The following is a 70,352-nucleotide window of genomic DNA, read 5'->3' as shown; positions in this document are numbered from 1 at the left end:
GCTGCAGTTTCACCAGTGCCAAATACAGAGATAAAATAACTTCTCTACTTCTCATAGAATCATAGAATATCAGGGTTGGAAGGGACCTCAGGAGGTCATCTAGTCCAATCCCCTGCTCAAAGCAGGACCAATCCTAATTAAATCATCCCAGCCAGGGCTTTCTCAAGACAGGCCTTAAAAACCCCTAAGGATGGAGATTCCCCCACCTCCCTAGGTAACCCATTCCAGTGTTTCACCACCCTCCTAGTGAAATGGTGTTTCCTAATATCCAAACTAGACCTCCCCCACTGCAACTTAAGACCATTACTCCTTGTTCTGTCATCTGCCACCACTGAGAACAGCCGAGCTCCATCCTCTTTGGAACACCCCTTCAGGTAGTTGAAGGCTGCTATCAAATCCCCACCTCACTCTTCTCTTCTGCAGACTAAATAACCCACAATTCCCTCAGCCTCTCCTCGTAAGTCATGTGCCCGATCCCCCAAATCATTTTTGTTGCCCTCTGCTGGACTCTCTCCAATTTGTCCACATCGTTTCTGTAGTGGGGGGACCAATACTGGATGCAATACTCCAGATGTGGCCTCACCAGTACCGAAAAGAGGTGAATAATCATTTCCCTCGATCCGCTGGCAACGCTCCTACTAATACACCTCAATATGCCATTGGCTGTCTTGGCAACAAGGACACACTGCTGACTCATATCCAGTTTCTCATCCACAGTAATCCCCAGGTCCTTTTCTGCACAGCTGCTGCTTAGCTAGTCAGTCTCCAGCCAGTAGCAGTGGCTGGGATTCTTCCTTCCTAAGTGCAGAACTCTGCAATTGTCCTTGTTGAACCTCATCAGATTTCTTTGGCCCAATCCTCCAATTTGTCTAGGTCACTCTGGAGCCTATCCTAACCACCAGTCATATCTACCTCTCCCCCCAGCTTAGTATCATCTGAGAACTTGCTGAGGGGGCAATCCATCCCATCACCCAGATCATTAATAAAGATGTTGAACAAAACCAGCCACAGGACCGACTCCAGGGCACTTGGCTCGATACCGGCTGCCAACTAGATATTGCACCATTGATCACTACCAGTTAATCCAGCTTTCTATCCACCTTATAGGTGGATTTTTCTCTCCTTGATATTCCCCTCCTTATCATCCACAGATCACATTGGGTCTTTTGGCCCCATGGTCACACTGGGAGCTCATGTTTAGCTAATTATTCCTTCATGTCACCAAATCTTCTTTAGAGTCATTGCACTTCCCACGAGAGTCCCCCAACGTGTAAGCATTGCCTACATTCTTTGTTCCTAGACGTAGATATCTACATAGTCATATTAGAACACATTGTTTGCTTTGACCCAGTTAACCAATCAATCCAGATTGCTCTGAATCAGTGACCTGTTCTCTTCATTATTTAAAATCCTCCAATTTTTGTGTAATTTGTGAATTTCATCAATGTTCAGGCATGAGAAGGACTAGCAGCTAAGTTGCTGACATGTGTCTCTGCTTACACTTGTCAGTTAACACCTGGAACTCAGACAAAGCTGCCTGCCTGAAAGAAAGTGTCTCACCAAAAGAAACAAGGGAAGTAACAGAGGTGCAGGCCAGTAGCCCTAAATGTTAAGACCCTTGTGCCATTCGTGCCCATTCTGTTGAGCACAAAGTCATACGGCAGCATCATAATGTCTGTTTCCATGGGGAAATTTTGCCTCCTTTCCAACATAGGAATTGCATCGTGGATCAGACCTATGGTCCATCTACTCCAGTTTCCTCTCTCTGACAGTGACAGCCCCAGGTGCTGCAGAAGAAGGTGTAAGAAACCCAGCAGTATGTGGATGGGGGGATAACCTAACCATCATGAGGGTGTCACCCTTATGCCTAACAGCTAGAGATGGGCTTGTTCCCTAAAACAAGTGGGTGTATAGGCTTTCCAAAATATTTATTTATCTGTCACTATTGTAACTGGATAGCCTTACTATCCATGTATATCTCCAAACCTTTGCAGATTCTTGCTTAGCTCATGGCCTCAACTACCTCCTGTGGCAACGAGTTCTTCAGTCTAATTAAGCATTGAGTGAGGAAAGCATTCTTTATCAGTTTTGAATTTGCCATGTTTCAGTTTATTTGAATGTTATCTTAATCTTGTTTTATGAGACAGTGAGAACACATTCTCCATCTACTCGCTACCAGTAATTTGTAGATTTTTCTCATATCACCTCTTATTCATCTCCTTTGTAAGGTAACAGTCCCAGTCTTTTCAACTTTTCTCTTTGTGAAAGTTTCCCCAGGCCCTTGTTCATTCTCATTGCCCTTGCCAGAACCCTTCTTGTTCTGCAATATCCTGTGTGAGAAGGGTGCCCAGTACACAGAGGAGTCTAGAAGAGGGTGAAACATTGATTGATTGACTGACTGGGAGGGAGAATTAGCTCAGTGGTTTGAGCATTGGCCTGCTAAACCCAGGGTTGTAAATTCAATCCTTGAGGGGGACATTTAGGGATCTAGGGCAAAAATTGGGGATTGGTCCTGCTTTGAGCAGGGGGTTGGAATAGATGACCTCCTGAGGTCCCTTCTAACCCTGATATTCTATGACTGATCTCATGGCATTGTATTTTCTGTATGATTGCCCATCCCACTCCTCCTGGATCCCAGTGTTTTCTTAGTTTCTGTCTGTGCTTGTACTGTAAGCAGGGTTTCCCAGAGCTGTGTACCATGATGCTCAGGACCCTGTCCTGAGTTCATACAGTGATATTAGACCCCTGTTAGGTTTTTGAGGAGTTCATGCTTTTCCCTCCAATGGGAATATATGTTGCAGTTATTGACATCGAAGTTCATTTCTCATCATGTTGCCCATTCACCTGGTTGGTTAGTTCCCTCTAAGGACTTCCCTGAACTTGACTGTGACGTAAATAATCTGGTGCCATCTGTAAATGTTGCCACCTCATTGCTCATGACCTTTCTAGATTGTTAATAAATATAAAATATTTACTGTACTATTTGTTATAAAGTGTGTAATTCCCCTCACTGTGCCTCTCTCCCTTCGCAGACACCTTGAACATTTCTGAGCCTGATCGACGCATTGACCATCTCATGGCAGCTTTCAACTTCACCCCTTCTGACCCTTCAACATTCATCCTAATTGGCATCCCTGGCCTGGAAGCTGCCCATGTCCTGATTTCCATCCCTTTGTCTATGTTCTACATTATTGGACTGTTGGGAAATTTCATGGTTTTGTTTGTTGTACTCAAAGAGCAGACCCTGCACAAGCCGATGTACCTGCTGCTCTCCCTGCTGGCCATCACTGAAATCAGCACATCTACCTCCATCGTGCCAAAGGCACTGTGTATATTTTGGTTCAATTTGAAAGGCATTACTGTGGGTGGCTGCCTCACCCAGATGTTCTTTCTTCATGCAGGTTCTATGATGCACTCAGCTGTCCTCATGACAATGGCGTTGGATCGCTATGTTGCCATATGTAACCCTCTGAGATATGCCACCATCCTCACCAACACACGAATAGCTAAGCTAGGGCTAGTGGCTTTGGTAAGAGCTGTTCTCTTCACTCTGCCCCTGCCCCTGCTCCTGAGCAGGCAGCCATTCTGTGCCAACCACATTATCCCCCACACGTACTGTGAGCACATGGCTGTGGCAAAGATGTCGTGTGGGGACATCACAGTCAACAGGATGTATGGCTTGGTGATGGCATTAGTCACCTGGTCAGACCTGACGCTCATTGCCCTCTCCTATGGTCTGATCATCAGGGCTGTCCTCAGAATCTCCTCCAAGAAAGCCCACCAGAAAGCGCTCAACACCTGCACAGCCCACATCTGTGTGATTTTGACGTCTTATCCTCTCTTCCTCTTCTCCACTCTGGCACACCGGTTCGGTCAAGGCATCACTCCCCATGTTCACATCATCTTCGCAAACCTCTTCTTCCTCATCCCCCCCATGCTCAACCCTATCATTTATGGGGTCAAATCCAAAGAGCTTTGTGACAAAGTGGTCAAATACACTTGAAGAATGCGATCTCCTGGGGCCACTGACTTTCAACCTGCGTGACAAGAGGGGGAAAGGATATCTCTTTGTTAATCAAGGGTGCTCTGCCCCAGTTTGGCTGAATTCAGCATTACAGAAGTTCACAGTATGAAAACTTCCACACATCTAACATCTTATCACTCCATCACCAAGAACTACTCTCTCCATTGACAAAGCCCTGGCTGGGATGATTTAATTGGGGATCGGTCCTGCTTTGAGCAGGGGGTTGGACTAGATGACCTCCTGAGGTCCCTTCCAACCCTGATATTCTATGATTCTATGATTCATTGCTGAGTTCCCTCTCTCTGACCATCACCTGATCTCTTTCAGTGTCACCCATCAGCACCCACCTCCACACACCCTGTCACTCGGCCTTTCCATGACTTCCAGAATTCAGATGTGTTTAGAGCAGTGGTTCTCAAACCATGGGAGGTGTGGGAATGTGTAAAGGGAGGGGCAAGCTGTGTGTGTGTTTTTTTTTTTTTTTAAGAACTCTGGATGTCAGCCCCCAGGCAGCTGGGGCTCCTGCAGAACAGCCAAAAGGCCATGTTTGCATTGCAGAAACTGCTCCTGGTAGCAAAATTGGATGGATGCTTTTTCTGCCGCTACACCGGCAACCCCCCAGAACTCAAATCAGCCTGGTGCCCTGCGAGCCTCACTAGGTGCCTCCATCCAGCCAGTTCCTCTCCAAGCTGTACCCAGAGACCCCCCTTCAGACGCAATACCAGGTTTACGATGGTGCCATCATGCTGGGCCCAAACTTGGCGGGAAACCATAACGATTACATATAAGTGTACAAATCGCTATGTATTTCAATAGAGAACATGTGTCCGTATGAAGAATGAGGTGCTTGTGACAGAGAGCTCAGCAAGAAAGGCTGAGTCAGCACTCTGTTCACAGAGGCTCCAAACAAGCATGGCAGAATGGAGCTGAATACGCGGATCTGTGCTTAATTTATGGCTGGGGCCAGGCAGAAAGGCTAATTAAGCCATTAGGCAGAGCCCACAAATAGGCACAGGGAGGAAGTGGAAAGGAGGGGAAGCAGGCAGCAGGGGGAGAGATTGCTCTCCTGTTTGTTCCAGGAGCTGTACATGTCACGAAGGAGGTGGGAATCCGTTTGTATATTAACTGCACAAGGTGTTGGATGAGCACAAGGGTTTCTGTGTAGTTTGTAGACTGGGACACAGACAGGAGCCAGGAGGCCCTGATAAAATATATACAAACATTTCCAAACAGCTTGTTTTTCCTGTAAGTGCCATATAATCAGGTTGTCGTGGTTTTATTTCCGCCCTGCCGCCACTGACAGTGAAGCGCATGGCGTCACACGGTCAGTGGTGCAGGTGCTTATGTACACACTGCAGTCTACCGCAGGCACGGGTGAGCTGCAGAGCGGGAGACTATAAATATCGGCGAATCATCAGTAGTGGGGGGAGAGAACTCAGTGGTTTGAGCATTGGTCTGCTAAACTAAGGGTTGTGAGTTCAATCCTTGAGGGGGCCATTTAGGGATCTGGGACAAAGCAGGTTGGACTAGATGATCTCTTTATTTGTAGGGGGGAGGGATAGCTCAGTGGTTTGAGCATTGGACTGCTAAAGCCAGGGTTGTGAGTTCAATCCTTGAGGGGGCCATTTAGGCATTTGGGGCAAAAATTGGGGATTGGTACTGCTTTGAGCAGGGGGTTGGACTAGATGACCTCCTGAGGTCTCTTCCAATCCTGATATTCTATGAATGAATGAACAAGTCCAAGTGACAAAGAAAATAATGATGAAAAAACATTTAAATGGTGCTCAAAAACAGAGATGTAAAGCAGACATTGAAGAGCAGAATGCAAAACTGAGCCATTTAAGCCGTTGCTTTATTAATAACAATGTAGAGACTCCCATTAATTATACTCATACTACTAGTAATGATGACGGGTATGTAATTGAGGATACTTGTACCGTGCTGGGTCCAGCCTACATCTGGGGAGTCAGTTACTGATGGGGATGAGGAATTTTACCCTAGCGTATATCGATATCATCTGTGTCATTAGCCAGACCTGGGAGGACCATGTGTCCCAGGTGAAGAGGGGGCTGAGTCACCTCCAGGATGCAGGGCTGATTGCAAAAGCTGGGACGTGCAAGAAGCGGGTGGCAGAGGTGCCCTACCTGGGCCCCAAGATGGGGAGCAGCTGCCTGAAGCCAGAGCCGGTAAAGGTGGAGGCAATCAGAGATTGGCCCGCTCCCCAGACTAAAACAGGCCCAGGTGTTTATTGGGATGGTTTTTGCCCCACTTTAGTGCCATAGCTGCCACCATCACTGAGCTATGCAAGAAGGGGAAGCCAGACAAGGTGGTCTGGACCAGGCAGTGCCAGAGGGCTTTCTGTTTGCTGAAGGAGGATCTCATCAAGGCTGATTTGCTGGTAAACCCAGACTCTCACAAACCCTATACGGTGTTCACTGATGCCTCAGACAGCTTGGGAGACATCCCATCGTGTGCCTGGGCAGGACGCTGCTCCTCCAGGAGCAGAACTACGTGGCCATAGAGAAGGAATGCCTGGCCATGGGATCTAATTGGGTGGCATTTCACTGTGTACACTGACCACTCACTCCTGCTGTGGCTGCACCAGATGAAAGGGGCCAATGCCAAGCCCCCTGAGGTAGAGTTTGACCTACCAGGATTATGATGTGGAGGTGGTCCATGGTAAGGGGAGTACAAATGTTATAGCCAATGCTTTGTCCCAGAGCGCGGGGAGGCTGATCTTCCCCATATCACTAGCTAAAGTGACCCCACTCAGTTAGGTCTTGAAGGGGGAGGGATGTGACAAAGTGGTGTCTTCTCTTGTTATGTTGTACGTGAGCCTTACTGTTTTGCATGAATACTGTGTGTGCCTCAGTTTCCCTGTGTATTGCACCGCTGCCAAGGTAGTGGGAATAAGAGTGTGAGACTTTTGCTGAGACCTTTGGGGCAGATGAGGAGGCTACAGCTGCCTGTGCATAAGTGATAGCCGACGCCCTTCATAACCTGAGACCCAGGAGGAGGATGCGACCAGGTGACACTTTGCCCAGCTTCCAGCGACCGGACCTCCAACACACCCCTTTCCCCTCCTCCTGGTCTTTGTCTCGCTTCCAGGGAAGTCTCCTGTATGGGACTCGGACAGAGGAGTCCAGGGCATCTGGCCCAGGGTCCCCCCCAAAATGGACTTTCCTAAAAGTCACTGATTTCTGTGCTAACAAGCTCTTTTTTACGCTGTGTTCTTGTTGACTAATAAACCTTCTGTTTTACAATGCTGGCTCAGTCATGGCTGACTGCAAAGTGGTGCAGGGCCCCCTGGCTTCCCCAGGGGTCCAATCCAGGTGGGCCCACCGACCCGCCAAGGGGAAGTGTAGGGTGTGAACAGGGATGCTGAATACTCCGAGGTCAGACCAGGAAGGCCATAGCCAAGGGGGCTTTTTGCCCTGGACAGCCTGAGGGAAGTCACACTACACCAGAGTCCTGGCTGTCTTCATACAGAGCGGTCCCAGAGCACTGGACCTGTGAATCCGTGACAAAAGGATCAAAAATGCTTTATGTGCTACAATGGTTCAAGAAAGATGTAGCAGTCTTACTCGGTTACCCATCGAATCTGAGACGGTGAAGGCTGTAGACTTCTCCAGTTTGATTGAAACGTTTGCGGCAGCAAAGGCATGCCAAAAATCCGAAGACATTTGTCATGTCTGTGACTAGAACCCTAGCTACATGCAGCGGATTGTTTGCATAAGAAATTCACATTAATATTTGCTCTAATGTACAAATTACTTACCAGAAGTCAGATGAGTATGAATAATGCTGTAAATAAAATGTATTTATTTTTATTTTTATTTTTAAAATGTTTTAAAAACAGTTTTGAACTATCATGGCTTGAATTAAATTTTTGTATGAAATTGGGGCAGTTTTACCTGAGAAATGTAAAGGGTAAGACACGGGGAAGGTTCCCTTTTAGTGGGAGCAGTAAGCGGTTAAACATAGAAGAGAAAAGCCAAGAAAGAGAACCACTGAGACGATGATACCCAGGATGATCTGAAAGGAGTGGACAGTTACGTTTTCAGCTATCTCCACCATGGAGAAAAATATCAAGGAGCGTGTCCCTTTCAATGTACCCTGGCAAATGCTATCAGAGGAGGGAGGCGTAAACAGTCACGAGGAAGCCTGTTAAAACAGAACATGGGCCATTTAGTTTTTAGAAAGCTCAGTACAGCTACTCTAGCTTTAAAAGTTCCCTGAAGGTTCATAGAAAGATTGAAACTGAATTCTAAGCAGGAAGGGAAAGAAACAATATGCCTCTGTTAATAACTAAAATGGGGCAAAGTGGGGATGGGACATAATTGGGACTTAAGGAAGGACATGAAAAATCACTGCTACTCTGGATCCTACTTAGGTTTTGTCACAGATAAGTTACTGTAGGATTTAAGGAAAAGCCATTCTACAATTTCAAAACAGAGGAGCCAGCAACACTAGCCCAGCTCAGTATCATTGTCACCCTTGTCAAGTTCTGCTGGAAGTCTCTCCTTGTGACTGGGTGGACCAGGTCCCGAGGCCCGCTGCTGCAGGCCTCGCAGTCCTACCACACCCTGCCCCAGAAAGAGTAGTAAAAGTGAATCTTCCAGGCTGCCAAAGTGGCTGTGAGGAATACTGCCAATCAGAGAGAGGCTGCAGGGAGCAGCCAATCAGAACGTGGCAGGCCCAGCTAAAAGGAACTGCAGTACCTGAGACGAGTCACTTGCTGTTTGGAAGCAGAGGAGCAAGGATGGTGCTCCTGGCTGGCTGAAGTTCGCAGGGACAGAGCAGTTGCTGGCAGGGATTGGGGGAGCAAGAAGGAGCTCCTGACTGGCAGCTGTTGGAAGTTACTTTGCCTTTTACAATGGCACCAGTAGGAGCATGTACCTGGTGCACAGTGAAACCAGAAAGTGGAGTTATTAGACTAATATATCACGATTCACAGTCATGTAATGGACATGAGTAGGGCCGGGTGAAAGATGGATAAATGTGCGTTCAAAATCAACACTGGGAAATCTTCAGGAACCCAAAGTGCTTCAGCAAATATGGTAGAATCTATGGCAACAGTGGACAATCGGAGTGCTGAATTGGCTAACAGTAGTTGTGATACCAACGAGAGTAAACAAAACACAAAAAACAAGGCAAAGGGAGATCTTTTCAAGAGAGCTGAGAGGTGCAGTATAAATAGATAGCTTCTAGTAGTGCGAAGGATTGTGTTCTCTGCTCTGTATGCTCCAAAGCAGCTGCGGCTGGATATCTTCTCCCATCTACAAGTAGAGACAAAGAATCATTCGTAGCTTTTGTGAATAACGGGTCTTGATCATGGAACAAAGCATTAGAAACATTTTCATCCCATGAAAAGTCTTCTGTACACCGAGCTGCTGCTCAGGGTGTATCTGCATCCAACAAAGGAGAACATATCAGAAGTTTTATGGCGGCCGGCAAAGAATGTGATATGCAGCATGCAAGGATTTCATTGCTGAAAATTATAACATCATTGCAGCTTTTAGCAGCACCGGGAGTGGCCTTTCATGGACATAAAGATGAAAATTCAAATTTTGTTCAATTGCTACGTATGCATGACGAGGAAGCACCCAAGCTTAAGAGATGGCTGCAGCGAACGTCATATAAATGGATGTCTCATGAAATCATCAAAGAAATGCTCCCCCTGATGTCCAATGATGTGCTGTGAAAGCTATGCATGTTTGTACAGGAAAGTCTTTACTAGGCACTTAGATGGATACTTGCTCTTTAACAGAATTGTTTGCTGTGTTGTCAGTTATGTTTCAGGATTGTTTAAAATGATTTTTCTGTTGATGAGCTTTCAGGGGGGGGCGGGGGGATTTTACAAGACACCTCTGACTGATGCCAATATGCTCTTTACTATAGTGAAGGTGGCACTGCTCCGGGTCAGTCTGGACATTAGAAAATGCTGAGGTCAGTGTTACGATGGGGCCATGAACGTCAGCTGTGTACTGCCTGGCATCCAAGCTAGGGTCAAGCATGAAGAACCCAAAGCTGTGCACATACACTTTATGGCACACGCATTAAACCTGGTTGTGCAAGAAATGACGCAACAAATACAGCCTGCTCGGAACGTCTTATCTCTAACGCGTGAGTGGATCGTTTTAATCCGCTCTCCGAAAAAGATGGCCAGCTCTGAGACCTTACACGAAGCGGAAGCTCCTGCTGCTCAATGTCTTTGCCCTTTCTGTTCCACGAGGTGATGTCCACGTGCTACATCCCTGAGATGAGTGGCTTCAATCTACAGTATGCCGCTGTCGACCGCAATAATTCCTCTGATACTGGAACACCCAGCTTTGTTACTCACACTTTGTACGTCTGAGACATTTTTCAACCTGCAACTCATTCTACTTATTCTTGAGCAAGTAAAATTGGTTGACACGTGTCTCCAAAAGACCAGCCTGCATTTGCAGGAAGCAAAGAGAACGATTTCATGTCTCGAAATCCAGCTGATTGAGAAACAATGGCTTTGAGCATCTGTGGAAAGAAGTTTCTGCAAAGGCTGAGCAGCTGGATCTTGAGGAGCCCCGCCCGCCTGGCGGAAGGAAGGAAGGAAGGAATCAACGTGAACTGATGAAGGAAGCAGTGTCTATGCTCTAGCTACACCTATGCGTGTGCATCAAAAAGCATTCACCAAAGTTTTTGACCTTGCCACAAGGGGTCTTGACTTAAGATCGGAGTCTGAAGAGCGTAAATAAGCTGAACATATCCTTCCCTCCTAACTGGCAGAGACCCCCAAACTGAAAGTATCCATCGGCAAAAACAAACGTCAGCCCCTGTGGCTCTGCCCACCGTAGGTGCAGCCCCGGCGGCCATTACAGGTGTGAGCGCCAAGTGAAGCTTCCCACGCTCAGTGCGCTGCTGCGGTCACTCTCCCGTGTAGAGTCTCTGACAGCGAGCGCAGGAGATGACGATGGGGGAGTCGGAGCAGCAGCTGTGGCTCCCGTGCTGGGCGGGCAGGGGAAACGCTGCCTGACCCAGGTTTATCCCACCTCAGTCCACACAACTACTGGGGAGAGAGGCCCTGCAATACCACACCCTGCACAGTGTCCAGCCACGGCCAACCCAGCCTTGGCAGACTCCCCACAGGCAGGGGGCTGCCGCTCCAGTTACCCACAAGGGGGGCAGTGGGGATGGAGCTGGCATGGGCGGGGAGGCCCGGGGGGGTGTCAGTCACTGCTCTGTCTGCTCCCTGAGCCCAGCAGCCCGATATCATCTCAATTGGGAGAGACAGACACTCACCCAGGCACCAGGAACCAGTGCCAGAGCAGGGTCTCTGGGATGGGATTGGCGTCCTGAAGAGATGCAGCCAGACAGCCTGAGATACCACCGCCTCCTCCCCGTCAGCAGGCGGGCCAGGAAACACAGGGTGCCGAGAATGCAGAGGGTGTGCGTGAAAAGTGCAGCTGGAAATCTCTTCCTTCAGCAGGGCGCCAGGGCTCAGGCAGCAATTCCAGCAGCGAGTGCCATTCTCTTAGACGAATCGTGGCCATTTTACACAGCGTTTGATGCCACTAACACACTGACATGAAGTTACTAAAGGAGATGTCCTCCACGGCTTAAAGCAGCAGCATGTTCCAGATACAACCAGGCCATACGCCCACACACTGCCTGTCCCAGGGATGCTCCATGTTCAGGTGGCTAAAACAGGGCACACCCCCTAAAGACAGCGGGGACTGGGGTAGGCATCCGGGGTCATGACGTACTCTCTGTGCCTGGTGGATACGAGGAAAGGAGGGCGGAGATAAGCAAGAAATGGATGATGCTGGAGTTTTCTAGGGCACCAGTCGATTGGTAGTTCTCAGCAGAGTACGCCTGGCACCCAGGGGCCCTGCTACTGCGCCAGAAGCTGCCCATACAATGGAATCACTTCACCTTGGCTATGCATCTACACGACGGCTTCATAGTCTCACTGACACAGAGATGACGGGCAACAGACCAAGTGCAGGATTTCCCCAGGTGCTCTAAACAGAGAGACCGCTCACATAAGTTTCTAAGATCCTGGCCTACCAAAAGCAGTTGTACTCTTTGGGGACTGTTGGATGTGATCTGTAAAGTGTGACATTATTAGGCAAGTCTGTCTCGGTCAGATAATCCAGGTCAATAACAAATCTTTGTGAAGGGTTTGAAGTTGCTCAGCCTCCCAGAGGCATGGGGCAAAGCGTGGAATTGTTACAGTATAAAATTAAACTGCTTGATGCAGAGAAGGTAAAAGAGAGACAGAGAGAGAAATCCATGAAAGAAGAATTAATGTAAGGATTAGGGCTCTCCTTTAAGGCAGAGAGGAAAATGAACCCATTCCGTTTCTAAAGTCTGCCTTTGGTACCTTCGTAAAGATGGAGGTGACTCAGACACAGCTATTGAAAGAGCTCAGAGCATTTTATTCCCCCTCCCAAAACCAACATAGACATGATACGAGGATTACGGTTCTTTGAGCCAAGCGAGCAGATTTTGAGAAGAGCCAGAGAACACCGCAGTGAGTCTAGGAAGGCACAAAGTGCCGATCTTTCAAAGTGTAATAACGACAACTTCAAAGAGGAAGGAGCTGAATGAAGTTCCCTCCTACCTTAGGGGACCTTGTATTAGATATAGATGTGGGCGGGGGGACGCATCCTGTTTAGGCTCATGGTGATTCATCAAAGCCAGCAATACGGCATAAGGGAGAACAGTGATGGGGTTAAAACCCTCACAAAACTAACTCTAATGGAAAGTCGCCCTGAACCCCAGGAGGAGTTACATGGATGCCATGAGCCAAAATACAGAGCAGCAAGCGGTTACATATAGAAGAAAAAGGCAATTAGGACAGGAAGAGAAAGAGAACCACTAGGATGCTCACGCCCAGGATCAATACAAAGGAACAGACTGATAAAGAAATGTTGAGCTATCTCCACCATGGAGAAAAATATCACAAAGTGTGTCTCATTGTGCACCTCCAAATGTGACTGGAGGAGGGAGGCGTAAACAGTCATGAGGAAACCTGTTAAATCAGTTCCTGGATCGTTTAATTTTTAGAGAGCTCAGTCCAGCTCTCTTAGCTTTAAATGTCCCGTTGAAGTTCACAGAAAGGGTCTTGCAGATTGGAAGTGAAGCGTAAGCAGGAAGGGAAAGAAACAACATGCCCGTGTTAATAACTAAATGGGGCCAAGCTGGGGTGGGCCATATTTGTAACTTCAGCGAGGACATGAAAGAAAAATCATGGCTGTGCTGGGTCCTTGTTAGGGTTCATCAGAGGTGAAAGACTGTAGTATTTAAAGTAAAGCCATTCTCCAGTACCAAAGCAAAGGTGCCAGCAACACTAGACCAGCTCACAACCATTGTCACCCTGTTGCAGAAGTACTCCTTTTCTTATTGTCACCCTGGTCAGTCTCTACCAGAATTCTCCCCCGATGAACACTTCCATCTGCCAGGGCAGGGCAAAACGCTGAATGCCCCAAAGGGAGAGAATTCCCCGGAGAATTCTGCCCCACATGCAGACCCTGGTGGCCATTACAGGCGTGAGGGCCGACTGAAGCTTTTCCCACGTTCAGTGCACGGCTGGGGTTACTCTCCTGTGTGGATTCTCTGATGGCTAGAGCAGGAGACAATGACTGGGGCGTCGGAGGAGCAGCTGTGGATGCCCTGCTGGGTGGGCAGGGGCAAGGCTGCCTGGCACAGATTTATCCCCCCTCCTGTCTGCACAGATACCTGTGTGGGAGGTTCTGGAACACCACACACTGCACAGTGCCCAGCCACGGCCTCTCCAGCCTGGCAGCCTCCCCACAGGAAGGGGGCTGCAGCCCCAGTTACCCAGGAAGAGGAGCAGTGAGGTCTGTAGTCAATGAGCTGGCATGGTCTGGGGGGGAGGGGTGTCAGTCACTGCCCTGTCTGCTCCCCAGGCCCATCGTCTCAAAGGGGAGAGACAGACAGTCACATGGACACCAGTAACCTGCGCCAGCCACCCACTGGGAAGATCACGGTCCCTGGGGTGGGATCGGTGTCATGATAAGAGGGAGCCAGACAGCACGAAGTGCCATCACCTCCTCCCCCTCAGCAGGTGGGCCAGGAAACACAGGGCACCCAACCTGCAAGGGGTGTGAATGAAAAGTGCAGCTGGAAATCTCTTCCTTCGGCTGGGCGCCCGGGGGCAGGCAGCAATTCCAGCAGCAAGTGCCATTCTCTTAGATGAATTGTGGCCATTTTACAAAGCATTTTGGCATGACTGGGCCCCACGCAGCCTGCCAGGGATGCCATGTGTTTGTGCGTGCTGACGTTGCTAAAACACGGCATACCTCAGAAAGCAGCAGAGGCTGGGGTAGGTCTCGAGGTTTATGCCCCACTGCCTGTGGGTGGTTAGGAGGGAAGGAAACCGGGGTATAAGTAGATCATCCCGTGGTTTTCCAGGGCTACAGTCCACTGATTTTTCCAGGAGAGCGTGCCTGGCACACGGGGGCCATGCTACTTAGCTAAAACATACAATGCCATACAATGAAATCACTTCAACTCACAAGGAACCTGCAGTCCAGCTTCCTAGACAGTCTGGCTGTCATATCTGTGTCAGTGAAAGAGCCTAATCTTGAACAAAGTTGCACAACCTCAATATCTTACCTGCATTAGGGGGAAAAATGCAGTTTTTGCTTGTTAGTAGCAAAAAGAAAAAGGAGACAGTCTACTATCAGAGTGGTCAGGGACTCTATTAAAAATATGTTCAAGTGGAGGATTTCCCCAGCCCCTCTGAACTGAGAGACCACCCACGTAAGTGTCTGAGATCATGGCCTATCAAAGGGACCTCTAATCCTTGGGCATTATTGGGACCTCTAATCCTTGGGAACTGTAGCATTATTAGGCAAGTCTGTCAGACAATCCAGGCCAATAATGAATCTTTGTAAAGGGTTTGAAGTGGTTTAGCCTCCCAGAGGCATGGGGGAAAGCGTGGAACTGGGAACACTGTTACAGTATAAAATTAAACTGCTTGGTGCACAGAAGGTAGGAGAGAGAGAGAAAGCCATGAAAGAAGAATTAATGTAAGGATTAGGGCTCTCCTTTAAGGCAGAGAGGAAGATGAACCCATTCCATTTCTAAAGCAGGCCTTCGGTACCTTCGTAAAGATGGAGGTGACTCAGACACAGCTATTGAAAAAGCTCAGAGCATTTTATGCCCCCTCCCAAAACCAACACAGACACGATACGAGGATTACGGTTCTTTGAGCCAAGCGAGCAGATTTTGAGAAGAGCCAGAGAACACCGCAGTGAGTCTAGGAAGGCACAAAGTGCCGATCTTTCAAAGTGTAATAACGACAACTTCAAAGAGGAAGGAGCTGAATGAAGTTCCCTCCTACCTTAGGGGACCTTGTATTAGATATAGATGTGGGCGGGGGGACGCATCTTGTTTAGGCTCATGGTGATTCATCAAAACCAGCAATACGGCATAAGGGAGAACAGTGACGGGGTTAAAACCCTCACAAAACTAACTCTAATGGAAAGTCACCCTGAACCCCAGGAGGAGTCACATGGATGCCATGAGCCAAAATACAGAGCAGCAAGCGGTTACATATAGAAGAGAAAAGGCAAGAAAGAGAACCACTGAGACAACACCATCCAGGATGAATCCAAAAAAGCAGATTGAAACCGGCCTTAAAGACCACTGGCGGGTCACCACAGACTAAGAGGTACAAACACACACTCAGCCAGGGGGCACTCGTGTGAGTGGAGTGGCACCCCGTCACACTCCTCATGAACAGTTCACTCTGCCAGGACAGGGCAAAACCCTGAATGCCCCAAAGGCGGACACATAACAGGACTCTGCTCCAGATGCCGTCTGACGGCCATTAAAGGCCTGACCTGTGACTGGAGATTTCCCCACATTCAGTGCACAGCAAGGGTTACCCTCCCGTGTGGATTCTCTGACAACTAGAGCTGGAGACTATGGCAGGGGAGTTTGAGGTGTAGCTTTCAGTGTAGCAGCCGTGTTAGTCTGTATCCGCAAAAAGAAAAGGAAGACTTGTGGCACCTTAGAGACTTACAAATTTATTTGAGCGTAAGCTTTCGTGAGCTACAGCTCACTTCATCGGAGTAGCTGTGGATCCTGTGCTGGGAGGGAAAGCACTGCTGTATCTGGTAGTTGCAGGTCTCCAGGAGGGCCATGCAGCTGGGACTGTCCAGCCCTTCAGCAAACTGAATCAAATAACCTTGCCAGAGCCCTGGAGAGACCACGAGAGTGGGAAGGAGGGAAGAATTCATACTGATCTGGGGAAGCAGCCAGAACAGCTGTTGCCCCTTGCCCATGAGGACAATTTTGTCCGAGGGTGGGTTTCCTATCCCCAGGCAGTGACAGCCCTTCTGCCAGGTAAAGCCAGCAGCAACCAGGGCTGGGGTCAATATCTAGGTGTTCCTTTCCATTGATACAACACAGAACCAGCTCGAGCCCCCACCCAGTAACCTGGGAAAATTACAGACCACCCGTGGGTGTCTCTGAGAGGCAATACTTCCCCACTCACAAGCACAGAGTCTGAGTGTAGAAAATAAACTTTTAATAAAAGGAGGGAAGTAACTCAGCGTTAATTTGGGAAAACACTTCAAACAGGGTTCATAAACCTAAACCATGGGCAACAGACCCACCCCGATGTGAGTTGGGCAGTGTCCTTTTACCCTCAGGTTCTTAAGCCCAGCAGCCTAAAAGTCCCATTAGCATGCCCGTCCCTTCTGTGCACCCCACTCAGACTTACTGTCCTTGGTCAGTGCAGACCCAGAGTTCAAAGCTGCATCTGCAGAGTTCACCTGACACCCTGGGTGGAGGTAAGGAGGCTCCACTGCTTGGGCACTCGCCCGCTGCGCCTCTCCACCCACTCTGCTCACCACTTCACCAGCCGCTCATTCGCCAGCCGAGTGTCAGTCACCTTCACCTGCCTCTCTGCTGTGAGCTCCACGCATCAGTCATGTCGTGATTCTCAGCTCTCTGCAGGCTGGGCAGAGACTCTGCCCCATCTCAAGTGATTTCAGCTCTCCGTGGTGGAGCATTTAAAATAACTAAAGAAGATACGAATGTAGCCTATTTAGCTCTTTCGTTGAACAGTGGGGAGGAACAGATCCAACCAGTCTGGCGACGCCAAGGGAGAGTCCAAACACCTCCTGACTGAGGCATCTGTCCCCACCCCTCTCCTTTCACAGGGCTCTGGCATTCGAGCCCCTGGCTTAACTAGGTTTCAGAGTAACAGCCGTGTTAGTCTGTATTCGCAAAAAGAAAAGGAGTACTTGTGGCACCTTAGAGACTAACCAGTTTATTTGAGCATAAGCTTTCGTGAGCTACAGCTCACTTCATCGGATGCATACTGTGGAAAGTACAGAAGATCTTTTTATATACACACAAAGCATGAAAAAAATACCTCCTCCCACCCCACTCTCCTGCTGGTAATAGCTTATCTAAAGTAATCACTCTCCTTACAATGTGTATGATAATCAAGGTGGGCCATTTCCAGCACAAATCCAGGGTTTAACAAGAACGTCTGGCGGGGGGGGGGTGGAAAAGACAAGGGGAAATAGGTTACCTTGCATAATGACTAAGCCACTCCCAGTCTCTATTCAAGCCTAAGTTAATTGTATCCAATTTGCAAATGAATTCCAATTCAACAGTTTCTTGCTGGAGTCTGGATTTTAAGTTTTTTTGTTGTAATATAGCAACTTTCATGTCTGTAATCGTGTGACGAGAGAGAATGAAGTGTTCTCCGACTGGTTTATGAATGTTATAATTCTTGACATCTGATTTGTGTCCATTTATTCTTTTACGTAGAGACTGTCCAGTTTGACCAATGTACATGGCAGAGGGGCATTGCTGGCACATGATGGCATATATCACATTAGTGGATGTGCAGGTGAACAAGCCTCTGATAGTGTGGCTGATGTGATTAGGCCCTGTGATGGTGTCCCCTGAATAGATATGTGGGCACAGTTGGCAACGGGCTTTGTTGCAAGGATAGGTTCCTGGGTTAGTGGTTCTGTTGTGTAGTATGTGGTTGCTGGTGAGTATTTGCTTCAGGTTGGGGGGCTGCCTGTAGGCAAGGACTGGCCTGTCTCCCAAGATTTGTGAGAGTGTTGGGTCATCCTTCAGGATAGGTTGTAGATCCTTAATAATGCGTTGGAGGGGTTTTAGTTGGGGGCTGAAGATGACGGCTAGTGGCGTTCTGTTATTTTCTTTGTTGGGCCTGTCCTGTAGTAGGTGACTTCTGGGAACTCTTCTGGCTCTATCAATCTGTTTCTTCACTTCCGCAGGTGGGTATTGTAGTTGTAAGAATGCTTGATAGAGATCTTGTAGGTATTTGTCTCTGTCTGAGGGGTTGGAGCAAATGCGGTTGTATCGCAGAGCTTGGCTGTAGACGATGGATCGTGTGGTCTGGTCAGGGTGAAAACTGGAGGCATGTAGGTAGGAAAAGCGGTCAGTAGGTTTCCAGTATAGGGTGGTGTTTATGTGAACATCGCTTATTAGCACTGTAGAGTTCAGGAAGTGGATCTCTTGTGTGGACTGGACCAGGCTGAGGTTGATGGTGGGATGGAAATTGTTGAAATCATGGTGGAATTCCTCAAGGGCTTCTTTTCCATGGGTCCAGATGATGAAGATGTCATCAATATAGCGCAAGTAGAGTAGCGGCGTTAGGGGACGAGAGCTGAGGAAGCGTTGTTCTAAGTCAGCCATAAAAATGTTGGCATACTGTGGGGCCATGCGGGTACCCATAGCAGTGCCACTGATCTGAAGGTATACATTGTCCCAAATGTAAAATAGTTATGGGTAAGGACAAAGTCACAAAGTTCAGCCACCAGGTTAGCCGTGACATTATCAGGAATAGTGTTCTTGACGGCTTGTAGTCCATCTTTCTTTCCATCTGTTGAATGTTGGTGTAGAGGGCTTCGACATCCATAGTGGCCAGGATGGTGTTATCAGGAAGATCACCGATGGACTGTAGTTTCCTCAGGAAGTCAGTGGTGTCTCAAAGGTAGCTGGGAGTGCTGGTAGCGTAGGGCCTGAGGAGGGAGTCTACATAGCCAGACAATCCTGCTGTCAGGGTGCCAATGCCTGAGACGATAGGACGCCCAGGATTTCCAGGTTTATGGATCTTGGGTAGTAGATAGAATATTCCAGGTTGAGGTTCCAGGGGTGTGCCTGTGCGGATTTGATCTTGTGCTTTTTCAGGGAGTTTCTTGAGCAAATGCTGTAGTTTCTTTTGGTAACTCTCAGTGGGATCAGAGGGTAATGGCTTGTAGAAAGTGGTGTTGGAGAGCTGCCGAGCAGCCTCTTGTTCATATTCCGACCTATTCATGATGACGACAGCACCTCCTTTGTCAGCCTTTTTGATTATGATGTCAGAGTTGTTTCTGAGGCTGTGGATGGCATTGTGTTCTGCACGGCTGAGGTTATGGGGCAAGTGATACTGCTTTTCCACAATTTCAGCCCGTGCAATTTCACCCCCCCACACACACACAGACGTTCTTGTTAAACCCTGGATTTTTGCTGGAAATGGCCCACCTTGATTATCATACACATTGTAAGGAGAGTGATCACTTTAGATAAGCTATTACCAGCAGGAGAGTGGGGTGGGAGGAGGTATTTTTTCATGCTTTGTGTGTATATAAAAAGATCTTCCACACTTTCCACAGTATGCATCCGATGAAGTGAGCTGTAGCTCACGAAAGCTCATGCTCAAATAAATTGGTTAGTCTCTAAGGTGCCACAAGTACTCCTTTTCTTTTTGGCTTAACTAGGTTCTTGCAACGGAGTGTGACCCAGTCCTTTGGGACAGGTTAAGCACAGTCCTGCTTCCCTGTATTCCTACAATAATTACAACATTGGTAACCATATTTCACTACCCCTGAATTCAGTACTAAGGTGATTTGTAACCCAACACCAGCCACAGTTGATCTCTTTGACACCACTCTATCTGCTGAGATATCTAAGCAGAGCAGGAGCAAACTGTATTTACGTAAACACACCTGAAGTCCCTCTCCCTCCCAGCTATCTGCCAGGGCAGCATTCATTCAGACCCTGCTTACAGTAATAAGTGTTATACAGTGGGATTCCTGACACACCTCTTCCGTTTGGCAGCCTGACCATCTCTGATCTCTGCCAGAGAAATCAGCTGATCCCGAGCATAGACGCTTGCATAAGGCACCAAGCCAACAGCCAATCAGCACCACACACTGCGCGACAACATGGACCCCGGCTCTGTTCAATGGCTCATGACAAGGCCAGAGCCAGAACTGACTGGGGAGTGTGTGTGTGGGCAAGTAACTATACAGCAGGAGAACTGGGAGCATTTCCATGTCACCCATCAGCAGCCAGAGCCCCTGGAGCTCCCTGGAAACCAAGAGAGTCTGTTATTTCCCACAGTCATTAAAGCTTTGGGTACCGCAGGGTGGAAAAGGGCTGGTGAACGGGGGGCCACAAAGAGGGGAGTTTGAGACGGAGTTGGTAGGAGGGAGTTGTAATATAGTCGCTACGGTGAGGAAGGGCCGCATCGCCAGTACCAAATCTGCTCCTGTCTCCTCCACCCGCGCCTGTGTCCAGACAGAGAACATAACCATGGAGGCCTCCACCCAGATCCTGGTGTGGATCTGCAGAGACTGGCCTTCATTTCCCACTCACAGAAAGCCAGGCTGGGGAGACCATCCAGTGTGAAAGGTGGAATCTCTCAGGAAGCAGGTGGGAGAGCTACAGAAGACGGTGGCTCGGCTGACGAGCATCCGTGCCCATGAGGAATTCATTGACAGTATTCATATGGAGACGTCCAAGGCTGAGGAAGCTGTCCAGCTACAGATGTCTGCATTCAGTGCCCTGCATTTTCTGAAGAACAAGTACCAAAACCACTTCCCTGATGCTAACCTGGAAGCTTCCCTTCTAGTTTCACAGGAGACCCGTGATCCTGCAAACTTTCCATTCAAAGAATTCCTGAACATCTGTAAGTAGTCTGATCCACATAATGGATTTGTTAAATTTAAATTTCGTTATCACACTGTATTAGTAAAGTACAATGTAACAGGTTTGTGTTGTTACTATTATCATTATTACTACTGGATTAGATTGATTGATTTTTTTGTCTCTGAAAGAAATTTTGGACATATTTGCAGATTTTTTCCCCATTATTTTGACTTTTATTATGTGAAAGCATTTTTAAATGTAGTTCAGAATTGTTGTACAGACATCCACCTTTTAACAAAAAAGCAAAAGAAACAAAACAGACACCATGCAAAGTACCTTCTTTGTGTTTCAATTGTGTTTGGATCCATTAAAGAATAGAGACTACTGGACATTATTTCTGAGTCGGCAAAGAAAAAAAGACCTACATAAATTACAGGTATTTGGATGTGTATATGTGCATTTTTATTTGTTTTCTTAAAGTTAATTAAGTATTTTAGGTAAAACTGTCAAAGTGGTCACCAGCAAGAGATGATGGACACAGTCTGAGGTCACCAAAAACTTTGTAGTGAGAACCTCTGTTCTAGAATACTCGGGGAGCTGACTGAGGAGATAGAATCATAGAATATCAGGGTTGGAAGGGACCTCAGAAGGTCATCTAGTCCAACCCCCTGCTCAAAAGCAGGACCCATCCCCAATTAAATCATCCCAGCCAGGGCTTTGTCAAGCCTGACCTTAAAAACTTCTAAGGAAGGAGATTCCACCACCTCCCTAGGCAACGCATTCCAGTGTTTCATCACCCTCCTAGTGAAAAGGTTTTTCCTAATATCCAACCTAAACCTCCCCCACTGCAACTTGAGACCATTACTCCTTGTCCTGTCCTCTTCCACCACTGAGAGTAGTCTAGAACCGTCCTCTCTGGAACCACCTCTCAGGTAGTTGAAAGCAGCTATCAAATCCCCCCTCATTCTTCTCTTCTGCAGACTAAACAATCCCAGTTCCCTCAGCCTCTCCTCATAAGTCATGTGTTCCAGACCCCTAATCATTTTTGTTGCCCTTCGCTGGACTCTCTCCAATTTATCCACATCCTTCTTGTAGTGTGGGGCCCAAAACTGGACACAGTACTCCAGATGAGGCCTCACCAATGTCGAATAGAGGGGGACGATCACGTCCCTCCATCTGCTCGCTATGCCTCTACTTATACATCCCAAAATGCCATTGGCCTTCTTGGCAACAAGGGCACACTGCTGACTCATATCCAGCTTCTCATCCACTGTCACCCCTAGGTCCTTTTCTGCAGAACTGCTGCCTAGCCATTCGGTCTCTAGTCTGTAGCTATGCATTGGGTTCTTCCGTCCTAAGTGCAGGACCCTGCACTTATCCTTATTGAACCTCATCAGATTTCTTTTGGCCCAATCCTCCTATTTGTCTAGGTCCTTCGGTATCCTATCCCTCCCCTCCAGTGTATCTACCACTCCTCCCAGTTTAGTATCATCCGCAAATTTGCTGAGAGTGCAATCCACACCATCCTCCAGATCATTTATGAAGATATTGAACAAAACCGGCCCCAGGACCGACCCCTGGGGCACTCCACTTGACACCGGCTGCCAACTAGACATGGAGCCATTGATCACTACCTGTTGAGCCCGACAATCTAGCCAACTTTCTACCCACCTTATAGTGCATTCATCCAGCCCATACTTCCTTAACTTGCTGACAAGGATACTGTGGGAGACCGTGTCAAAAGCTTTGCTAAAGTCAAGATACAATACATCCACTGCTTTCTCTTCATCCACACAACCAGTAATCTCATCATAGAAGGCGATTAGATTAGTCAGGTATGACCTTCGCTTGGTGAATCCATGCTGACTGTTCCTGATCACTTTCCTCTCATGTAAGTGCTTCAGGATTGATTCTTTGAGGACCTGCTCCATGATTTTTCCGGGGACTGAAGTGAGGCTTACTGGCCTGTAGTTCCCAGGATCCTCCTTCTTCCCTTTTTTAAAGATTGGCACTACATTAGCCTTTTTCCAGTCATCCGGGACTTCCCCCTTTCGCCACGAGATATGTGTAGCCTGATCTATAGATTATGTATTAATTATATTGATTACTTAAGAATTCCCAGTTACTACTTTGAGGGTTGACAGGTTCTTGTCCCAAGATCAGGCCCAGTAATATTCAAATTATATAGTTGGGAACCCCGATGTGCACTGCTGCAACATACACACAATAGGAACACTTCTATATTTACAAATAGTTTATTAATACATTTAGCACAGTGACAAACACTCCAACTTAGTAAGGTAGATAGAGATACTTCAGAATGTACATCTGAACATCCGTATACTCATAGAATCATAGACTATCAGGGTTGGAAGGGACCTCAGGAGGTCATCTAGTCCAACCCAATGCTCAAAGCAGGACCAATCCCCAACTAAGTCATCCCAGCCAGGGCTTTGTCAAGCCTGACCTTAAAATCCTCTAAGGAAGGAAGGAGATTCCACCACCTCCCTAGGTAACACATTCCAGTGCTTCACTATCCTTCTAGTGATTTTTTTTTTCTTAATATCCAACCTAAACCTCCCCCACTGCAACTTGAGACCATTACTCTTTGTTCTGTCATCTGGTACCACTGAGAACAGTCTAGATCCATCCTCTTTGGATCCATCTTTCAGGTAGTTGAAAGCAGCTATCAAATCCCCCCTCATTCTTCTCTTCCGCAGACTAAACAATCCCAGTTCCCTCAACCTCTCCTCATAAGTCATGTGTTCCAGACCCTAATCATTTTTGTTGCCCTCCGCTGGACTCTTTCCAATTTTCCCACATCCTTCTTGTAGTGTGCAGCCCAAAACTGGACACAGTACTCCAGATGAGGCCTCACCAATGTCGAATAGAGGGGAACGATCACGTCCCTCGATCTGCTGGCAATGCCCCTACTTATACAGCCCAAAATGCCATTGGCCTTCTTGGCAACAAGGGCACATTGTTGACTCATATCCAGCTTCTCGTCCACTGTCACCCCTAGGTCCTTTTCTGCAGAACTGCTGCCGAGCCATTTGGTCCCTAGTCTGTAGCCATGCATGGGATTCTTCCGTCCTAAGTGCAGGACTCTGCACTTGTCCTTGTTGAAACTCATCAGATTTCTTTTGGCCCAATCCTCTAATTTGTCTAGGTCCCTCTGTGTCCTATCCCTGCCTTCCAGCGTATCTACTTCTCCTCCCAGTTTAGTGTCATTTGCAAACTTGCGGAGGGTGCAATCCACACCATCCTCCAGATCATTAATGAAGATATTGAACAAGAGCGGCCCCAGGACTGACCCTGGGGGTACTCCACTTGATACCAGCTGCCAACTAGACATGGAGCCATTGATCACTACCCATTTAGCCCGACAATCTAGCCAGGATCTACTCATACCATCCCTTGCAGAACAACCTGAAATGTTAGCCATCACCTCCCAAGGGCTACATCTCTCTCTCCGACTGCCCATAGGCTGGGATGCCACTATGTCTGATGCATAATTGGTAGGGGTTTCTCCCCTATTCCTTATTTGTATTTGTTCACCTTACTAACATTGGGGTGTGCTTCTATAGGTTAGTATACGAACTTATTATCATGTACGTCATTTTGATGCCACAGCACTCTTATGGTTAGTCATCTGCAGATGTTCACTCATATTCCTGTGGTTGGTAGGTGTCATTATGATCAAAATTCCCCCTTGCACATTCTATTTTCAGTTCGCCAGATTTCTGGAGGACCGTTAGGTCATTTATCTGTGCCAAAGTTCAGAGGCCTCAAGTCTTATGCTAACTGCTGAAGCCAATGCCTTACAGGATACAGGCCTGTAGGTTCCTTGCATTACATTGCCGCTGAATAGAATAAAGACAGAATATAACGAAGGCAAGACAGTGAATATAATAAAGGCAAGTTAGCCTTATGGGCTACATAGGGGATATCTGAGCCATTAGTGATTTTCTTAAAAAATTCATGCAAGAAGGGAGAGATTCCAGAGGACTGGAGAAGGATAAATCCTAGTGACAATCTATACAAAGGAAAATAAGGACAACCCATTGAATTACAGACCAGTCAGCTTAACTTCAGTACCCGGAAAGATAATGGAGCAAATAAACAAGCAATCAATTTGCAAACACCTAGAAGATAAATAAGTGATAAGGAACGGTCAATATACATTAGTCAAGAACAAATAGTCAAACTCACAGAGTTTCTTTGACAGGGTAACAAGCTTTGTGTATGGTGGGGGGGAGGTAGATGTGGTATATCTTGTCTTTAGTATCAAAAGTTTTACTGTCTTGCATGACCTGCTCATAAACAAACTAGGGAAATATAACCTAGATGGAGCTACTATAAGGTGGGTGCAAAACTGGCTGGAAAACCGTTCTCAGAGAGGAGTTAGTGTAGAGCTGAAGAATGAATTTTATTTAATTACTATTATTAAGATTTTATTAATAGGACTTTATTTTGTATAAATGAACAAACAGAACATCATGAGTGAAGTTATATGAATGAAACAGCATTCATTCATAAAATCGGTTATTGCAATAACCGGCTAAATGGCAATAAAGCCGCTCGTTAAGTCCCCACAGCTCATGCGTATTGAAAAAATCTGCAGCTGTTTGGTTCAATTACTGTCCACTTGTTAGAACTGTAGCTGTTCGGCTGGCTGTTCTTGCAGTTTCAGTTTAATTGCTGCTTGGATCACTGATCCTTGCTGTCTGGGTCACCGTTTTAACATTGTAACTCCTGTTTACGGTTTGCCTCGCAACATTGTAAATTGTTCATTACACCTGTTTTAAAAAGACTCCATATTGTAACTAAAACTCCACTTTGAAATGCTTACTCCATTTTGCAAAACCTTGCGGTACCCTTATTAACTTAGTTCAGATGTGTGAAGAAAGTCTGTATGGATGATGGAATCAACTTCCAGCCCCAGCCTGTCCTGATAAAGTGAAGTGCAAAGGGCTGAAGATACTGACAACAGCCCTGACAAAGTGAGAAGAGTCCACCCTAAAAGAACAAAGGTGCAACTGAAACAAGATCAAAGTCAGGTCCGAGGCTGAAAGTCACGACTGCAATGGACGGGTGATCAATCACACTGAACCCAGAGGCAGCCTGACACAGCAAGAGCCATAGACTCTTGTTCAAACTAAAGCCTACAAGAAGGATGGGTGAAATGGAAGACTTTGGGTAACGTTCTACAGACAATATCAAAAGGCATCGGTACGAGCCTGACAGAGACCCGGCTCCTCCTTGTGCCTGGCTTTCCTGGCTAGCTAGCCCCCACGAGCTGTGAACTCGAGCTGCGAACTCAAGCTATGTCCAGGACTGGTAACTATACAGCGGCTACAGAACATTTGGGGGTGGGTGGGTGGGGGTGTTTGCAGGTGGGAGGTATTAGCTATTGGTTATAAATCAAATTGTGTTCTCATAATAAACGTGGAATATTGCCTTGTCCCCTGAAAAGATCCTGTGTATTTTTATCAGCATAAGAGGCTCCCTGTCCCACAGCTGGTGAGTCATCTCCCTGCATCTGCAGAGGTAACAATCAACGGAACCTGATTAGACAGCGGGTTCTATCTCAGGAGGAGCATGGACAGACTTTGTACCTCTAAGCAGCTCCTTAGAGAGAGGAATATTTTATTCCCAAGCACCTGGCCTCGTAGTGACAGCTTTACCAACTTCAGTCCATGACCAGTTTCTCTAATAGCTCTTTCCAGGTACAGCTGTCTATGACAGAGCGCTCTCGGAGTAAGGAAGTGATCCCGAGTATGGCAGAGGGTCAATAGCCTGACTGAACTCTAATGAATTCAGATAAGCCTTACAATGTACCCCCAGAAGTTTAATTCAGTATTAGAAACGCAAACGTTTCTGTACTGTTGTGAGTGTATGGCACTTCTTTGGCAAGACGATGAGATTAATGCAAGCTTTGGAAGGTATGAGGAAGCCCCAAAGTATCTTTGGAACTATAACTGGGAAGTGGATTTTCTTTGGAAATACCTTGAAGTGAAGGGAATGCAAGTTTTCCTGCTCTGAAGCCAATTTTTGGAAGACGTGCCCTGGGGAGAGACACCCATTGTATACTAAGCGGCAGAGAGTCCTGTAGCACCTTATAAACTAACAGACGTACTGGAGCATGAGCTTTCATGGGTGAATCAAAGACCCCCTGATCTGTGTAAAAAGGTGGACTGGCCCTATCATGTGTGTGCTTGTTCTGAGTGGAAGCTGTGATTAATTTGTAAGCACAAGGGCTGCCCTAGGTTGAAAGATTTATCCTACCAGAGTGTTAGAGTTGGGATGAATTCTGCTAAGCTTATTAACATACATCTAGGTTCTCTCATTAAATGTTTTCTCAGTAATGTTTTCACCTTAAGAATAAAGCAGGTGTGCTTATAGAACGCTGTGTGGTGCCATAGTGGTAGCAATCCCTCTGTTATCAGTCTCTGAGAAGAAAGCACATGGGCCTCGTTAGGCAGACCGTCTGTGCAGGGAACCAGTGCAAGCAGTTCAGCCTGGAGAAACCCCAGTGAGGAGAGACACAGGTCTACATCCAAGAGACAGAGCTGCTGGGCAGCGAACAGCCGGAGAGCGGTGCCCTGGCTGGATCGCTGAAGGGCCAAACAGGAGCAGTGGCTCTGAATGGATATACACAGCACTGCAGCATTTATGGAGTGCTTGTCCTCCTAAAAACCTGGGTACCAACACATCCAAGCTTTCTATCCACCCCTCGTTCCCGAATGACTGGAAAAAGGCTAATGTAGTGCCAATCTTTAAAAAAGGGAAGAAGGAGGATCCTGGGAACTACAGGCCAGTCAGCCTCACCTCAGTCCCTGGAAAAATCATGGAGCAGGTCCTCAAAGAATCAATCTTGAAGTACTTGCATGAGAGGAAAGTGATCAGGAACAGCCAGCATGGACTCACCAAGGGAAGGTCATGCCTGACTAATCTAATCGCCTTTTATCATGAGATTACTGGTTCTGTGGATGAAGGGAAAGCAGTGGATGTATTGTTTCTTGACTTTAGCAAAGCTTTTGACACGGTCTCCCACAGTATTCTTGTCAGCAAGTTAAGGAAGTATGGGCTGGATGAATGCACTATAGGGTGGGTAGAAAGCTGGCTAGATTGTCGGGCTCAACGGGTAGTGATCAATGGCTCCATGTCTAGTTGGCAGCCGGTGTCAAGTGGAGTGCCCCAGGGGTCGGTCCTGGGGCCGGTTTTGTTCAATATCTTCATAAATGATCTGGAGGATGGTGTGGATTGCACTCTCAGCAAATTTGCGGACGATACTAAACTGGGAGGAGTGGTAGATACGCTGGAGGGGAGGGATAGGATACAGAAGGACCTAGACAAATTGGAGGATTGGGCCAAAAGAAATCTGATGAGGTTCAATAAGGATAAGTGCAGGGTCCTGCACTTAGGACGGAAGAATCCAATGCACCGCTACAGACTAGGGACCGAATGGCTAGGCAGCAGTTCTGCGGAAAAGGACCTAGGGGTGACAGTGGAAGAGAAGCTGGATATGAGTCAGCAGTGTGCCCTTGTTACCAAGAAGGCCAATGGCATTTTGGGATGTATAAGTAGGGGCATAGCGAGCAGATCGAGGGACGTGATCGTCCCCCTCTATTCGACATTGGTGAGGCCTCATCTGGAGTACTGTGTCCAGTTTTGGGCCCCACACTACAAGAAGGATGTGGATAAATTGGAGAGAGACCAGCGAAGGGCAACAAAAATGATTAGGGGTCTAGAACACATGACTTATGAGGAGAGGCTGAGGGAGCTGGGATTGTTTAGCCTGCAGAAGAGAAGAATGAGGGGGGATTTGATAGCTGCTTTCAACTACCTGAAAGGGGGTTCCAAAGAGGATGGCTCTAGACTGTTCTCAATGGTAGCAGATGACAGAACGAGGAGTAATGGCCTCAAGTTGCAGTGGGGGAGGTTTAGATTGGATATTAGGAAAAACTTTTTCACTAAGAGGGTGGTGAAACACTGGAATGCGTTGCCTAGGGAGGTGGTGGAATCTCCTTCCTTGGAAGTTTTTAAGGTCAGGCTTGACAAAGCCCTGGCTGGGATGATTTAACTGGGAATTGGTCCTGCTTCGAGCAGGGGGTTGGACTAGATGACCTTCAGGGGTCCCTTCCAACCCTGATATTCTATGATTCTATGATTCTTGTTCAGCGTGGGGCGCTACACCATGATCAGGGCAGCCCTAGCGTGCAGACATTGGTTTGCTTTAAGTTTCGTGCAAGATGTCCACAGCAAACAGTCTTTGAATCTGCAGACATTGCAACCCTTCTTAGTCAGTCAGTAACAGGATTTGTAGAGATGCCATTAAATTTGAACAGCTATTACAGAAGTAACAGTGACGCATTTTTACAAAGTCTGGATTTGTTCCAGCAAAACCCTACAATCACAGGGTTGCAAAGAGAAATATTCTGACAAATTTAGTTTCCTGAGGAGTAGATTTTGCTCAAATCTAACACTAGAGAAACGTGTAGAACTGGATTTTGTTTAGAATGATAGAGAATTAGACTGACGGTGGAGAACAGAGATCAGAAGCTTTGAAAAGCATTGCAATGGCTGCAACTGCTCTAAACATTAAGCGACATTTATGGATTATCTTTGTGAGCTTCTGTACTGCTCTTAGGTGCTCCATTCAGAACAGCAGAATTGCTGCAGCTGTGTGTAAGGGAATAAAGCCCTTTGCAGCTGAGGCTAGAGCTCCTTGTCACACTACTGCAGCCATCCTCCCGCTTTGGCATTTGCAGAGCTGCTGATAAAGCCCGCCTGACTGGCCGCTGCCAGATCGGGAAGTGCAGCATTAAGAGCACGAGGCTGGCAGGGCTTTCCCTGTCCAAGCCCCTGGGTCAGGTCTGTCTCAAAAAGAGACTTTCCCTCACAGCCCCTTGCCACTGTCCGGTGAGCCCTGCGCTGGGTGATCCTGCAAAGGCTCCATTCCTGTTAGTCTAACCCAGAGCCAGGCTAGGGCAACTGCATGGAGTGGCTCCTCCCTGCAGCTGAACAGTCCTAGCCAGGTGTGTGCAGACCCAGGGTCTTCCTGGTGCTCCCTGCAAACTCTCCTGCCCGGCTGCAGGCAGAGGCCGACAGGCAGCTATGCACGTGTCCCGGAGCTCGTGCAGCGGGGCTCTGGTGCAGACCCCCCCGCCGGCTCTGTCTGCACGAATAACTAGCCCTGCCTAGGAAGGGCAGCTCCTGCAAGAGCTCTGCAGGCCACCTGGGGCATGTTTTCAAGCTTTCATCTGTAACCACGCTGATATCGCAGTGCCCTTTATAGCTGAGATTATCAATCCCAGGAGCCGGGATATGGAGGAAAACATCGAACATCGGGAGACTTGAGATCAGATCGCTGACGGTCATGCAGGGTGACTGCTGGGGCCGGGGTAGGCTGTGTGCTTGTGAACTGTCGCAATAAGTTGTTCTGAAGCACAAACAGCATGTGTCGGGCTGGCTGGAGTGGCTAAGGAGCGTCCATCCCAACCTCAGGGCAGACGGCTAAGGAGCAGGGCACACGTCCCAAAGTGGTTGTGACTTCTGTACTTGGATTTTGCCAAACAGCTATCACTGTGAACCCCTCAAGCACGACCACAGCCTTACCATGGAGTCACAGACCGTCACCTGGGTACACTGATCTGTCTTGCCATCCAGGTAAGCCTGCCTGTGTGATAAATGGTCCCTTCCACCAAAAATCACAATATTCAGGTTACTCCCAGTCCCAAAGGACCAGTCACTTTCCCCAAATGCACCTTAGCTCTCACACCAAAGACACCGCTACAATAAATTAAAGATGTATTAACCAAGAAAGAGACATGGGTTATTTACAAATTTAGAGCATGTTTATAACACACCAGCGAGTTACAGTCTTAGGTTCCAAAAGGAGATAGACGCTGCTCTAATAGGCTAGCTCTGTGTGTCCATTAAGCTAACCCAGGCTAAGCAGCTGGGGAGTCCGCGCTTATGCTTAGAAATCTTTGTCCCCTCAGAATCGGAGCAGCACGAAGAGGGACAGTTCCCTTCTCGGTAGGGATTTTTAGTCCTTTTCCCCTGAATTCAAGTTGATGGGATGAGTCCACATGCACGTCTCCTCTTCATGGACGTGGGGGGGGGGAGCAATTAACACAGTATTTTGTCCTCACGTGGTAAATCTCCCCTGACTATGGGGGTTTCTAGTTTCATAGCAAACAAACACTTAACTATTACATTTCATAAATTGTGAACACTATACATTTTTATAAATCCAGTGCCCATTTTAACAATACCAACACACAGTGAGCCAGGTGGGTTTCCAGCTATGTGTTTGCCAGTGCTCAGTGAGGCCTAGGGGCCTTGGCGTGAGCTGGCACCTGGTTTGATGATGTCACAGCATGCTTGGATTGAAATGAGTTTATTGGCCCAGCCAGGAGAACACCTTCCCCCTGGTGTTTCCACCAGAAGTTGGTTTGCTGAGCATTGCTTTTTATGTGTAAGCCATAAAGCAGCGTCTCGAAGTCACCTCAGCATATACAGTGGGGCCCAGTGAGTTGGAGGATTCCAGGCAGGGGAGGAGATGGTCCGCTGTCTGCTTTGGGGCGGCTTGTGTGGAGGGTTACAGCCCCTCTGCTGCCCCTACTAAATTGCTTTTGTAAATTGAAAAATAAATTAACAGTACATACCTCAGTGGATATTAGTCATTTCCTGATTTTACGTGTAGAGTTAATCTTCAAACCAACAGAACCTAGAGTGACTGGTGTGTATTTATGCAAGGATGCAATTTCAGCCGCAGACAGCAGGGCAGTTTCAGGGGATTCGTGGTGTGTTAATAGCACTGTTTGCCTCTTCATTCAGCACAACCAATGATAAAGCACAGAGTAAATGTTGAGCCACTTACCACTCATATAAACAGATGTAATTCCATTAGTTTCACCTCAAGTTCAAAGCAGAGTTGACCAGCGTGGTTGTTTTTTGAATCCCCCCTGTACAAAGTGTAATGCCGTCGAGCTAATTTTGGAATGAGCCCTCTCACGAGGGTGCTGAACCATCGTGTGGCCATTAATATTGCAGCATTGGTAAAGACAATGCCTCTTCAATACCCACGCAAAATCCATCCAAAAGGTGGCCACAAATTATCTTCCTGTCCAGTCAATCTGACCCCATCCTTTACCTTTGAGCATCTTTACCGGCTCCCCTTTCTCCACACCGCCACATGTAAACATCTCCTCCCTGGCCTTCAGAGTCCCCACTTGTCTCTCATCACATCTCCTTGATGCCTGGCCCCATCATCTAGCTGTCCTGCACCAGAGTTAGCCGCATCCCAGTGGTGAGTGACATCGTATGATTTGAAGTGTTCATCTTAAAGCCCCAGCCCCTGAAGCCAGCTGAATACACCAGAGTCTCAGCTTTCATTTTTTTAAAAAGGGGCCCTTATAATTACAGAGATGAGCTTCCAACATGACCCTTAAAAGTACAAAAGCCAGGAGACGGAGCTCCAAATGGATTCCTTTTTAAAATCTCGAGATTTAGGGGCCGGCTGACTTGTAATTTTTGATAACATAGTTTTGACAATGCTGAGCAAGGATAAGCATCTTGGGCCCTTCTGCACCCAGGCTCTGTAGCAATCCAAGTTTGGTTTCCAGGCAGCTTCGATGCATCCGCTTTGTTTTTCTGGCCTAACCTGGCTGCTGATGGTAGTTCCTGAAGTCCTGTCTGTTGCTGACCATGAACCATGTCAGAATTTAACAGCAGTCACGTCAGCCCCTCCTCATTCATCCTGCTGGGTGGCCCAGGCCTGGAAGCTGCACGTTCCTGGCTCCCCATCCCTCTATCCTCAACGTACATTGTGACTCTCCGGGAGCACTGCACCATCCAAATTGCTACACAGACAGAGCCAAGCCTCTGGATATTTTCCTGCGCATGCTGGCTGTGATTGGTCTAGTTCTGTCCAGCTCCACCTTGCCCAAAATGCTGTGTGTATTGTGGTTCAGAGCTGGGGAAATTCATTTCTGTGCCTGCTTGGTCCAGATGTTTTTCATTCACTCCTTCATGGAGTCGACGGTGGTGCTAGCCATGGCCTCCAATTGTTACATTGTTACATTGCCACATGCCAGTGGTCCCCAAATTGTGTGGCACCCTCCCCCCCACGGGAGCACAGAGGAATGTTTGGGGGGTGGGGGTGGCTGTGACTCTGAGTCCAGCCTCAGCACCCTTACCCCTGTCCGTGACCCCCCTCCAAGCCACGGCCCCACCCCTGGCCTGGCTCCTGGAGGGGCGCGGACAGGGGTAAAGAGGAGCATGTCTGAAAAGTTTGGGGATCGCTGGCATATGCCATCTCTTCATCTACGAACCCGCTCTGGCTCGGGGTGGGGGGAAACATTTTGAGAACTAGGTAGAGCTTGGTTTGCAGCATCTCAGGGCAGGGCCTTCGGGCCGAATTCGCCTCTCGTGCTAGCGTTGTGCCAGGACCTCGCACGAGGGGGCGAGCCCTTTCCTGCTGCGGCACCGTAGCTGGTTGTTATGCTCCAGCCCTGCGTTCGGTGCGGCCCAGGGCCCGTCCCTGCACGGGGGGCTGGCAGGCCCGGTAGCGTGCCGTGCTTCCAGAAACCTGCCGTAGCGCCAGGGCTGGGCCTGCCTGCCAAGCCACCCCCGGCTCCGGCCTGTGGCTGTCGCGCTCCGCTGGGCACTGCACAGAGGGTCTCCTAGCCCGCCCTTGCGCCGAGCTCGGCGACTCCCATGCACCAGGCTCCAGCATCCCCCAAGCTCACTGGTGCCTGCCGAGGTTGCTCTAGCCCCTGCCTCCAGGTCACTGGGGGGCAGGCAGGAAGCCCAGGAGTGTGCTGGTCTCAGAGCCAATCTACCCTGAGGGGCAGACAGGGTGCACCCCGCACTTACCCTAAGGGGCAGACACGACATCCCCCACCTACCCTGGGGGACATACCACTCCTAGCCACCTCCTCTGGCCTCTTCCCCACCTCCACTGGGGGGCCAACCAAGGTGTGCCCCCTGCACCTATCTTGCAGACATAGGATGTCCTGCCCCCCCACATACACCCCCAGACACAGCTGGACCCAAGCCCCCACATCTACTTGCAGGGCAGACACAGGGAGCCCTGGCTCAGCCAAACACCCCAGCCATCTACCCTGGGGACACACAGGAATCTCTGCGCCCCACACCATGCCCCCAGCTCAGCCAAACAAGCCCCCTCCCCCTTCTACCCTCTGGGCAGACACAGGGAGCCCACACATCTCAGCCATGCTGCCCCCTCCCAGGGATCCCGACCCCACTGCGCTAGGCACTGTACAAACACAGAACTGGCCTGTGTTAGAAATACTGCCCCAGCCCAATGCAGGAGGCTTGTGTGAGGTGAGGCCAGGGCAGCTGGGGTCTGAAGGAGGCAACTCCGCAGTTCAGCATCTGCCACGATGACTGCGCGAATCTCCCACGCACGGAGAAGCAGGACATTCAGCTCCACAGGGTGCGGCCCAGTCCCTGTCAATGGAGCTTGGGGGCAGGGGGGAGAAGGGGTAAATGAGGGGAGACTCCCAGAGCCTCCATTCCCCTTCCCCCGTCTGAAAGGCCCCCGCCGCGAGAGCAGCAGCAGACGCTCGGGCGCTGCCCTGAGCCCGTCACCGCTGGCCGTCAGCCTCTGAACCCCGGGGGCCCCTGCAGCTTAGGGAACAAGGGGCCAGGCGCAGAGAAATCTTGCGGCACCACTGCCCTGGTTCCGCAGAGAAATCCTCCACTCCTCTCGCAGGCTGCCAGCTCAGCACTATTCACCGGCACGAAGTGACCTGCAAACCGTGGGGGAGCTGTGAGTTCCCCAGCGAGGGCAGCGCTCTGTACAACACCTAGTGCGGCCGACCCCGGAGAGCTCGCGACGATTGCAATGCTCAAACACGCGGCCCATGAAGGAGGATTTGGGCCCTGCAGCTCCGCCAGCCTGCTGGAGCCTCGGAGCACACCAACAAGAACAACGTGGGATTAAACCAACTAACTTTATTAAAAGTCTTAAGGGAGAGAAACACACAGGTAGGAGCCAAAGCCTTTTGTGATTCCTTTCCCCCCACCCCAGCTGATCTATGGGGTTGAAACAGAGCGTGAAAGTTTGAACACCAAGGAGTGGCTTTGAACCGGGTCACTGGGCACCAAGTTTTGCTTTCCGGGGAATTCCCTCTACAATCACAAAGCAGTGGATTTTGGCCCAATGCTCCCCAGGTGATACGTTCGCGCACACGCACACAGATCATTCTTACCGGACGTACCGGACATGGAACTTCTATGTACTACTGAACTACGACAGTTTAGATTTCGTTTCTTTAAAATGCTTGTGAATAAATACGCATCCCCTCTCAACCGTCTTCGTCCTCTGCCTCCCAGGGCCAAACCCTCCAAAGGAAGCTCCACACCACCAAGGAACAACTAGTGCGCTGACCTGGTCTCTGAGCTAAGGCAGGAGGAGCCCCTGGAACAGGAAGTAAATTTAGAAACGAAGCAAGAGCAAGTGCCACGTCTGTTGGGCGCCACGGAGAATCCGAAGTGCTTCAGACACAGAAATGACCGAGGAGAGCTGGAATTCTCCGCTAGGATCACATATTTACAGAGCAATTTCCCCCCGAAATATGTGGTTTAAAGTGTGCACATCAGCACGGAGCTAGTGAAAATACCAGCTCTTGGCAGACTGAGGTGAACAAAGGAAATCCAACAGCGTGGAGAGGATGGGAACTCTGAGCTTCATTGAACTGGTCGCCTGTGATGTTCTAATGCTTTGAATTAAACGAACAGCCAGGCCTATATCATAGGACACATGGAGAGAGAGAGAGAGAGTCTCTACCCACATTGCAGACAGGCCCTCTCCTACATGGAAGTGGCAACTCTGCAGCACTCTCACCTCTTATCAAGCATCATTATGGTTCCTTCCCAATGCGCTAAATTAAGGCATATTTCCACCCAGTTCAGCCAACTGGATTTCAGTGGAAAGGGGTGGCCAAAACACGGCCAAGTAGCCAGCTGCAGAGTTCTACAGTGCAGCCCTCAGCCAGCCTCATCATGCCTATGGAGGGGTTCAGCCCATGGAGAGAGGTCCCAGCACGCAACACTCTGTTTAGCCTTCGTACGCACATAAAGCTAGAGAAGGGCCTGCTGGGCTTGCTTGTCTCCAGGGATCAAACGTGTGTCAGAGACGAGGGCAGCTGCATCGCCTCCATGCCATGGGCTGGTGACCGGCTTCCTGGGATGCTCTTGCTTTGCTTTCATTGGCTGGTTCCTAGAGGCGGGTTTCACTGCTTTGCACACTTGCCTGGACACGTGCGTTTATCGTACAGGGAACACCCCAGGGCCAGAGCCTGCGTGCTGCCCCCAGCCTTGTGGAAGGAGGGGGCACCTCTCCTCTCCCCTCCAGGCAGGCTCAGTGGTGCGGAAACCAGGACACAGACATGGATTTGAAACAGGCCCCAGCTGAGACAACGGGGGGAGGCCTTAAAGAAGGTGGCTAACGGCATATCGGGCTGCATTATAGGAGCATTGCCAGCAGACTGAGGGACGTGATCATTCCCCTCCATTCGGCACTGGTGGGGCCAAACCTGGAGTATTGCATCCAGTTCTGGGGCTCTTACTACAGAAGGGATGTGGACAAATTGGAGAGAGTCCAGCAGAGGGCAACAAAAATGACCAGGGGGCTAGGGCACATGACTTACGAGGAGAGGCTGAGGGAACTGGGATTGTTTAGTTTGCAGAAGAGAAGATGAGGGGGGATTTGATAGCTGCTTTCAACTACCTGAAGAGGGGTTCCAAAGAGGCTGGAGCTCCACTGTTCTCAGTGGTAGCAGATGACAGAAAGAGGAGCAATGGTCTCAAGTTGCAGTGGGGGAGGTTTAGGTTGGATATTAGGAAAACTTTTTCACGAGGAGGGTGGTGAAGCACTGGAAATGGGTTCCCTAGGGCGGTGGTGGAATCTCCTTCCTTTGAGGTTTTTAAGGCCTGGCTTGACAAAGCCCTGGCTGGAATGATTTAGGTGGAGTTGGTCCTGCTTTGAACAGGGGGTTGGACTAGATGACCTCCTGAGGTCTCTTCCAACCCAGATATTCTATGATTCTATGACAGCACCCGCATATTGTTGTGAAGGCTTTCCCTTAGACACTGGAATATATCACATCCCCCTTAACTTTGGACCAGACACTTGGCTACTGGCCCAGCTCTCTTGGCTTCAGCCGAGCGGTACCATTAACAACAGTTGAGGATACAGCCCATTGTCCGTAGCTAACTTGGCTGCTCGTTCCTTCAGGGTGCGAAGGGCTCAAACCAGCTGGCTCAGTGCCATTTGTACTTGTTTTGGTCCCCTAAACGCTAGGGCAGGGGATGACTTTGCAGCAGTTTTGCAGAACTGATCCGCCAAGCTAAAGGACCTCACCCTAGCATGGTCTCACAGTTCTGGGTATGGGATTAGTTAGCCCCTTCACGTAGCATGTGCATGAATTTAGTGAGACTAGTGATGGCGGTGGCTTTTCTTATGTTTGTTTAATTCCTCATTGGCAGGGGAAAGAGGGGAAGGCGAAAAGGGGACACAGGAGAGAAATCTCGCTGCTGAAGGGCAACAAGAACCAGCTCCGTCAGTTTTTGCCCCTTGACCCCCACCACACGTAGTTTAACAGCGTTTGCCCAATTTCCTATGGCTTTATAGCATGTCCAGTTCTCTCTAGCTCTTACTCCGATTCTGTCGTGCTCGTGATAACCTGTCAGGAAGCAGGTGTCATTCCGGGGTGAGATTTCCCTCCCTGCAAGGACATTTCAGGTGACACTGGGGTTCTTGCAGGGGGAGAGGCGTGGGGGTGGTCACCAGTGGCATGTCTGAGAAGCCTCTCCCCCTTAGTGCCACCCAGCCCTGTGTCACAGGCGTTTCACTGGTGCAACGCGCGTTCTTGTGGATTTGAGACCAGCCTCTCTTGAAATGCTGCGCAACTCCCCTTCCCTCCTCCTCCCCGCGCCCCCCCGGTGCAGATGGCACAGGCCTGGGGCTCAGTACACGGGCGGGGTGCCCCCTGCGTGTGTCCGCTGGTGCCTGCCCAGGTGGTACTTGTGGCTGAAGCTGCGCCCGCACTCGGCACACGTGTACGGCTTCTCCCCGGTGTGGACGCGGCGGTGGGCCACCAGGTAGGACTGGTTGCTGTAGACGCGGCCGCACTCGGCGCACGAGTAGGACTGGCGGTCGCGGTGGGAGCGCTGGTGCATGATGAGGTCGGTGCGGGAGCCGAAGGCCTTGCTGCACTGGGTGCAGGTGAAGGAGCGGCTCTCGCCGTGCGCGCGCTGGTGAACCAGGAGCTCGGCGCGGGAGCCAAAGGCCTTGCCGCACTTGTTGCAGTAGACGAGCCGCTCGGCGTGGGAGCGCTGGTGCGCGATGAGGTCGGTGCGGGAGCCGAAGGCCTTGCCGCACTGGGTGCAGGTGAAGGAGCGGCTCTCGCCGTGCGCGCGCTGGTGAACCAGGAGCTCGGCGCGGGAGCCGAAGGCCTTGCCGCACTGGGTGCAGGAGACGAGCCGCTCGGCGTGGGAGCGCTGGTGCATGATGAGGTCGGTGCGGGAGCCGAAGGCCTTGCCGCACTCGGGGCAGGCGTGCACGCTGGCGGCGTGGCTGGCCTGGTGCCGGCCGAGGTCGGCCCGGCCGGCGAAGACCTTGCCGCAGTCTGTGCACAGGCACCACGTGGACTCGGGGTGGGTGCGCTCGTGCAGGATCAGGTCGGTCTTGGAGCTGAAGCGCCGCTCGCAGCTGCCGCACGGGAACCAGCGCTCCTCGGGGTGGCACAGCAGGTGCGACGCCAGCTCGGCGTGGAAGCCGAAGCTCTTGCCGCACTTGGTGCACTTGTAGGGCCGCTCCTCGGCGTGGATGCGCTGGTGGCTCAGCAGGGCGGGGTGCGAGCGGAAGCTGTCGCCGCAGTCGACGCAGGGGAAGGGCTTCTCCGCCTCGGGGGCCCGCAGGGGCGCGGCCGGCCCAGCACCGTCCTCCAGGGCCGCGGCCGGCCCGGCGTGGGCCTGCTGGTGGGTCACCAGCTCGGCGTGGGAGCCGTAGGCGCCGTCGCACCGGGCGCAGCGGGAGGGGCGCTGGCGGACGTGGGTGCGCTGGTGCACGGTGAGCGCCGCCTTGTGGGTGAAGCTCTTGCCGCAGTCGGAGCAGACGAAGACGCTCTCCGCCGTGTGGCCGAGCTGGTGCTCCACCAGGGTGGCGTGCCGCCCAAAGCTCTTGCCGCAGTCGGTGCAGATGAAGGTGCGCTCCGCCGCGTGGCTTTGCTCGTGCTCGCCCAGGGACGCCACGTCTCCAAACCGCCACCCGCAGTCGCTGCAGGCCAACGCCAGCTCCCCCACGGGGCTCCTCGGCTGGGAGGCCCTGGTGCTGCGCTTCCCAAGGGCCCTGGTCCACTCCGCAGGAGCGTCCTGCCCGCTCCCTGGCTGGCGGCCAGGGGCCAGAGGGCTCTCATAGGGCTTCCCTGCCAGCACGCAGGGGGCCTCCAGCTCCTCAGTATGGTCCTTTCCTGGCCCTTCTTCCTTAACGGCTTTCGCAGGCCAGTCACCTGTGCAGGGCAGGGGAAAGAGAAGCCAGAGACACTGTTAGAGGCTGCTAAGGCAGGGAACAGCACCAGGGCCATGCCACTTCCCCCTAGAGTGCAGTTACCAGAGGGTCTGCGTACACAGACAGCTCCTCACACTGCTCTGCTTGGGTGCGTTTTTACCGCTTTCCCCCGTTATGTGGTGCAGAGACTCGGGTCTCAGTTCTCCCCGCCGTGCCCCTTGTCTAGCCAGGGCATCTCCGCAGAGAGTATGGGAGCGGCTGCCATTCGGAGTGAGTTTGCACAGGTGTGCGTGACCATGCACAGTGCAAGGTCATGGCAGTTCAGGGCCGATTCTCACTTGGCACCAGGAATAACTCCAGGTAAGCTAACGGAGCTACAGTGGTGTCAGAATCAGGCCCTCTGCCGGAGGGAAGAGTGGGATTCTCTTCTGGTTTGGGCATCTTCAACAGGGATGCTAGCAAAGTGCCACTTGTGGGCCCGGCTGCTACCCCGACTTGCATCTGTGCAGCTCCACTGAAATCAGTAAGGTCCCCCGGGGCAAACAAGCCTGCAGAATCCTTCTAGTCACAAGAACATGAGAACCGCTACCCTGGGTCAGAGCAATGGACCATCTAGCCCAGTATCCTGTCTTCCGACAGGGGCTAGTGCCAGGTGCTTCTGAGGGAATGAACAGAACTGGGAAATTATGGAGTGATCCATCCCCTGCCATCCAGTCCCAGCTTCTGGCAGTCAGCGCTTTAGGGACACCCAGAGCATGGGGTTGTGTCCTGACTATTTAGCTAATAGACATTGATGGAGGTGTCCTCCGTGAACTTATGTAATCCTTTTTTGAACCCAGTTATCCTTTTGGCCTTCACAACATCCCCTGGCACGGAGTTCCACAGGTTGAGTGTGCGTGAGGTGAAGAACTACTTCCTCGTGTTTATTTTAAACCTGCTGCCTGTTAATTTCATTGAGTGACCCGTGGTGGTTCTGCGATGTGAAAAGACAAATAATCCTCCCTTGTTCACTTTCTCCACAGCACTCATGATTTTATAGGCCTCAATCATATTCCTGCTTAGTCATCACTTTTCTAAGCTGAACTGTTCCTCATACGGAAGCTGTTCCATGCCCTCATCATTTCTGTCACCCTTCTCTGTCCTTTTTCCAATTCCAGTATATCTTTTTTGAGACGGGGCAACCAGAACTATACACAGTATTCACGGTGTGGGAGTGCTATGGATTTATATTGTGATATTATCATATCTTCTGTCTTACCGATTCTTTTCTTAATGGTTCCTAACATTCTGTTAGCTTGCGTGATGGCTGCTGCACATTGACTTCAAAGAACTCTCTACAACGACTCCAAGATCTCTTTTTTGAGTGATAACAGCTAATTTGGACACCATCAGTTCGTCTGTATAGTTAGGATTATATTTTCCCAGGTGCATCACTTTGCATTTATTTACATTAAACGTCACCTGCCATTGTGTTGCCCAGTCACCCAGTTTTGTGAGATCCTCTTGGAACTCTTCCCAGTCTGCTTTGGATTTAACTATCCTGAATAATTTTGTATCCTCTGCAAATTTTGCCCCCTTCCTGTTTTCCCCTTTTTCCAGATAATTTCTGAACATGTTGAATAGGACTGGGCCTCGTACAGATCCCTGGGGATTTAGTCGTCTGCCTCCATGTGATGTAATTGAATGGGACTCTTGTTTGCCTGTTTCATGCTAGAGGGAAGGATGGTCCAGCAGTTAGGTTGCTTCCCTAGGACTCAGAAACTGCAGGTTCAATTCCCTGCCACAGCATCTAACTGCCATTTGTGTCTTTCCAAATCTCCCACAAAGACTTTCTGTGCTTTGGCTGCCCAGGATAGCTGCATTAAAGCCCGTGAGATGCTCAGACAGCAGGGCAATTGGTGCCATGTTAGTACTTAGGCAAAGGAATTTACAATGCTGTGTGAGCAAGCAAAAAAAAAATAATAATCCTGTTTGCTCTTCATCGCTCTGGAGGAGAAAATGCAAAGTGAGATTTCAGCAGAAAAGGATTGAGGCAAAGGCAGAAAAAAAATGCAGTTGTTTTCATAGACTAGAATTGCGCCTCAGGGTTCGATTTATTTTTTTAAAATCACACACAACAAATGAAATACACAGCTGAGCCCTCCCCTGGAATTTGGTGCAGATCAGAGATGAACAGAGAAAGCCGAGTTTGAATTGACTGAATTCCCTTGGAGTGATTTTTTTTCAAAATCAAACAGAAACGGGAAGTCACAGGATGATCCCACAATACGGTGTTCTCACAATAAAGCAGGGCTCCTGCCCCCAGACCAGCACCCTGTCCGCTCGACTATGCCGCCTTCCTCGTAGCAAAACCTCAATTCATTGGATTTATTTTGTCTAACCAATCTGGGCAACTATCCAAAAGATACCCAATAAACTTCCAGGCCTGACCAGGCTGGTCTCTGCAGTAACCCCACTGAAGTAAATGGACTTACACCAGTGATGGATTCGGCCCAAGAGGTCTGACTTACATCCTATTAACTTCAGCTGGGTGGCAAAGGAGTAAATCAGGGTAGAATCTGACCCAGACTTCTGAAGAGTTATATGCCAGAGGAGACAGGAGAGTCAAAAGGAGGGACACCCACTGGCAGGCTATTGGGAGTGAGGGAAAATCCATGATTGACACCTATGACTAAGACGTGACAGAGTGAATAAATAAAAGGGAGACGACGTATTCCCGATGGATGAGAATAGCTCTGTGTGAGGGGCCCACAGAGTCTATGTGCACCACTTATCTCCCGGTTAAGGGATGACTAGGCTTTGTGTGGGCCCCAACATGATCTTGCTTCCTGACTTGTGTAGTCAGAACTGCAGGGACAGAATGGGCCACCTGGGCAAACAGCTGAACGAGCTTCCAAGTGGAGCTGTGTGAATGGGATGATATGGAGGGCTGCCTGTGATGACAGGGGCTGGATTCCATGACCCAGGAGGTCTCTTCCAGTCCTATGTTCCTGCCCTCCTAGGCAGAGCTGTGTAGTATCACTGTTACACATTGGTGGCTGCGTTCCACCCCAGAAGCGGTTGCATTTCAGGCAATGGGTGAGTGATCTATGTTTGCAGGGCTTGTGATGCACTATGGGCATCTCCCAGGAAATGGGACACTATTCCCTCACCTGTGGAGTTCTTGCAGGTACTTTGTCTCTTTGCAGAGTCCAGGACATCCATGTGCTCACTTCTTTCCGTCTTTACCAAGTCACGTTTGGCGCCAGGATACCCTACAAGCAGAAGAGAGACAATCATCACTGTGAAAATTTCCCCCTGCCTCCCATGGGCTCACCAACAGGTGGGACAGCCAGGCTTAAGCCAGGATATCCATATCGACCATCAACCTGCAGGGTTGGGCTGACCCAGCAGCTCGTGGGTTAACAGCCCCCAGCCCGGAGCCCAGACTGCGCCAGCCAGCGCTCCGGAGGGCACGCAGCTCGAGCTGCAGGCCAGCTCCAGATTCCAGGCTAGAGGGAGCTAAGGGCGGCAGCTCCATTAACATACAAGGGGTTAGAGGGACGCTCATCACACACGCCCTGTCTGAAGCCCCAGGTACCTGGCTGAGCACATGGGGCCTGATGCCCTGCCCAGTGAGCCACCACTGACCTCCCCTGGCATCATCCCCGGTGGCAGGGCATCCCGAGAGACCTAGCATGCTTGGGAGTGGGGCCTGAGGCCCGGAAAGTAGCTTTTGAGGTCCGGTTCCAGCTCCTGGGTGGGTTGGGGCATTCAGACTGGTCTCTGGGCTGCTGGGGGCTCAAGCAGAGAAAGGGGGTACATGCATCTGCTCAGATTCACCCAGAAGTTGCTGCCTCCCTCCATAACAGGCCTGAGGTATTTTTTTCCAAAGCTGTCCAGCTGTTGGAACGCTGGCCGAAGGACTGAAGTCACAGTTGGCGGCAGAAAAATGGATCATATAACCAGCCATTCATATGATCAATGTTCATAAAATAGGGGTTCTATTGTAGTGGGGGAGGGAGAGAGCTGGGGGCTAAAAGTTTGGGGTTGGGGAAGGGACCAGAGTTGGACTACCTCTTCCTCCTAAAATTACGTCCAAGTTTTTTGAGACTCTTCTACTTCTTGGGGTGCATCCTAAAAAGCAACCCCCTTCCACCCCCAAACATCCTCTTTGGGAGAGAAGAGTTCAGAAGCTAGAAGGAAACCAGGTTGGTGCTCCATGAAATTCTTTCAACGCAATTCACTTTCACCCATTTCTCCAAGCATTTTCACAGTCAGAACAGTTCCAGCCATTCCAAGGAACAACTGGTCCAGGTTTGTCCTCTGTTTGGTCTGGACTGTATGAAGAGCTGGTTGACATTTTTAGATGAAAAATGTTTTGCAAATATTTGAGGATTTCCCCCCGCTCCGCCAGCAAATTGTGTTTTGACCCGTTTTACAGAGCGGTCGGAATATTTCAATGCAAAAATATCCAGGAAAATTTTCAAAAATGTTGCTGCCTCTGCCAAGCAGCAGTAAGTGTTTGCAGGTGATGATTAATGAACAGTGCAATGCGTCAAGTGAGGGATATTTTCCAGCAAGCGGCCAGTCCCTTTACAATGGGATCACTCACCCTGGGGGACCACTCCCGCAGTGAAGTCCAGGGCATCTGGGAACTGGGGTTCATCCTCCCTTTCAACCTTTATTGAGACGTCCAGTCGGGGAGCAGGATACCCTGAGCAAGGGAGAGCAGAAAAAGTTTTGCCATCACATCCATCTTTTCCCTGAATTCTTAAAGGCTGGCAGTTCCATACTCTCAAAATGCAGGTTAAAGATTATTTAGATAAGTTGGATGTATTCGGTCAGCAGGGCCTGCTGAAATTCATTCTAGAGCACTTGGGGAACTAGCTGAAGCAGTCTCGGAGCCGTTCACAATGATCTTTGAGAACCCAGGGAGGGCAGAAGAGGTCTGAGAAGACTGGAGAAGGGCCAACAGTACCTATCTTTAAAAAGGGGAACAAGAGGTCACAGGAATTTTAGACCAGTCAGTCTAATTTTAGTACCTGGAAAGATACTGAAGCAAATGATTAAACAATCAATTTGTAAGCACCTGGAGGGTTATAAGGAACAGTCGGCATCCATTTGTCAAGAACAAATCAAGCCAAACCAACTTAATTTCCATTCCAGTCTGAATTCCCGTTGCTCACCAGAGCAGACGCTGGCTGGAGTTTCCTCCCCTTCCACGTCCTGAGAATCCATGAGTCCTGCACAACCCGTCCCCTTTCACCCTGGGGAAAGAGGCAGGGATTAGAAGCGGCACAAAGCCCGAGCACGGCAGAGGGATGCGCCGCGTTATAACGTAAGGTTTCGCCCGTCTCGGCAGAACCATGCATGTTTCCAACCGCTGCGACATCTGCTTGGCAAGGGCAGCGGGAGCAGAGGAAATGGGGCAAGTGGGGGTCCCTGGTGCAAGGGCCAGTCCGTGTCTCCTCTCAGGCTGCCATGAGGCGGGTAGTTAGAGCTAACTGTAGGGGCTACTCTCTGGGAGTTGTCATGTAGATGCTGGGTCTCTAGGACCTGGGCTGGGACCTGCCAGTTCTTTCCATACACCCCGCTGAGCAGTCACTATCCGGCAGGCGGCCCAGCAGCCAGGAGCCGTGACTCCATAGCCAGCCAGCACGCCATGAGGAAGGTGAGTGGTCTTGTCATTCTCTTTGTAAGGCCATGAATCCACTAGGAGTCTGGACCATTGGGGGACTCCCGAGCGCTGAAGCCAGCCTGGGCCTTGCACAGACTATCCAGAGCCCACTGAAAGAGCCAAACGGGACCCTCACCCGGCAGAAATCAGCCTCCCTGAACTCACCCTTAGGCACGACCCCAGACTGCACCGGCCATTCTCCCAGCTCCTCCCTGGAGGGGCAAGCAGCGGGGACGCCAGGGAGCAAGGCGTGCACCTGAAAGACAAATCATGTGATGAGCTCAGCACCGTGCACTCCAAACGATCCCTGCACGGGCAGGAGAGGCCTGGATCCAAGTGACACACACACACACAATCACATGTGTGATCATGCTTTCGGCTAGCAACTGACCCCTGCGCCCGAGTAACTGTTTTTCTAAAAAAAAAATAAATAAATCAGCTCTGGGAATTACTTTGCGGGGGTTCGCTGGCCTGTGCTACCCAGGGGGTCAGACGAGCGGATCAGCTTGGTCCCACAGAAATCTCTTGGCAGCTGATTTGGTCTTAAACCCTTGTAGCTCAAGGCCCATTGCTCCCCCTAGGTCGGGGGGCTGGAAATCAGACCGGGAACGGTTACCAGGCTGGGGAGCCAGTTCAGTGGGGGGCTTGGTAATCTGCAGGCATAAAAAGGAGAAATACGAAAGGGGCAGCTGGCCGGGTGTGTGGGGAGACCAGGCCTGACCCCCCTACTTGGGGCCCAGAAAGTGGGAGGGCTTTTATTTGGACCCTGTCAAAGGCCGAATGAGAGCTTCTGTTTCCCTGTTTGGGATGCCCTCCATTTTGAGCCCTGTTGTCTGTATGAACACGGCCAGGATATGTCTCACACAAGCCCACACGCCCCCTTGTCCATCCCACCTGCAATCATGCGCCCTCACACCTTTCAGAGAAGGGAGCAAAGTGCTGGCCCAGACGGCACTGTTTTCACGGTGCTAGGCCCGGTGTGTGTGTGGGGGGGTGCGTTATTCTCTGAAATGTGTCATAGGGATAAAGCTGCTCTATGCTTTCCTGCCCAGTGGGTAGCCCAGGAGGCTAAGAACTAGTCTACATGGGGAAGTTTCCTGGCATCATTTTGCAGGGATAAGTCCCCGCATGGACATTCTTACCCCAGAATAAGACGGCTTCCACCTGTTAGCTTCTGGCACTTTGTCTGATTTAGTTTCTGTCGCCTTCAAACAAGGTGGGGGAGGTAATTATTGGACCAACTTCCATTGGGGTCAGAGACAAACTCTGGATCCACAGGGCTGCCAGCATCCTAGCAAGGTGGGAACGATGGAATCATTGATCATTACCTGTTAGGTTCACTCCCTCTGGGGCACCTGGCACTGGCCACTGTCGGTAGACAGGATACTGGGCTGGATGGACCTTTTGTCTCACCCAGTATGGCCGTTCTTACGTTCTTGTAAGGGCCCACTTAAGTTGAAGGCCCATTCAAGCAGTCACAGGACAAAAAGAGGGGGTTACAGATCGTTGTAATATGCCATAAATCCAGTGTCTATGTTCAGGACATGACTTTTTGTCTAGCACAGGGGTCTCCAAACTTTTTGGATTGCGCACCCCCAAGGCCAGCTCTAGGGAAGCAAAAAAAAAAAAAAAGAGCGGCCCCTGGCGTGCCGCCAAAGATGGAGCAGGGAGAGCCGAGCCGCCGCCGGCCTGGCGCCGAAGACGGAGCGGGGAGAGCCGAGCCGGGGGGAGAGCCGAGCCGCCGCCGAAGACGGAGCGGGGAGAGCCGAGCCGGGGGACAGCCGAGCCGCCGCCGGCCTGGCACCGAAGAGAGAGCGGGGAGAGCCGAGCCGGGGGAGAGCCGAGCTGCTGCCGGCCTGGCGCCGAAGACAGAGCGGGGAGAGCCGAGTCGGGGGAGAGCCGAGCTGCTGCCGAAGACGGAGCGGGGAGAGCTGAGCCGGGGGAGAGCCGAGCCGGGGGAGAGCCGAGCTGCTGCCGGCCTGGCGCCGAAGACAGAGCGGGGAGAGCCGAGCCGGGGGAATCATAGAATATCAGGGTTGGAAGGGACCCCTGAAGGTCATCTAGTCCAACCCCCTGCTCGAAGCAGGACCTATTCCCAGTTAAATCATCCCAGCCAGGGCTTTGTCAAGCCTGACCTTAAAAACCTCTAAGGAAGGAGATTCTACCACCTCCCTAGGTAACGCATTCCAGTGTTTCACCACCCTCTTAGTGAAAAAGTTTTTCCTAATATCCAATCTAAACCTCCTCCACTGCAACTTGAGACCATTACTCCTCGTTCTGTCATCTGCTACCATTGAGAACAGTCTAGAGCCATCCTCTTTGGAACCCCCTTTCAGGTAGTTGAAAGCAGCTATCAAATCCCCCCTCATTCTTCTCTTCTGCAGGCTAAACAATCCCAGCTCCCTCAGCCTCTCCTCATAAGTCATGTGTTCCAGACCCCTAATCATTTTTGTTGCCCTTCGCTGGACTCTCTCCAATTTATCCACATCCTTCTTGTAGGGTGGGGCCCAAAACTGGACACAGTACTCCAGACGAGGCCTCACCAATGTCGAATAGAGGGGAACGATCACGTCCCTCGATCTGCTCGCTATGCCCCTACTTATACATCCCAAAATGCCATTGGCCTTCTTGGCAACAAGGGCACACTGCTGACTCATATCCAGCTTCTCGTCCACTGTCACCCCAGGTCCTTTTCCGCAGAACTGCTGCCTAGCCATTCGGTCCCTAGTCTGTAGCGGTGCATTGGATTCTTCCATCCGAAGTGCAGGACCCTGCACTTATCCTTATTGAGCCTCATCAGATTTCTTTTGGCCCAATCCTCCAATTTGTCTAGGTCCTTCTGTATCCTATCCCTCCCCTCCAGCGTATCTACCACTCCTCCCAGTTTAGTATCATCCGCAAATTTGCTGAGAGTGCAATCCACACCATCCTCCAGATCATTTATGAAGATATTGAACAAAACCGGCCCCAGGACCGACCCCTGGGGCACTCCACTTGATACCGGTTGCCAACTAGACATGGAGCCATTGATCACTATCCGTTGAGCCCGACAATCTAGCCAGCTTTCTACCCACCTTATAGTGCATTCATCCAGCCCATACTTCCTTAACTTGCTGACAAGAATACTGTGGGAGACCGTGTCAAAAGCTTTGCTAAAGTCAAGAAACAATACATCCACTGCTTTCCCTTCATCCACAGAACCAGTAATCTCATCATAGAAGGCGATTAGATTAGTCAGGCATGACCTTCCTTTGGTGAATCCATGCTGGCTCTTCCTGATCACTTTCCTCTCATGCAAGTGCTTCAGGATTGATTCTTTGAGGACCTGCTCCATGATTTTTCCAGGGACTGAGGTGAGGCTGACTGGCCTGTAGTTCCCAGGATCCTCCTTCTTCCCTTTTTTAAAGATTGGCACTACATTAGCCTTTTTCCAGTCATCCGGGACTTCCCCGGTTCGCCACGAGTTTTCAAAGATAATGGCCAATAGCTCTGCAATCACAGCCGCCAATTCCTTCAGCACTCTCGGATGCAACTCGTCCGGCCCCATGGACTTGTGCACATCCAGCTTTTCTAAATAGTCCCTAACCACCTCTATCTCCACAGAGGGCTGGCCATCTCTTCCCCATTTTGTGATGCCCAGCGCAGCAGTCTGGGAGCTGACCTTGTTAGTGAAAACAGAGGCAAAAAAAGCATTGAGTACAGTAGCTTTTTCCACATCCTCTGTCACTAGGTTGCCTCCCTCATTCAGTAAGGGGCCCACACTTTCCTTGGCTTTCTTCTTGTTGCCAAGATACCTGAAGAAACCCTTCTTGTTCCTCTTATCATCTCTTGCTAGCTGCAGCTCCAGGTGCGATTTGGCCCTCCTGATTTCATTCCTACATGCCCGAGCAATATTTTTATACTCTTCCCTGGTCATATGTCCAACCTTCCACTTCTTGTAAGCTTCTTTTTTATGTTTAAGATCCGCTAGGATTTCACCATTAAGCCAAGCTGGTCGCCTGCCATATTTACTATTCTTTCGACTCATTGGGATGGTTTGTCCCTGTAACCTCAACAGGGATTCCTTGAAATACAGCCAGCTCTCCTGGGGGAGAGCCGAGCTGCTGCCGAAGACGGAGCGGGGAGAGCCGAGCCGGGGGAGAGCCGAGCTGCTGCCGAAGACGGAGCGGGGAGAGCAGAGCCGGGGGAGAGCCGAGCTGCTGCCGAAGACGGAGCGGGGAGAGCCGAGCCAGGGGAGAGCCGAGCCGCTGCCGGCCTGGCGCCGAAGACGGAGCGGGGAGAGCCGAGCCGGGGGAGAGCCGAGCCGCTGCCGGCCTGGCGCCGAAGACGGAGCGGGGAGAGCCGAGGCGGGGGAGAGCCGAGCCGCTGCCGAAGACGGAGCGGGGAGAGCCGAGCCGGGGGAGAGCCGAGCCGCTGCCGAAGACGGAGCGGGGAGAGCCGAGCCGGGGGAGAGCCGAGCCGCTGCCGAAGACGGAGCGGGGAGAGCCGAGGCGGGGGAGAGCCGAGCCGCTGCCGAAGACGGAGCGGGGAGAGCCGAGGCGGGGGAGAGCCGAGCCGCTGCCAAAGACGGAGCGGGGAGAGCCGAGGCGGGGGAGAGCCGAGCCGGGGGAGAGCCGAGCCGCTGCCAACGAACCAAAGGTCCAGGAGTGCTGCTGCCACCGTGATGGCGGTGCTCCTCCTGCCGCGCACCCCCGGGATGGTTGTGCGCGCACCCCGCTTTGGAGACCACCGGTCTAGCAGATCTCACCTCACCCCTGGGCTCTCCCATAGCCTGAGACCCACAGGGCTACAGCTACACCACGTAAATCAGAAAGAGCCATTCTTCCTGGGGGCAGGTGTCCGCAGGGGGAGTTACACCAAGCTAGCGACATACAGCACAGCGTACCAATACCAGCAGGGCCCTGCCGGGGCTCCCCACAGGGGTGCTGCAACAATTTGCACGGTGGGGGTGCTGACGGCCAGTTACTGTAAACCCTGCAGATGATGGAAACCCCTTTAAAACAGGGGGTGCGGGAGCACCCCTAGTTCCTTCACCCGTGAGCAGCGATGCCAGCCCGGCAGGCCCAATAAACTCTCCCCCCCCCGCAGACAAGTGCTAAGAATCAGCTCCAGCCCTGGCTCTGCTCCCCAGCCTTGCACAACTCCCCTCTCTTGCGGGCACGAGGGCAAAGCGCCCCCTGCGGCAGGGCGAGCAGCGCCTCCCTGGGTGCAAAGCGCCCAGCTGCTGGCGGGCGGGGTGCCCTGCGTGGGGGTGGGGGGGGCTGCCCAGCTGCTGGCGGGGGGGGGGTGCCCGGCGGGGGGCGGCTGCCCAGCGGGGGGGGGGGCTGCCCAGCGGGGGGGGGGCGGCCCAGCTGCTGGCGGGGGGGGCCCTGGCCCGTCTCGCTGCAGCCCGGGGCCGGGGTGGCTCCCCCCCCAGACTGGCTGCGGGGCCCCGGGGCGGGCGCGTTACCTGCAGCCGGGCTCGGCGGGCCCCGGGCTCGCGGCGGCCGGGCAGGAAGGCGCCGGGCAGGAGGCCGGGGCGGGCCGCGCTCGGCCAGGCAGGGCCCCGTGCCGGAGAGAAGCGGCGGCTGCCTCCGCCCAGCCCGGCGCCGCTGGCCGGGGGAGAGCGCGGGGGCCGGACTCCTGGGTTCTGTCCCCGGCGGGGGGGAGGAGGAGGAGGAGGAGGAAAGGGAGGGGATTGGGGGGCGGGTCTGGGATCCCGGACTCCTGGGTTCTGTCCCCGGCGGGGGGGAGGAGGAGGAGGAAAGGGAGGGGTTTAGGGATGGGGGGGGCGGGTCTGGGATCCCGGACTCCTGGGTTCTGTCCCCGGCGGGGGGGAGGAGGAGAAGGAGGAAAGGGAGGGGTTTAGGGATTGGGGGGCGGGTCTGGGATCCCGGACTCCTGGGTTCTGTCCCCGGCGGGGGGAGGAGGAGGAGGAAAGGGAGGGGTTTAGGGATGGGGGGGGGCGGGTCTGGGATCCCGGACTCCTGGGTTCTGTCCCCGGCGGGGGGGAGGAGGAGGAGGAGGAAAGGGAGGGGTTTAGGGATTGGGGGGCGGGTCTGGGATCCCGGACTCCTGGGTTCTGTCCCCGGCGGGGGGAGGAGGAGGAGGAAAGGGAGGGGTTTAGGGATTGGGGGGCGGGTCTGGGATCCCGGACTCCTGGATTCGGTCCTCGGCGGGGGGGAGGAGGAGGAAAGGGAGGGGTTTAGGGATTAGAGCGGGGAGCCCGGACTCCTGGGTTCTGTCCCTGGCGGGGAGGAGGAGGAAAGGGAGTGGTTTAGGGATTAGAGCGGCGGGGGGGTGGGGCTGGGAGCCGGGACTCCTGGGTTCTGTCCCCGGCCGGGGGCGGGAGGAAAGGGGGGGGGTGGTCTGTGGGTTAGCGGGGGGCTCGGAGTCTGACTCCTGGCTTCTGCCCTTAGCTCTGGCAGGGGAGGTGGGGTCTAGGGGTTAGCTGGGTGGGGGCAGGGCTGTTACAGCCCGGACTCCCGGTTTCTGCCCTAGGGGAGGGGGGTGTCTAGGGGTGAGCGTTGAGGCTGGTAGCCTGGACTCCTGGGTTCTATTCTGATCTTTGCTAGAGCTTTGCTGTATGACCAGGTCAGTTACGCCACCTTTTCCAGTCTTCCCCACTAATTTTGGCTCCCTGAGATTTGGGGGTAGGGAGGGGGAGGCCAATTGGAGACTTGTGTGACTGAATTTTCAGAGGTTGCTGAGGATCTCCAGGAGCCAAAGACTTTTGAAGACGATGACTAACTGTGTTGTGCCTCAGTTTCCCCATCTGTAAAATGGGGCTTAGGCCCACATGGCGATGGGTTGGTGAGGCTTAATTCACCAGTGTTTGTGTTCTAGGCTGACAGCCTTGGGTGGAGAAGGGCAAAGCATTATTTTCAAGGTGTTTTACATAACTCTGCACCTCCTCACTTATCTGCCCAGATGCTAGGGTAAGGGGCATTTTCTGAACAGCCTCACTATGCACAGTGACTCGCCCAAGCACAGCAGGAGTTCCTGGCTCTCGGTCCCATGCTCAGAATCTGGAGTTGTTCACTCTGTTCCCTTAGGTGTCTGTTTCCTATAAGGTACTGAGTGTGGACCCCGTCCCACTGCTTTGTGTGTGGTGGTTACTGAAGACGGGGTATTAAAGAACCTCAGACTGAACCCCGCTGTGGTAGCAGAGGATGCAGAGCTGGGTCTTAAGCATCACCAGCCACAGCTGTTCAAAAATCATGAGTCAGACGAGACCCTTCCCCAAATCATATTCAGGTTCTCGCTTCACAGGTTATTCCCTCTGCCACCAAATCTACTCGAGAAAAAATGAAAGCTGAGATTTGTGTGTTAGTTAGCACTTGACTTGTGGGGCGGGGGCGTTAGAAGAGATGTGCGGTATCTTGAGACTGGGCAGTACTGCCTTCTGGGTGCCAGGTCTGGGGAGCAGCACTCAGGGGGGAGAGCCTTCGACACTGACTCGCCCTGAGGCTTTGAACAACTCACCGAGCCCAAAGTGTTCAAAGCTGAGTGGCTAAAGTTAGGCACCGACATTCGTATTTCAGCTCCTCAACGAGCAGCCTGATTTCCAGAGACCCTGAGTTCCCGCCTAATTCCGGGGGAGCTGCAAAAGCTCAGCACCGCTAAGGATCAGACACTGGATGCTCTTGCGAAATGCCGGAGAGTGGACAGCAGAGATGCAAGGTGAAGGAGGTAATATCTTTTACTGAACCATCCGCTGTAGGTGAGAGAGACAAGCTTTCAAGGTTACACAGAACTCTTAATCTGGTCTGAGTAGGGTTAGGATATAGATAGTCAGGCCTGTCTGTAAAGGCCTAGACTCTAAGAATGTAGGTGTATTCTTATCACTTGGCTAGTTCTAGAGGTATAAAAGAGAGAATCAAAATCACTGTCTGCCGGTGTAAGGGCCTTCTCTCCCTGTGACCGTCTGAGGCCCTGTTCTTAGGCTAAGGCCTTTGGCTAAGCGACAGAGGCAGCCATAAACTGGAAGGCGACCGGTCACCTCCTCACATCCCAAACTAGTCACATTGAAAGAAGGTGCTATGGGGCTGTTAGGATACAATCCTGTCCTGATAGTGCCTATCGCCTCCAGAGAAAGGGAAGTGCCTAGAAAATGTAAAAGGAAACTTAGTTTGATAGCATCCTGTCTGGCAAGAACTCACTTATCAATAGCTGGGAAGTGAAATCCTCACTTCTGTATTGTTTTGTCATTATAGTTCCCACTTTGCTATTGTTTGTCTGTATAATCTCTGTCTGGTTCTGTGATTGTTCCTGTCTGCTGTATAATTAATTTTGCTGGGTGTAAACTAATTAAGGTGGTGGGATATAATTGGTTACATAACCATGTTACAATATGTTAGGATTGGTTAGTGAAATTTCAGGAAAATGATTGGTTAAGATATAGCTAAGCAGAACTCAAGTTTTACTGTATAGTCAATCAGGAATTAAGGGGGGGTGGGAAATGGGAACAGGGAATGGGGGTGGGAAAATTGGAATCATGTTTGGCTAAGGGCAGGAATGGGAACAGGGACACAGGTGTAAGGCTCTGTGGTGTCAGAGCTGGGAAGGGAGACACCAAGGAAGGAAACTGGAATCATGCTTGCTGGAAGTTCAACCCAATAAACATTGAATTGTTTGGACCTTTGGACTTTGAGTATTGTTGCTCTCTGTTCATGCAAGAAGGACCAGGGAAGTAAGTGGGTGAAGGAATAAGCCCCCTAACAAGTAGCTCAAAAGCTTGTGTCTTCCATCAGCAGAAGTTGGTCCAACAAAAAAATATCCCATCCCCCACCTTGTCTGTAATGTCCTGGGACAGACAGGGCTACAACAACACTGCAGAGATTGGCTCGATTATAGTTGTGGGGTCGGGTCTGACCTATCCCATCCCCCAGGAGGCAGCGATACACTTTATCATCTGCCAAATCTGTAACCGAAGCAACAGCCTGACTTGGAATCTGTATCTGGCCTTTTGCTTTCAGGCTGTGCAGCCTCTCTAGTGATCTACTTCCCTGCCTCCCAGTGGGGCGGAGGACACAGTCTGTCCCTGAGTGTAAGAAGCTCAGGCTCTATTGTAATGAGGGCCAGGGACCATTATGATGATCAGCCATGGCCTCTGGCATAGCATAAGACAGAATTTCACCCAGTAATTTCTGCATCTAGTCTGTAACTTCTGAGCCAGAGCAGATCTCTCAGAAAGGGATCCAGTTTTGATTTAAAGACCTGAGGTGAGGGAAAATCCAACGCCTCCCTTGGTAATTGCTCCTATGGTTAATTACCCCCATTGTTAAAATTTGGGCTAGTTATGCCTGTGTCTGCTAGATTAAAGAGCCTTCTGCTGGCAGAAATCTCTTCCCCGTAGACCATGATCAAGTCACCTCATGAACTTCTCCTGGTTCAACTCCGTAGATTGAGCTTCTTAAGTTTGTTGCTATCTGGCAGGTTTTTCAGACCTTGAATCATTCTTGCAGCTCTTTTCTGAACAGTTTCAAATTTTTCAACATCTTTTTGGAAGTGTGGACACCAGACTGAATCATAGAATATCCAGGTTGGAAGGGACCTCAGGAGGTCATCTAGTCCAACCCCCTGCTCAAAGCAGGACCGATCCCCGACTAAATCATCCCAGCCAGGGCTTTGTCAAGCCTGACCTTAAAAACTTCTAAGGAAGGGGATTCCCCCACCTCCCTAGGTAACGCATTCCAGTGTTTCACCACCCTCCTAGTGAAAAAGTTTTTCCTAATATCCAACCTAAACCTCCCCCACTGCAACTTGAGACCATTACTCCTTGTTCTGTCATCAGCTACCACTGAGAATAGTCTAGATCCATCCTCTTTGGATCCATCTTTCAGGTAGTTAAAAGCAGCTATCAAATCCCCCCTCATTCTTCTCTTCTGCAGACTAAACAATCCCAGTTCCCTCATCCTCTCCTCATAACTCATGTGTTCCAGACCCCTAATCATTTTTGTTGCCCTTCGTTGGACTCTCTCCAATTTATCCACATCCTTCTTGTAGTGTGGGGCCCAAAACTGGACACAGTACTCCAGATGAGGCCTCACCAATGTCAAATAGAGGGGAATGATCATGTCCCTCCATCTGCTGGCAATGCCCCTACTTATACAGCCCAAAATGCCATTGGCCTTCTTGGCAACAAGGGCACACTGTTGACTCATATCCAGCTTCTCGTCCACTGTCACCCCTAGGTCCTTTTCTGCAGAACTGCTGCCAAGCCATTCGGTCCCTAGTCTGTAGCGGTGCATGGGATTCTTCCGTCCTAAGTGCAGGACTCTGCACTTGTCCTTGTTGAACCTGATCAGATTTCTTTTGGCCCAATCCTCCAATTTGTCTAGGTCCCTCTGTATCCTATCCCTACCCTCCAGCGTATCTACCACTCCTCCCAGTTTAGTGTCATCCGCAAACTTGCTGAGAGAGCAATCCACACCATCCTCCAGATCATTTATGAAGATATTGAACAAAACCAGCCCCAGGACCGACCCTTGGGACACTCCACTTGATACCGGCTGCCAACTAGACATGGAGCCATTGATCACTACCCGTTGAGCCTGACAATCTAGCCAACTTTCCACCCACCTTGTAGTGCATCCATTCAGCCCATACTTCTTTAACTTGCTGACAAGAATACTGTGGGAGACCGTGTCAAAAGCTTTGCTAAAGTCAAGGAATAACATGTCCACTGCTTTCCCTTCATCCACAGAACCAGTTATCTCATCATAGAAGGCAATTAGATCAGTCAAGCATGACTTGCCCTTGGTGAATCCTTGCTGACTGTTCCTGATCACTTTCCTCTCCTCTAAGTGCTTCAGAATTGATTCCTTGAGGACCTGCTCCATGATTTTTCCGGGGACTGAGGTGAGGCTGACTGGCCTGTAGTTCCCAGGATCCTCCTTCTTCCCTTTTTTAAAGATGGGCACTACATTAGCCTTTTTCCAGTCGTCAGGGACCTCTCCCGATGGCCATGAGTTTTCAAAGATAATGGCCAATGGCTCTGCAAGCATATCCGCCAACTCCTTTAGCACTCTCAGATGCAAAGCATCTGGCCCCATGGACTTGTGCACGTCCAGTTTTTCTAAACAGTCCTGAACCACCTCTTTCTCCACAGAGGGCTGGTTACCTCCTCCCCATGCTGTGCTGTCCAGTGCAGTAGTCTGGGAGCTGACCTTGTTCCTGAAGACAAAGGCAAAAAAAGCATTGAGTACGTTAGCTTTTTCCACATCCTCTGTCACTAGGTGGCCTCCCTCATTCAGTAAGGGGCCCACACTTTCCTTGGCTTTCTTCTTGTTGCCAAGATACCTGAAGAAACCCTTCTTGTTCCTCTTAACATCTCTCACTAGCTGCAACTCCAGGTGTGATTTAGCCTACCTGATTTCACTCCTACATGGCCGAGCAATATTTTTATACTCATCCCTGGTCATTTGTCCAGTCTTCCACTTCTTGTAAGCCTCCTTTTTTTGTGTTTAAGGTCAGCAAGGATTTCACTGTTAAGCCAAGCTGGTTGCCTGTCATGTTTACAATTCTTTCTACACATTGGGATGGTTTGTCCCTGTAACCACAATAAGGATTCTTTAAAATACAGCCAGCTCTTCTGGACTCCTTTCCCCCTCATGTTATTCTCCCAGAGGATCCTGCCCATCAGTTCCCGGAGGGAGTCAAAGTCTGCTTTTCTGAAGTCCAGGGTCTGTATTCTGCTGCTTTCCTTTCTTCCTTGTGTCAGGATCCCGAACTCGACCATCTCATGGTCACTGCCTCCCAGGTTCCCATCCACTTTTGCTTCCCCTACTAATTCTTCCCGGTTTGCAAGCAGCAGGTCAAGAAGAGCTCTGTCCCTAGTTGGTTCCTCCAGCACTTGCACCAGGAAATTGTCCCCTACAGTTTCCAAAAACTTCCTGGATTGTCTGTGCACCGCTGTATTGCTCTCCCAGCAGATATCAGGGTGATTGAAGTCTCCCATGAGAACCAGGGCCTGCGATCTAGTAGCTTCTGCGAGTTGCCGGAAGAAAGCCTCATCCACCTCATCCCCCTGGTCCGGTAGTCTATAGCAGACTCCCACCACGACATCGCCCTTGTTGCTCACACTTCTAAACTTAATCCAGAGACTCTCAGGTTTTTCTGCAGTTTCATACTGGAGCTCAGACTTACATACAGTGCAACTCCCCCACCTTTTCTGCCCTGCCTGTCCTTCCTGAACAGTTTATATCCATCCATGACAGTACTCCAGTCATGTGAGTTATCCCACCAAGTCTCTGTTATTCCAATCACATCCTAATTCCCTGATTTTGCCAGGACCTCCAGTTCTCCCTGCTTGTTTCCCAGAGTTTGTGCATTTGTATATAGGCATTTGAGATAACCCGCTGATCGCTCCTCATTCTCAGTATGAGGCAGGAGCCCTGCCCTCTCACATGCTCCTGCTCGTGCTTCCTCCAAGTATCCCACTTCCCCACTTACCTCAGGGCTTTGGTCTCCTTCCCCCAGTGAACCTAGTTTAAAGCCCTCCTCACTAGGTTAGCCAGCCTGCTCGCGAAGATGCTCTTCCCTCTCTTCGTTGGACGGGACACGGTATCCGGTAATGGTTTCACTGTTGCCAAAGACAGACACAACGCTATCTCCCTACTCCCCCTATACATTCCCCGGCCCCTGCTAAGTGGTTCCCGACAAGGGTTTGGCCGTCCCCACAGCCAGCTAGGCCTATCCCCTCCATCCCTTTCCTTGTGACAGGCTCAGCCTGCAAGCCCAGCTTCCCGCTGTCCAAGCCTGCCTGTAGCAAACGTAAGGGCAGGCTCAGTACACGTGACCAGGGCGCCCACATGAAAAACAGACTTCTGGTCTGTGGGGGATGGGACAGGAGTGGTGCTAGCCCTCGGGCAACTCCTTCCCCCGAAACGCACCCGGAGTGGGAAATGTGCTGGCAATGGCAGGGTGGCTGTTTGCTGCTTTGTCTTGGTGAGCAGCGGGACTCTGGCCAGTCGTCTGTCGCTGTGCAGTTCTGGCCTCTGAATCCCCATGCCAAGGGGCAGCTCGCTGCTCCAGGGAACTGCCTGGGAGGTTTCCTTGGCCAGGCAAAGAGGCCTGGTGCAGCTCCTATTCTGTAGTTATTCGCAGACGTAGAGCACAGGCAGGAACCATGCAAGTTCCCGTCACGCTGACCAGTCAGTGTGCCACAACCCAGACCTGGAGAGACGGACCCCGTCCCGTGCTCAGAGAGTCTGCATGGCTGGCCAGTCTCTTTGGTCTCTCTTCAGAGCCTGGGAAATAGAGACGGGGAAGTGGTCAGTTTGGTGGCATGGACTGTGATCTCCACTTGTTTTCACGTGAGCTGCAAGACAGCCATTCGAGAGTGACAGCAGTTGGATCCAAACACCCTGACCAAGCCGTGAAAGGCAGTGTACCCTGTTCCCAACCCCCAAAGTACTCCAAACAAACGTGTCTGTTACCCTTTTATGAATCGGCTTGTTTTTCACCCCCGTAAGTATTTAGCATGGGGGGAACAACTACACAGAGGTTGGCCAGCAGGATGTTGTAGAATAATAGCATGAAACAAATGTGGGAGCCGCAGGTGCTGAGAACCATGAGCCAGGTGTCCTTGGATGGCAGCCGGAAGACGGCCCTGAGGATCAGAGCATAAGACACAGCGATAAAGGTGACATCTAGCCCTGTTGACAACAGGGCAACTGTTAAACCATACGCAATGTTGACTTTTATATTGGCACTGGCCAGGCTGCTTATGCCCATGTGCTCACAGGAAGAGTGATGGATAACGCAGTACGTCAGTCTTTGAAGCAGCAAGATGAATGGGAGAACTATATAGAGACTTCTAATTACAGCTGCCAGCTTTATTCTCCATACTACCGAATGCGTTAATACAGCTGCATATCTCAAGGAGTTGCAGATGTTAATGTACTGATCAAACACCATTGTGATGTTGCACCCCATAATGCTTTACGGGAATATGCTTATGAATGTATATATGACTGTAGTGGGGTGGCTGCCCCACTCCTATGCTAGATGGGGCTTCAGCAGGCCAGAGAGGCTGCGCAGGTGGGCGGCCAATCAGAGAAGGCCTGTGAAAAGTGCTGGGGTGTAAAACAAGATGATGATACAGACGTGGGAGCCACAGGTGCTTAAAGCCTTGAGCCGGGCATCTTTGGTGGGGAGCCTGAAGACAGCCCTGAGGATCAGCGCATAAGAGACGCCAATAAGCACAACATCTAGTATAACGGTTACAATCGGCACTGCAAAGCCATACCAGATATTGACGGTTATGTCTGCACAGGCCAGGCCCTACTGCAGTATGAGTGCGGTAGGACGTTGCTTCACATAAAGTGAAACTGAAATGTGCTTTCTTTGAATGCCATACTGTCATAAATATAAAGGGAAGGGTAAACCCCTTTGAAATCCCTCCTGGCCAGGGGAAAGCTCCTCTCACCTGTAAAGGGTTAAGAAGCTAAAGGTAACCTCGCTGGCACCTGACCAAAATGACCAATGAGGAGACAAGATACTTTCAAAAGCTGGGAGGAGGGAGAGAAACAAAGGGTCTGTGTCTGTCTGTATGCTGGGTCTTTGCCGGGGATAGACCAGGAATGGAGTCTTAGAACTTTTAGTAAGTAATCTAGCTAGGTATGTGTTAGATTATGATTTCTTTAAATGGCTGAGAAAAGAACTGTGCTGAATAGAATAACTATTTCTGTCTGTGTATCTTTTTTGTAACTTAAGGTTTTGCCTAGAGGGGTTCTCTATGTTTTTGAATCTAATTACCCTGTAAGATATCTACCATCCTGATTTTACAGGGGGGATTTCTTTATTTCTATTTACTTCTATTTTTTATTAAAAGTCTTCTTGTAAAAAACTGAATGCTTTTTCATTGTTCTCAGATCCAAGGGTTTGGGTCTGTGGTCACCTATGCAAATTGGTGAGGCTTTTTATCCAACATTTCCCAGGAAAGGGGGGGTGCAAGTGTTGGGAGGATTGTTCATTGTTCTTAAGATCCAAGGGTCTGGGTCTGTAGTCACCTAGGCAAATTGGTGAGGCTTTTTACCAAACCTTGTCCAGGAAGTGGGGTGCAAGGTTTTGGGAAGTATTTTGGGGGGAAGGACACGTCCAAGCAGCTCTTCCCCAGTAACCAGTATTAGTTTGGTGGTGGTAGCGGCCAGTCCAAGGACAACGGGTGGAATATTTTGTACCTTGGGGAAGTTTTGACCTAAGCTGGTAAAGATAAGCTTAGGAGGTTTTTCATGCAGGTCCCCACATCTGTACCCTAGAGTTCAGAGTGGGGGAGGAACCTTGACACATACAAACCTGAGTCTAAGAGCTACATTCAGACCTGTAAAGAACAGAAACGTATCATGTGACAGTGACCAGTCAGGAAGCTCAGATGTCAGATAGGAACACCTGCAACCCACTGTAAACAAGCCACAGCGCAAGCGTTATTGGGCGAATAATTTCAGATAACTAATATATGAAAGCAAATCTCAGTCAGCTCTAGGAGGATACACAAACAGAAACCAAAATGGTGAAGTTCAGCTCTATTAGGAATTATTCACCCAGCTGTGTTCCTACTTTGTATTTTCCCGTTGAGCAATACTGAATGCAACAGTCAGCTACTGAACAACTAAATACGACAACTCAGTGTAACCCTTCTGCCTGTCAGAGTTGGCAGCAACAAGGGCCGGGTTCAATATCTAGGGGTTCCATTCCAATAACACAATGCAAACCGGCTCGAGCCCCCACCCAGTGACCTGGGACAAATATATACCACCCCCGCTGGGCGCCTCCAAGAGGCAATACTTCCCCTCTCGCAAGCACATAGTCTGAGTGTAGCAAAAGCCTTTTAATAACAGAGAGAAACAATGTGGCATTATGTTGGGGAAACACCACCAACAGGATTCATAACACAACCCATGAGCAAAAAAAAACCCACCCCAGGCAAATTGGGGCATGCCCTTTTCCCTTTGGTTCTTGAGTCCAGCAACCCCAAATCACCCAAAGTCCCAAAAGTCCAATGCCCCAAAAGTCTCTGTCCCTGGTCAGGGCAGCCCCAGAGTTCGAAAGTTTATCTGCGGAGCTTTACCTCCCAACCTGGGTGGAAATGGGACGGGGGTAAGAGGCACCTTACATGATCTGAAGCTGACCGCCCCATAGCTCCATAGCGGCGCTCCGCTCCGCCAGCCGCCCCACGAACTCCTTCGCTCAGCTGCGCTCCGCTCCGCCAGCCGCCCCACGAACTCCTTCGCTCAGCTGTGCTCCGCTCCGCCAGCCGCCCCACGAACTCCTTCGCTCCACTGCGCTCCGCTCCACCAGCTGCCCCACGAACTCCTTCGTTCAGCTCCACGACCCACAAGCAGCTCCTGCCAGCCACACACTGCTCCGCGTCGAACTGCTCCACAATATATCTTCAGGCTCCCCCACTACTTAACACAACACTCAGTGATTTCAGCTCTTAGGTGAATTCAGCTTGTAGTAGGGGAGCCCCAGTGCTGGTGCACTGTCAGCCCAAGTGAGCTCAGCAGCCTATAACTAGACTTCTAATGAAATCAAAATTAGCTCTGATATTCCACAGTGGAGAGAGGAGGAAGTGCAATTAGCATGTAAGGCCCTCACCAAGGGGCCCATGCCACCAAGTATTAATACTTATCCCCAGCCTCTCTCCATTCACACAGTTTTGGAACCCATGACCCTTGCCTAGCGAGTGCTACTTAGTTGATGGTGAATCCCTCCATCATAACAAAAGGCCACGTACAGTTCCAAGCACAGTTCCCATAATCAGGGTAATAACAATTTATTCTTCCTGCCCCAATAACAGAGACACTGGGGATCCCACAGCAGCCAAAGTGACCATTTGGGCAGCTATGGTCTCATTCTAGGCGGGGTGGGTGTGCCTATGCAAATGAGATCGGCCCCTGAAGTTCTTTTCCACAACTTGCCACACCTCACCACCAGATGTCAGGGTGGAGCTCATCCTGACTCTACTTACATCAGTTTAGTCACTGCAGAATGGATCACTAATGGCTTCATAGATTCTAAAGCCACAGGGGATCAGCGTGATCATCATGTCTGACCTCCTGTATAACACAGCCCAGAGGACTGTCCTGAATCAATTTCTGTTTGAACTAGAGCAGATCTTTTTAAAAGCTCTCCACTCTTGATTTAGAGATTGTCAGGGATGGAGAATCCACCTCAACTTGTGGTAACTTGTTCCAAGGGCTAATCACCCTCACTGCGAAGAATTTGTGCCTTATTTCTAGTCTGAATTTGTTTAGCTTCACCTTCCAGCCATTGAATCTTGTTAGACATTTGTAGACTGAAGAGCCCTCTATTATCACATTTCTGTTCCCCAGCTCGGTACTCCTAAACTGTGATCAGGTGCATGAAGCGTATTCTAGTTACATTATATTCACATTTATTAGCATAGTTTTATAAAATCATATAGAGTGTGTCATACAGGGATTTGACCATAGGTCTCCATGTTAGGGGCTTATTCCGTCACCCGCTTACTTCACTGGTCCTTCTTGCATGAACAGAGAGCAACGATACCTGAAGTCCAAAGGTGCAAACAATTCAATGTTTATTGGGGTGAACTTCCAGCAAGCATGATTCCAGTTTCCTTCTTTAGTGTCCCCCTTCCCAGCTCTGACACCACAGAGCCTTATCTGTGTCCCTGTTCCCATTCCCCCCCCCCTTAGCAAGACATGATTCCAATCCCCCACTCCCATTCCCTGTTCCCATTCCCCCCCCCCCTTACTTCCTGATTGACTGCAGATTATATAGTAAAACTTGAGTTCTGCTTAGCTATACCTTAACCTATCATTATACTGAAATTTAACTAACCAATCCGAACATATTGTAACATGGTTATTTAACCAATTATATTCTACCACCTTAATTAGTTTACACCCAGCAAAATTAATTCTACAGCAGACAGAAACAATCACAGAACCAGACAGAGATTATACAGACAAACAATAGGGAAATGGTACATTAGAATAACACAGAAATGAGGATTTCACATCCTAGCTATGGATAAGTGAGTTCTTGCCAGACAGGATGCTATCAAACTAAGTTTCCTTTTACATTTTCTAGGCACTTCCCTTTCTCTGGAGGCGACAGGCTCTGTCAGGACAGGATTGTATCCTAACAGCCCCATAGCATCTTCTTTCAATGTGACTAGTTTGGGATGTGAGGAGGTGACCGGTAGCTTCCCAGTTTATGGCTGCCTCTGTCGCTTAGCCAAAGGCCTTAGCCTAAGAACAGGGCCTCAGACTGTCACAGTAAGAGAAGGCCCTTACACCGGCAGACAGTGATTTTGATTCTTTGTTTTATAGCTCTAGAACTAGCCAAGTGATAAGAATACCCCTAAATTAGTCTTGGCCTTTAGAGAAAGGCCTGAATATCTATATCCTAACACTCCACGTCCCATGCAAGTGCCCGGTTTACTGGGCTGTGGGTCCACGGTCTCCCACACGGACAGCGTGTTGCGGGCCGATCCCCACTGACCACGTGACAGATCACTCCGCCATTGTTAGGGTCCGAGGCTGGGACGCACTGGAGTCAGGCGGGCCTGCATCCCCCTACCCCCTGCCACCCCACCCCTGGGGTGGGATCCTCCTCAGAGCAGGCCAGGAGGCCTGTGTTAGTCTAGTGCCCGCTCACCCGTAACTGAGCCCATGGTCACAAGTCCCTGCAATCAAAAGGAAAATACATGGTTATGAATTTGGGAGTATGAACTTGAGCCTTTTGGTGGATCAGCTGGAGAAGCTGGACAAAAACCAGGTCCTGGACATCTACCGGGAGACCATGGCTCTGCAGGAGCAGCTGAAGGCATGCCAGGAGGAGAATGCCGCCAAGCAGATTGCCCCCTGTCAGCATGGCCTCTATTCCTTGAACGGGAGGGGCAAGAGAAGGGGGATGACTTGCGGATTTCCCACTCCCCAGAGTTCAGCCCACGTAGCCGGAGGTGGGGTGGGGAAGAAAGCTCCCCACTCTGGCTCCCCGGCTGCCAGTGTCTCCCTTGTGACCCTAATCACCCCACCCATAGAGGCAGAGGATGGAAGGTCCATGGAGACCTGAATCTCCTTTGTATCCCAATTTTATAACCATTTATTTTCCTTTTGATTCCAGGTACCAGTGACCATGGTGGACTCATGGGTATCAGCAAACCTGTCTTGACACAGGTGAACTAGAGGGGGCTTGCCTATTCCCATTTCACTGTCCTGCTAACCCAGAGAAGGAACTTTGCCGGGTGGCACCTTTGAACACAGATGGGAGATCACTGGGATAGTACCGTCTTTACCAGTGATATGATGATTTGCTGCTGTACAGAAATGATCAAGAGAAGAGAATTCAGTGTGGACAAGGTAGTGATATTATTGTGTATACTCCATTTAAATACAAACCAACTAGTTCAGTCTAAAATACATCACAGATGCCATCTATAACAACCGCGTTTCCTATGCTGGTGCGTCATGGCAGGACATTGACTTTGCTGTTGATGAAAGTGGGTTGTGGATAATCTATTCAACAGAGGCAAATACAGGTAACATTGTGATTAGCAAACTCCCTGCAAGTGCAAAACACCCCTGGTATAACAGGCCACACAAACCTTCTGTTTCCAGTGCTTTCTTTATATGTAGGGTTCATTATGCCATTAGATCTGTCCACACTCGGCAGAAGGTCTTTTGTATGTACAATATCAACACCAGGAAAGAGGGCAGAATTAGCACCATGCTGGATAAAATGTTTAACACAGTGCGAAGTATCAACTTGTGATGAAGTGGGAATGTTCTTAACGTTTTCTCCGAATACTGTGTGGGTGCCTCAGTTTCCCCTACGCATTTCTTAAGCATCTAGGTAGTGGGATAAGGGTGTATGAATGTGGCAGAGCCCTAAGGGGTCAGTGAGATGGTGTTTGGACAAAGAGTGGCCGACACCCTGTCTCCTGGCAACTGATGGCCTGGGCCCCTCCTCTGCAAAGGTGCCAGCTGAAGGTGTTGGAGAACAAAGAGATCAGGTGGCCTCCTTGCCCAGGAAAGAGACAAAGGAGAGGAGGGGCTGGAGAGTTTCAGTTTGGAGCTGACCAGGGAAATGGAGGGAGACTCAGATGGGGCTCTGGCCTCCCTGCCCCCCAAGACGAATCTGACTGAGGGGTCCTGTTCTAGGGGTCCTGTTCTCTTTACCTACAAGCTCTGTTTTAGACCATGTTCCTGTCGTCTAATAAACCTTCTGTTTTACGGCTGGCTGAGAGTCAGGTCTGACTGCGGAGTCGAGGTGCATGGCCCTCTGGCTTCCCCAGGAGCCCCACCTGTGCGGACTCATTGTGGGAAGCTGTCATAAATATAAAGGGAAGGGTACACACCTTTAAAATCCCTCCTGGCCAGAGGAAAAATCCTTTCACCTGTAAAGGGTTAAGAAGCTAGGATAACCTCGCTGGCACCGGACCAAAATGACCAATGACGAGAAGAGATACTTTCAAAAGCTAGGAGGAGGGAGAAAAACAAAGGGTCTGTGTCTGTCTGTGTGATGCTTTTGTGGGGGACAGAACAGGAATGGAGTCTTAGAACTTAGTAAGTAATCTAGCTAGAGATGCGTTAGATTATGATTTCGTTAAGTGGCTGAGAAATTAAGTTGTGCTGAATGGAATGGATATTCCTGTTTTCGTGTCTTTTTGTGACTTAAGGTTTTGCCTAGAGGGATTCTCTGTGTTTTGAATCTAATTACCCTGTAAGGTATTTACCATCCTGATTTTACAGAGGTGATTCTTTTTACTGTTTCTTCTATTAAAATGTTTCTTTTCAAGAACTGAATGTTTTTTCATTGTTCTAAGATCCAAGGGTTTGGGTCTGTGGTCACCTATGGAAATTGGTGAGGATTTTTACCAAACCTTCCCCAGGAAGTGGGGTGCAAGGGTTGGGAGGATTTTGGGGGGAAAGACGTTTCCAAACAACGTTTTCCCAATAAACCCAGATAAATGTTTGGTGGTGGCAGTAGAAGTCCAAGGGCAAAGGGTAAAATAGTTTGTACCTTGGGGAAGTTTTAACCTAAGCTGGTAAAAGTAAGCTTAGGAGGTTTTCATGCAGGTCCCCACATGTGTACCCTAGAGTTCAGAGTGGAGAAGGAACCTTGACAGAAGCGCATGGTGTGGAAGGGGATACTGAATGCTCCGAGGTCAGCCCCACAAAGGTCGAAGCTCTGTAAGCTTCTTGCCCTGGAGGCAGTCTGCTCACAGAGAGGAGGCTCCCCCAGAGTCCTGACTGGCTTCGTATGGAGTAGTTCCAGAGCAGCGCCCGGTGACTCCGTGACAGAACTACCAGCCCTTGAACCATAAGTTGTAGGTGGACAATGACGGCAACTTACAACCGGAGCTTCCACCCCACCCATCAGTGAGAGCTTTCTTTGGTTCTGTGGAAATCAGTCATGCAGAGAAAATATGCAGTTATGTTTTGACAGAACAAAGAGCAATGGTCTCAAGTTGCAGTGGGGGAGGTTTAGGTTGGATATTAGGAAACACTGTTTCACTAGGAGGGTGGTGAATCACTGGAATGGGTTACCTAGGGAGGTGGTGGAATCTCCATCCTTAGAGGTTTTTAAGGCCCAGCTTGACAAAGCCCTGGCTGGGATGATTTAGTGGGTGTTGGTCCTGCTTGGAGCAGGGGGTTGGGCTACATGACCTCCTGAGGTCCCTTCCAACCCTGATATTCCATGATTCTATGTTTTTTACTGACCCTTTCACAAGACATCAAAATAATCACAAAATAGTTTGATTAGAATCACTAATCATTAAAATTAATAACTGAGAACAATTAGAAAGCTAACAATTAGAGGCAGAGATTTACATGGAGGAGAATTAGGGACTAATCTTGAGAGAAAAAACAACTTCTTGGGTCATGGTTGTGGAAAGAAATTCAATGAAATCAAAAGGCTGCAAATTTAAAATGGTGGTGTGACAGGCTGGGTCACAGAGACCGCCTTGAGACTGCCACCTGATGTGCTGAGACTGCCTCTGAGCTGGTTTCCCCTGGCAGCTTGGGACGTCAGTGCCCTGCCTCGTTGACCCAGACATGCTAGCCTGCTGCAAACACAGACCCAGGCCTGAACCACGTCCCCCACAAGCTGCAGGCTTAACTGAAAACAGCTTAACAAGTGCTCCTGTCTCCAGCACCCAGATACCCAGTTCCCAATGGGGTCCAAACCCCAAATAAATCCATTTTATTCTGTATAAAGTTTATACAGGGTAAACTCATAAATTGTTCTCCCTCTGTAGCACTGATAGAGAGATATGCCCAGCTGTTTAATCCCCCAGGTATTAATACTTGCTCTGGGTTAATTAATAAGCAAAAAGTTATTTTTATTACATATAAAAGGTAGGATTTAAGTGGTTCCAAGTAATAACAGACAGAACAAAGTGAATTACCATTACCAAAATAAAACAAAAACATGCAAGTCTAAGCCTAATACAGTAGGAAAGTAAATGCAGGTAAATCTCACTCTCAGAGATGTTCCGTTAAATATCTTTCACAGACTAGACTCCTTCCTAGTCTGGGTCCAGCAATCACCCCTCCCCCCCGCACCCCGTAGTTACTGTCCTTTGTTCCAGTTTCTTTCAGATGTCTCTTTGTGATGGAAAGGCTATATTCTGAGCCAGCTGAAGACAAAATGGAGGGGTTCCCAGGGCCCTATATATTCTCTCTCCTGTGGGTGGGAACCCCTTTGTTCTCCTGTGCAAGATCACAGCAACAAGATAGAGTCTGTCTTCACCTGGGCAAGTCACATGTCTGTGGTGATTCAGCATTTTGCAGGCCGACGCCATTGTTTACATGTTAGTTTGAATGCTCCCAGGAAAGCTCAGATGTGGATTGGCATCTCCCAAAGTCCATTGCTAGTTAGGCACTCCCAATTACTTGAATAGCCCCTTCACACTATGCTGATCAAATCTGCCCTAGATGCTTCCTACAGCAAACACTTTAAATATAAGCATAGAGCCAATGCTCATAACTTCAGATATAAAAAGGACACATGCATACAGATAGGATGAATATAGTCAGTAGATCATAATCTTTGCAAAGATATGTTACATGGCATATCTAGCATAAAACATATTCTAGTTATGTCATATTTACACTCATAAGCATATTTCTGTAAAGCATTGTGAGGTGCAACGTCACAGGTGGAAGGAGGGGTTGTTGTTTTTACACAACACAGTTCGCCTTTGGTACTCACTGCCACAAGATACCATTAACGGCTAAGAGCTGAGCAGGATTCAAAAGAGACTTGGGCATTAATAGAGATGAGAATACCGAATTTACAGTAATGAGGGTTAAATGTATATTTAACAGAGACTAAAACCTTCCTGCTTCCGGGCATAAGTCAACCACTAACTGAGGGGATTTAGGAAGAAACTTTCCCACACACAGGATAACTGTTTGTACCCCTGTGGGGTTTCCTCTGAAGCAGCTAGGACTGGCTACTAGAGACAGGATATTGACTAGATGGACCACGGCTCTGATCCAGCCCGGCGGTTCCCATGTCCCTAGATATCTACAGTATTGAAGTCAAAATTGGTTCTTTGTCTAACTGGCCAAAACCATTCCTTAGCTGGATGGGTTTTTCTACCTCCGTCATATGTGAAGTGGCAGCAGAGCTCCTTGGAAAGGCAGACATTTTCAGTGCCCGTCAAGGTGAGCGTAACTCAGTTGTCAGCGTCCTTGTGCCTCTCCATCTGGCATAAAGTGGGCAGCACAAGGACTAACCTCCCATTTGGCCTTCCCCTCAGACTAGTGAGACCCTCCCTCTTCTGGGGGTGTCATGAAAATTGATCAGAAGGCTACCAATAAATGGATCTTGAGCCCACATAGTGCCATGGCCCTGGGTGTGCAGTGACACATCCCGGGAGCTGATACTGTCTCTTTTGCTACAGGGAGTTAAAGTGTTAACTTCCATTTCTCGGTGCCAAGGGACCCTCCTTGTCGTGCAGAAGAAGCTACGAGTAAGTTTCATTATTCAGTTAGCAGCCCATCTGGGGTACTCGGCACCATTTCCACTTCTGCGAGAACATGCAGCCCGCTTGTACCCGGATCTGCTTGGTTTTCATCCCGTAAACAATGGGGTTTAGCATGGGGGGGATGAGCACATAGAGATCGGCCAGCAGGATGGGAATGTGACGGGGGATATGACGGCCAAAGCGGTGGGTTAGGACTGTGAAAAGTGCTGGGGTGTAAAACAAGATGATGATACAGACGTGGGAGCCACAGGTGCTTAAAGCCTTGAGCCGGGCATCTTTGGTGGGGAGCCTGAAGACAGCCCTGAGGATCAGCGCATAAGAGATGCCAATAAGCACAACATCTAGTATAACGGTTACAATCGGCACTGCAAAGCCATACCAGATATTGACGGTTATGTCTGCACAGGCCAGTCTGGCCACCCCTATGTGCTCACAGTATGAGTGCGGTAGGACGTTGCTTCCGCAGAAGGGCAGCCATTCAAGCAGAAAAATCACGGGGACAATTATACAAAAGCTTCTGATGACTATGGCCACAGCGATTTTCCCAGTCTTCGCATTGGTGAGGATAGTTGTGTATCTCAGGGGGTCGCAGATGGCTACGTACCGATCAAACGCCATGGCCAGCAGGACAGCCGACTCGGCAACAAACCCAAAGTGAACAAAGAAAATCTGGGTGAGGCAGGACTCGAAAGCAATTTCCTTGGCCCTAAACCAGAAGATGGCCAGCATTTTCGGCACTGTAGAAGTAGATAATAATAAATCGGTGACCGCCAACATGGAGAGGAAAAAGTACATGGATTCCTGGAGGCTGCGCTCTGTTGCAATAAGGAACATTAGAACACAGTTCCCTAAGAGAGCAACAGTATACATCAAAGAGAAGGGGATGGCGATCCAGGTGTGCCAGTCCTCCAAGCCCGGGATGCCGACGAGAATGAATGTGAGATGGCTGAATTTTGTGCTGTTGAGATCAGACATGAAGAGGTGTGGGTTCTGCTTGGACGCTAGGCAAAGCTGGAAACAAAGACAAGGTCAGTACTTGCTGGGGTAATGCCCCTTTCACACTCACTTCTCACTAACATTCTAGAGTGAAACTCACCCCCGGCCGAGAGCTTGCACAAGGTGCAGGGCCCTCTCGGCCACCAGAAACAGGTTTTTTTCAGGAAATAGTGCCAAAGATTCACATAACGTGAAACTAAAATGTGCTTTCTTTGAATGCAATACAACCCTG

The 70,352-nt window shown here is 50.1% G+C and overlaps 3 protein-coding genes across 7 annotated transcripts; 1 reads left to right on the top strand and 2 right to left on the bottom strand.

Moving 5' to 3' along the window:
- Positions 1-3,061: 3,061 nt before the first annotated feature.
- LOC144278224 (olfactory receptor 52P1-like) lies at positions 3,062-4,034 on the top strand. The gene has a single exon (XM_077839448.1). It carries the CDS (start codon positions 3,077-3,079, stop codon positions 4,001-4,003), a length of 927 nt encoding a protein of 308 aa, XP_077695574.1. The 5' UTR covers positions 3,062-3,076; the 3' UTR covers positions 4,004-4,034.
- Positions 4,035-34,915: 30,881 nt separating this feature from the next.
- Positions 34,916-50,784, bottom strand: LOC144263286 (uncharacterized). 5 transcript variants are annotated; one of them, XM_077814283.1, is made up of 8 exons: positions 50,597-50,784; positions 46,290-46,438; positions 45,600-45,800; positions 45,313-45,403; positions 44,657-44,737; positions 44,083-44,184; positions 42,641-42,742; positions 34,916-39,489 (listed from the first exon to the last, which is right to left on the bottom strand). In XM_077814283.1, the coding sequence occupies exons 5-8, from the start codon at positions 44,706-44,708 to the stop codon at positions 37,946-37,948; spliced, it is 1,800 nt and encodes a 599-aa protein (XP_077670409.1). In that variant the 5' UTR covers positions 44,709-44,737; positions 45,313-45,403; positions 45,600-45,800; positions 46,290-46,438; positions 50,597-50,784; the 3' UTR covers positions 34,916-37,945. The 5 variants fall into 5 exon arrangements, with proteins under 5 accessions (XP_077670409.1, XP_077670349.1, XP_077670441.1 ...); XM_077814223.1 differs by lacking the exon at positions 45,600-45,800; XM_077814315.1 differs by lacking the exons at positions 45,600-45,800; positions 46,290-46,438.
- Positions 50,785-69,127: 18,343 nt separating this feature from the next.
- Positions 69,128-70,099, bottom strand: LOC144259573 (olfactory receptor 52B2-like). The gene has a single exon (XM_077807859.1). The coding sequence runs from the start codon at positions 70,097-70,099 to the stop codon at positions 69,128-69,130; it is 972 nt and encodes a 323-aa protein (XP_077663985.1).
- Between the last annotated feature and the right edge of the window lie 253 nt (positions 70,100-70,352).

This window comes from Eretmochelys imbricata, chromosome 1 (assembly GCF_965152235.1).
Source record: "Eretmochelys imbricata isolate rEreImb1 chromosome 1, rEreImb1.hap1, whole genome shotgun sequence".
Lineage (NCBI taxonomy): Eukaryota > Metazoa > Chordata > Testudines > Cheloniidae > Eretmochelys > Eretmochelys imbricata.
The sequence above is the reverse complement of the archived record's forward strand: the minus strand, read 5'-3'. Positions and strand labels throughout refer to the sequence as shown.

What these genes read in the sequence shown, in the direction of transcription:
- LOC144259573 (XM_077807859.1), bottom strand. Translation starts at nt 70,099, where the DNA reads ATGTCTGATCTCAACAGCACAAAATTCAGCCATCTCACATTCATTCTC.
- LOC144263286 (XM_077814283.1), bottom strand. Translation starts at nt 44,708, where the DNA reads ATGGATTCTCAGGACGTGGAAGGGGAGGAAACTCCAGCCAGCGTCTGC. An exon ending in TCCAGCCAGCGTCTGCTCTG is followed by an intron (nt 44,185 to 44,656) that starts GTGAGCAACGGG and finishes TCCCTTGCTCAG; the next exon opens with GGTATCCTGCTCCCCGACTG. An exon ending in TGCGGGAGTGGTCCCCCAGG is followed by an intron (nt 42,743 to 44,082) that starts GTGAGTGATCCC and finishes TTCTGCTTGTAG; the next exon opens with GGTATCCTGGCGCCAAACGT.
- LOC144278224 (XM_077839448.1), top strand. Translation starts at nt 3,077, where the DNA reads ATGGCAGCTTTCAACTTCACCCCTTCTGACCCTTCAACATTCATCCTA.